At 42.5% G+C, this 72,089-nt stretch overlaps 1 long non-coding RNA gene, 1 other non-coding gene and 1 pseudogene across 2 annotated transcripts; 1 reads left to right on the top strand and 2 right to left on the bottom strand.

Annotated features, from left to right (window-relative positions):
* Positions 1-324: 324 nt before the first annotated feature.
* Positions 325-419, bottom strand: LOC142874981 (uncharacterized; annotated as a pseudogene).
* Positions 420-1,598: 1,179 nt separating this feature from the next.
* On the bottom strand, positions 1,599-1,703 carry LOC142874952 (U6 spliceosomal RNA). The gene has a single exon (XR_012922537.1). It is a non-coding gene; the product is annotated as a U6 spliceosomal RNA (small nuclear RNA).
* Positions 1,704-23,250: 21,547 nt separating this feature from the next.
* Positions 23,251-42,494, top strand: LOC105883916 (uncharacterized). The gene is made up of 3 exons (XR_001159978.2): positions 23,251-23,304; positions 37,804-37,976; positions 41,853-42,494. It is a non-coding gene; the product is annotated as an uncharacterized LOC105883916 (long non-coding RNA).
* The last annotated feature ends 29,595 nt before the right edge of the window (positions 42,495-72,089 follow it).

The following is a 72,089-nucleotide window of genomic DNA, read 5'->3' as shown; positions in this document are numbered from 1 at the left end:
TGCAAAGTGGACGGTTCCTAAGGATTGCCTCTAAAGGGGAATTATGCAATTCAAGTCCAGGTGTTTCATGTGCTCTGAGAGATGTTTCCTGGCTGGTTCTGTCATGCATTAGGGGGGAGAGTCAGCATAGAAGAGGAGGGATTTCAGGATATAGAAGGGAGAAAAAGGTCTTCTTTCTCTAGTAGTTTGGGGAAACCTTTTTTTTTTCCCTGAAACAAGCCTTTTAGAAGGACTTACCAGTATGAAATTGTACTATTTCTAGGACTGTTGTCTTCTTGAGGTTTTTATTGAATTAATTAATTATTTTCTTTTTATCCTTTATTTTAAAATATGGAACGCTTCATGTTACCCTTGCAGGGGCCATGCTAATCTTCTCTGTATCATTCCAATTTTAGTATGTGTGCTGCCAAAGCAAGCACTTCTTGAGGTTTTGAAAGAACTGGATTCTTGACTCCTACTTTCTTTTCCTCTCTCGTGTTCTTACCTCCTTTTACCTTCTTCATCAAAGGGACTAAGCTCCTACCCTACAGACTGGAGACATTTAAAAGCACTTTTGATTGCACTGAAGGGATAGGAAGCTGTTATAGTACCCCGTGTGTTAGAAGCGTGGGCTCTGGAGTCAGCCAGGCCCAGCGATGGCAGCTCTGCAGATAATTAACTGGGCCCTTGGGCAAGCGGTGAAATATCTTAATATGCAGTGTAAAGATACCTCATAGACTGTGGATTAAATGATAATGTATGGACAATGCTTAGCATAGTTAGGACCATAATGATCAATAGACGGTGGCTATTTTTTTATTAATATCACTGCCTTATCTAACCAGAACTCATCTAAGAATCCCATCCATCTGGAGCTCAGCCAAAAACTATAATAGAAAGTCAGTCAAAAGAAAAAAGATTTCTGAGCAGCTAAAATTAGTGTCTGTGGGCTAAAACAAAAATACTTTATCACAGACATAATCCTTATTTTGGACCTATTTATTATTGTATGTAGAACTGTACCAAACTCACAGCAGATGAGGGGCAGCAAATTAACTAGAGCAGCACCTTCTGTTCATGCATTAAAGTTGAGAGCTGCAATCTGATGATTAGTAACCAAAACCGTAAGGATGTTTAGAATATGACAATTTATTGAATGTCCATTGGGTGATGAATACCCTACTGAGTATTCTGGCATATTGTGTATTTTTAATCCCTGATATTACAAAGGTAGACACAGAATTTGAGGAATGTGTTATAGAGTTTAAGAAATGTGTCACAAAGCTAGGAAGGGGATTTGACCTCAGAGTCTGCCTGAATTTGCAGCCTCCATATTTTTGCCAGTGCACACTCTCTCCCATAGAGCTTTATAGGTATTTCTCTCCTGTCTTCCTGCCTGCCTGCCTGCCTTTCTTTCTTCCTTGCTTTTTCCCTTTATTTCTTCTTCTATTCAGGTACTCTAGAAGTTTGGGGAAACCTTTTTTTTTTTTTTCCTGAAACACTCGACAAGCCTTTTTAAAGGACTTACCAGTATGAAATTGTACTATTTCTAGGACTATCGTCTTCTTGAGGTTTTTATCGAATTAATTAATTAATTTTTATCTTTTTATAATTTATTTTAAAATATGGAACGCTTCACGAATTTGCACGTCACCCTTCCAGGGGCCATGCTGATATTCTCTGTATCATTTCAATTTTAGTATGTGTGCTGCCAAAGTGAGCACTTCTCAAACACAGAGTTTCTTTTTAATATTTTATTTTGAAATTTTAGTTTCAACAGAAGCTGCAAAAATAGTTTCCACGTACCCTTTCCCGGCTTCCCCCAAGGACATAGACTTATTTAAGTAGAGTTTATCATCAAAGCAAGGAAATGAACATCAGTACAATGCCATAAACTAGACGACAGGCCTCACCAGTTTCTGCATGCACTCATTTCTCATGGAATTCATAGTTTAATATTTCTCTTATTATAGCAGAGTTTGAAACTGGCAGTCCTCAGTGAAATTAAGTTCACAGTTAAGAACTTTTCATACTTTTAAGAAGTGAAAGAAAAGCACATATTTTGGGGAAAGATTTTATTCAAAATTGTTGAAATAAATAAAGTTTTGGCACTTAAAAGGGTAAATCCTTTGCTTTCTGGAAGATTTCACTCTTCAAAACAATGAATATTCCAAAGCATTCTAGATGGCTGGAGGTGGTAGTCTATGATTTCTCTTCAGAACATGATGGAATTGCCCAAGTCCTCGGCAATATGAAAATCTTATAAAAAATCTAGTCCATGCTCAATGTGTCCATGTTTAACTGTGGAGAGTTTCCCCCTCCCCCTCCACATGGATTTTCAGTTTCCAAAATGCATCAGGATGCCATATTACACAACGTGGGTGGAATATTTGTAAGTTTGGCTATCTTCTCAATTCATTCCATGTGTGCCACAGAATTTAAGTGCTGCAGTCAGGCATTTCTGAATACAATTTTCCACATGTGGATTCACCACTACCCACTGAAGCACACACATCTGATCCAGTTTATTGGGGTGTGAGATTACTCCTTTTTTTCATTTTGAAAATATTTACAGGGATCAGAAGTGAAGCAGAGCGATGTGCTTGTTCTGAGTTAGGCCACCTTGGACCTGTGAGCCAGCTGCCTCTACTGGTCTCTCACCTGTACACCCATCCAGAATGTGACCTACTCACAAAACACTCTTACATTCTCTCATTTCATTCTCCTCTTCTTTTTGCTGCTGGTGTAGGAACTTTCTAGGCAGCCATTGTTTTCCTCCCAAAATGTATTGAGAAAGGCTTCCCTCTTGCCATCTTACAGGGATGTCCCGCCAGACTTAGCAGGTAGTTTCCAAACTGCCCTTGGCATATTCATACTCAACTGCTTTTCTCCTTTTGTGCCCCTCATTTTTGTTAGTATCACCACCATCCTCTGGGATATGGAGACTTGAAACTTGAATGTCATCCTTAATGTGACCTTTTCTTTTGCCCCTCCCATCTGCTCAGGGCTGAGCGCTGTCTATTCCATGTCTTCCTCATCTCTCCTTCTGTCCTGTCATTTCCATCCACTGGGACTCCCTTGAATCTAGGACAGGCAGACTGAACTCTCTGAGGATGGGGACTGAAATATTATCCCCCATTGCAGCCCTGAAACGATGGCTGTGCCATGCTTGACAGATGACAGGCCTTGGATGCTGAGTATCATTCCTGGGGGACCCACTGCTCAAGCAGGGCTCTGCGCCTTTCAGGCTGAGCTCCAAAGAGGGAGGACAATGGGGAGTCAGGCCAGGATGCCAGGGGAGCATGAGCTTCCTGACGCCTCTGCTTCCCACCACTTGTGTAGGCCACTGCTCCCTGTCCTGCAGCTGTTGTCTGTTCTCTTACCCCAAACTTCCATCTCCCTACTTTGGAACAGGGGAGCCTATCGTCTGGGACTAGGAAGTCATGGATCCAGATTTCCTGTTCCCTGTATCGGCAACATACAGTCACTCCTCATTCAGTAACGATGCACTGAGCTGCTTCTTTGTGTTAGGCAGACTGCAGTTTTTCTGCCATAAGAATCTTTTACATTCTCTGTTGTTCACTCACTTTGGCCTCATTGTATTTATACAGGCCATTATATAAATATTGTGTGTGTGTAAATCAGCATTGCTTTGAGACTCACTTACCCCACCTATTTCACTAGTTCACCTATATGTGACTCAGAACTCAGAGACCGGGGCTGGGCGCAGTGGCTCACGCCTTTAATCCTAGCACTCTGGGAGGCCGAGACGGGTGGATTGCTCGAGGTCAGGAGTTCGAAACCAGCCTGAGCAAGAGCGAGATCCCGTCTCTACTATAAATAGAAAGAATTAATTGGCCAACTAATATATATATATATAGAAAAAATTAGCCGGGCATGGTGGCGCATGCCTGTAGTCCCAGCTACTTGGGAGGCTGAGGCAGGAGGATTGCTTGAGGCCAGGAGTTTGAGGTTGCTGTGAGCTAGGCTGACACCACGGCACTCACTCTAGCCTGGGCAACAAAGTGAGACTCTGTCTCAAAAAAAAAAAAAAAAAAAAAAAAAAAGAACTCAGAGACCAAAGTGGTGGCTCTCGGTTATCAGGGCCAATTTCAGACAAGGCCTTAACAGACAACATGGGACATCCCACATTCCTGGCCTCATGCCTCACCTTGAGATCAATCAGATCATTCTTGCAAATCTATTCTATAGGATTACGTGTTTGAGCTGCATTCTGGTAGATTTTCTTTGCCAGGTACTTCTTTTGAACTTCAAAAGTTGTCTCTAACACCCTGGGATTATGTCTTATCTGCTTAAGAAGACAATTTGGCCACAGTTAGACATTTTGCAGGAATACACATTGAACATGCATCTGGGGTATTTGTAAAATATGCTTGGCAGTCTGCAGACAGATTAAGCTTTGTCACTGTTGGGTATTAAAGGGTCACAGATTCAAATCAAGTGCAGTGCCTGGAAATTCCATGTATGACTCACTGAAGAGATGAGGGGTTTAAGTCTGGTGTGTGGTGGTACCGAACCCCTCAAGCTCTGCAAAATTAGAATTCTAGGAAGGCCCTCAAATCTTTTTGTGTTAAAAGCAATGTGTTTCTGGAAAAACACAACTTCCTGGGGTTTTTTTTTTTTTTTTTGAAAGCAAGGTTTTTAAACTTCCAAATTATGCTCATAAAATTTCTTAGGCATCAAATAGGTCTTGCATAATAATATTTCTGATGATTTAAGGGTAAGTAAATAAAAAGCATATGAATTAAATGTCCCTTAAAAATATGCCTGGGTTTTAAGAATATGAGGGGAAGTGCTTAACAAAAGCATTTTGCATTTCACACAGCCCTCAAAGATAGTTGAGGCATTTGATGAATTCTGAACATGACCAGGTTTTGCTATCTTTGACAGAATGCTGTGAGCCAGTTTTCTGTATTTCCAAGAGAAATGGTCTGCCTAATTCTGGGGAACAACAGCACCCACCCTTGCAAGGAAAGCCAGGCAATGTGAGCCATCATTTTCAGTTGAGAAAACAGGAGTGAGGTAATGGCCACAGCCTGCAGTTAACCCTCTGGAGTGGCCTGATTTATAACTGCTTTGGGAACCTCACAATATTACATCTCTTGCTTTCATACACACATAATGTCTCAGCCTTCCCACCCCACAATATGTTAGGTGGTATTAAAGGTTTTCCACTGGGGCATGTAAAACCTTGGCTTTTGTCCAAGCCAAAATTCAGCCACCCCTTGAGCATCATAATTGAGGTCTAAATAGAACTTGGCATCATCCTAGAGTCTCTCAATCAATCAACTAACATTAAATGCCTACTAGAGCGAGCCTTTACTAAGATGGAGAGTGGGAAGGAGGGAGGGAAATGGGGCATTACAAAAAGTTCAGAAACTCAGAAGACAAAGTCCCACTTTCAAGCAGCTAATGATCTAAGTGAGGGGCTAGAACACATGGGACATAATCAAGTGCCACCAGGAAGGTATGGATAAGGAGTGCTAGGCTAGAAAGCCTCTCTGAAAGAGGAGGAATTTTTGATGGGCTTCAGGGTTTGAGCTGGTTCATTCACTTGTGAAAACTCACTTGTGGAATGTTTCTTGAACACCTACTACATGCAACACACTGGGCTGGGACTGAGGACCAGAGGAGAACCAGACAGATCTGGTCCTTGCCCTTGGGCAGCTTGCATTTGAGTTGGGAAGACAGGAATCCTCCAATAGCTATCATTATATACTTAATTGTAATTGTGAGTGCTCAGAAGAAGAAGAATAGGGTCTTGGGAGAAGCCTTTATAGCAGGATACTTGGTTATGAATTGAATTGTCTTAGACCTTTAGTTAGTGTGGTCCATTGATCAGTTTGATGTAAGTGCAGAATCTCAGGTCCCTCCTCAGTCTTTGTGAACCAGAATCTGCATTTTTAACTCAATTCCAGGTGATTTTCAGGCACATTAACTTTCTAGAAACAGTGCCAAGGTAACAGTATGCTACATTGGAGCAGGCAAGGGACTCCTGGGTCTCACAAGTGTTAGGCTATCTGGATTAAATGGAATAGACACCCCCTTTCCTGGGTGATATTTATACATCCAAATTGAGTGTGGAAGACCCTCTATCTCTTGAGTAGATGCCAAAGGATAGCCAAGGTAAATGAACCTCCTTCTCAACTTTGCATTGTCGATTTGTATCTCATTTTCAATTCTATGTCTACTGGGTCAGGATCCTCTCGTGCTCCAAAATAGGAGATCTATTCTGTTTGGCATCAATATTTCCCCGTACTTCCCTCCTTCCACTCTCAGTGGCGGCTAATGCTTTCCAGATGAGGTGCGAGCAGCTGCTAATTGTACCCGGATCAGTCTTGATTTGTGTTTCAGTCAGCAAGGCACCTCACTAATGGGTCTGAAACTTGGCAGCCGGCCTGGGACCAGTGTCAAAGGAAACAGATCCAAAAGGCGCACAGAGAAAGGCCAGGAGACAGGGAGTCCATAGAGAAAGGTTTGGAGGCTGAAGGAAGGGGGAGGGAATCAAAGGGACAGGAGAGAGCTAAGAGCCTTTTTCGGAAAAGTGGTAGAGAAACAGACCTGGGAGCGCAGGGGGGCAGGGGGCTGTGGAGGAGAGGGGAGGAGGAAACGCAGGAATAAGGGGGGAGGCAGCAATCGCATCTGCATCTCTGAGAGGAGGCAAAGGAGAAGGCAAGGTACTCAGACTATGCTTTGTGATGTGATCCTGGAGGCTGATAAAGTCTGTGGCTGCTCACAGAGAAACCATACATGGGGATGTCAGATGGAGCAGCCCGGGTCCCAGCTGCAGGCAGAAATCTGACGCCTCTCTCCCTTTCTCTCTGGGCCCTGGCTCTCCAAGGCCTTGGCAGGCAGCACTGAGCTCTCCCAGCAGCCAGCGAGTGCAGGCTCAAATTCTAAGCCTGACAGCACTGTGGGGCTCAGACACACCTTGGCTTTATGAGCTGAGGCCTGAGGCAGGGCCTCTCCTGGCTGAGCTGCTGGAGCCAGCTTTCCTGAAATCGAGCTGGAAAGAGGCCTTGTTAGGGGAAGCTGAGAACTGAAGCCTAAGGCCTTTCTGAATTGGACACATTCACGCACTTATTTTTTTTAAAAAATCACCTCTATAAGAAGGAGGAAACCCACTTGCCAGTATGAATTCCAAATTGTCCGAGTGGGGGAGAATCCACGTATACATGCAAATTTGTGCAGGGATTCAGAGAGTGAAAGAAATAGGGAAACAGGTTAGGGTTTCCTGTGGACAAGCTAAGCATTGCTTAGAAACTAATAAACAAGCTTGTGTTTTGGAGGAAAAAAATGCATATTTCAAAAAAAATCACGTTCAAACAAAACCTTGTACATGAATGTTCAAAGTAGCGTTGTTCATAATAGCCAAAAGATGGAAAAAACCCAGATGTCCATCAACTGATGGATGCATAAATGAAATGTGCCATATCCACATGGTAGAACATTATTTAGCCGTAAAAAGGAATGAAGTTCTGATACATGCAACAACAGAGATGACTCTTGAGAACATTATTCTAAGGGAGAGAATCCAGATACAAAATGCCACATATTGTATGATTCATTTATAACAGCAGTCCCCAACCTTTTGGCATCAAGGATTGGTATCATGGAAAACAAATGTTCCATTGGGGGAGGGGTGGCTGCAGCAGAGGAGCTCTGCCACCCGGTCCCCAACCGATCTGGTCCATGGTCTGGGGATTGGGGACCACATATTTGTATGATATATCCAGAAATGGCAGATCCATGGTGACAGAACGTGGTTTAGTTGTTGCTAGGGGCTGGGGGGTGGGGGGAGGGAAGAATGGGGAGTGACTGCTTAATGGGCATGGGGTTTCCCTTTGAGTGTTGAAAAATTCCCACAATAGATAGTGGTGATGGGTGCACCACATTGTGAATATACTTAACACCACTGAATTATACTCTTTCAAATGGTAAATTTTATGTTATGTGTACTCTACCACAATAAGAAAAAGCATCGAAATAATCCTCATTGTGAATATCTGAAAAAAAAGTTGCTCTCTCATAATCTTGTTTTATAGTTAGATACTGCTTCTATTTTGACTCATTTGCAGAGTGTAGTTGTGACCTTATTATATCTATTTTTTTTTTTTTTTTTTTTTTTTGGAGACAGAATCTCACTCTGTTGCCTGGGCTAGAGTGCCATGGCATCAGCCTAGCTCACAGCAACCTCAAACTCCTGGGCTCAAGCAATCCTGCTGCCTCAGCCTCCCGAGTAGCTGGGATTACAGGCATGCGCCACCATGCCCGGCTAATTTTTTCTATATACTTTTGGCTGGCCAATTAATTTCTTTCTATTTCTAGTATAGATGGGATCTCACTCCTGAACTCCTGACCTTGAGCAATCCACCGCCTTGGCCTCCCAGAGTGTTAGGATTACAGGCGTGAACCACCTCACCTGGCCTTATGTCTGTTTTAATATGTCCATGATGGGGAAGTAGAACAAAAAATTCTGAAGAATAAGAGGGAAAGGGTGCTGGAAATAAGAGGAGAAGAGAAAGAAAGTCTGTTGTCTCTAGGGCAGGAAATGAAAGAGCAGGGACAGCCCGGGTTGGAAAGGTGGTCAGGGTGAAGAGGGAGCAACACTTCTGTGGGGCTTTGCCCAGGAGACAAAGAAACCTCAGACACAGAAAGAGAGACAGAGAGAACAATGCAAGTCTTGGAGCAGAGCCAAAAAGCATGGAAAAGAAACCAGGATAAACTAAAAGAGATCCTTCATGCAAAACAAAACAACACAAAAACAAGTGCAGACTTTGATATTTTTTGTCTCATTCCTGCTTTTATTTCCTGTGACTTGAGTTCTTAAATCTATGAACTGTCATCGATCGGGAACTGGGATCTGTGGGTGGGAGTTAGATGCTTCCTCTCCATAAGGCAGACCTCCTTGACTAGGGCCATTATGCACCAATGGCTGGTCTCACTGCCCTGGGTCCTCATCCTGGGACGTGACTCAGTGGAGGCCAGATGAGCCCCAGGCAGGGATCAGCAGGAAGGACTGTGCATGCGCCGGCAATTGGGAAAGATCATTTTTGAAATCTCTTCCAATTCTGAGTTCCTGTGTGTAAATGATTCTAAGCCATCTGCAAACGCCTGAAAAGGAAGGGGGAGGGTCGGTGAGTGGGTCAGGAGATCAGTGAGTGAATGTTTACTGCACACGTGCTCTATTGCAAAGGGCATTTGTTGGAAGGACCTACAAGGCCCTTTGTTGTAGAGAGTGGTTTGATGGGAAGACTGAGGTTAAAACTGTAACTTTCTGACATTATGTCTAGTTGGCTGAGATGTAAGTATTTCTAAGAATATCTTTGAAATTTGAAAGTACACATTAAAAAGATGAAAATAGAAATCATGGCTAATCCTACCACTTTGGTGGGTATATCAATGCTTACTTACCTGTTCTTAGAACACACACACATACACACACATACAGGATCATATGAACATGCTGTTTCATTTGAACATCTTTCTAGGTTGTTAAACAGTCTTTGACAACACAATAACTTGAACATGTGTGCATATTCAAGAACTTTATAATAAAAATAAAACAAAACAAAACATAGGAACAACAAAACCCCCTGCATTTTCTAAGGCTTTCGAGGAAGAAGACCTGTGAAAGAAATCAGCTTCTGAGCTCTGAGTTCCTTCTGTATGTATGTCTGCTAATGTATTTGAATCTTATGAGAACTGCAAAGTTTTCCAGACTGAACCTGTAAATGCATTAGACAAGTCTCATTCTTGGCTCTATGGGGATTTGGGTGACCTCTCTCATTTCCTATGTAAAGAAGCAGCTTGTGAAGGCTTGCTGGTACTTTGTCCTGGGGGAAGAAAATGGGCATAGCAGGTGTCCTCTCAGGCTTTGTTAAGCAGAAGCCTGGTCTGTGAGAGGTTGAGAGAAAGAATTCAGGGACAGGGAAGTGGAAGCAGTTTCCCCAAATGTTATTTGAGCAACAGCCACTTGCTGGTACCTAGGATACAACTCAAGCAGGGGACCAACACAGCCGCCACCTACAAGATCACAATTGTAGCTACAAGCATTCAGATGAGGAAGGTTTTGCTCAAATGTCCTGAGAGTTGCTGACTTTATGTCTTTCACCCAGAATTGCACAATTGGTTGTTGAAAGGGCACAACTGTTTTCCCTGGGCTCTGGGGGCACAGTCTGTTCACAGGCTACGAGGTAAGCACCACATGGAAAATCATACTTAAAAGATGGTACAGTGGCTTCCAGGTTCTCCAATAACTTGATGAGTATGCGATCTTCCAGTGGCTCCTCATTACTCTCAGAATAAATTGCTAAATCCTTACCATGGTCTCTATGTCACCTGCACCATGACCCTGCTCCTCCCAACTTCTGTGACCTTATCTCCTATGATGCCACCCTCACTCACTTACTTCCAGCCACACGGATCTCCTTGTGGAGCCTCACACACCCGGCACACTCCTGCCTCTGGCTTTACTGCCCCTTTGCCTGGGAAGTCCTTCCCTTCAGTTTTTGCATGTCTCACTCCCTCACTTCATTCCCACTCTGCTCAAATGTCACATCATTACTGCCAAGTCATTCTCAGACCAAATAGCATCTTCCCTCCATGGCTTAGCTATCTACCCCTTCCCTGGCTTGATTAGTCCTTATAGCCACTGTCACGTATATCTTGTTTAACATTATTATAAATGTTATAGATCTTATCATCTGTCTCCCACACTAGAATACAGACACCCTGAGAGCAAGGACTTTGTTTTGTTCACTGCCATGTCCCCAGCACCTTCATCAGCCTCTGGCCCAGGGTTCAGTGAAGGGTGGTTAAATGAATGAATGGCCACTCTTTCCTTTCCTGCTGGCTGATTACCTTCACCTCTCAGTCTACAACTTACAGCCATTTCTCTTATGGCTCTTGGTCTCTTCTTGTGCTCAAACCTCAAGTTGCCACCAGAGTTTCGGGTAGAAAATGTCTTTAAACCATCTGAATCTTAACTCAGGGGACATCAACGGGATCTACCTGTACAATCCCCCTGGATATAACTTCTTCTCCATTCAGACACAGCCTCCTGCTCAGCTCTCCTGAGTCTTCTCTTTACCCAGATCAGAAATAGGCGGGGCCCTCTTAACACCAGCGAGGCTACCAAACTAATTCTGGCCTCCACAGCTTCCCATCACTCTCTTCTTCTGGACCCCAAGCAGCTCCGCCATTTATCTCCCTACAGCTCAAGTCCTGAGAGGACCTGATGATCAAGGCTAATATCTTTAAAGTGACCTAACGCTAGTAGAGCTTCTGGGCCACTGCTCTCAGTTGAGAACCTTGTATGGGCAGGACCTTGGCTCAAGAAGCCCTAAAAAATGAGAAAATTGAAGGACAAATTCTTAAAGCCTGAGTGATGTTCCTTGGAAGAAAGCCGAGATGCTCTAGAGCAAAGTTTGTGTTCATAAGTGGCCAGCTTTTCTGCTCTCCTGATGTTGTAAGGACGTTGAACGTAGGGGATGTTGTTCCTGAAGGCTTGGGAGCTGACATCTTGGGAATGGCCCCTCCTGACTGGTGGAGTCTTTCCAACCCTGTAGGATGGCAGCTTTTCCTACTCCGGGTTCTTTTGTAAGATACTGACTTCATATGAAGAAGGGATCTGGGCCCCATGAGGCTGGGAGGCTGTGGCTGGGGAAGAGGGGAGGGCAGAAACAGCAGGATGGCTCTAACTTGTTCTAATTGCCTCCTTATACATATGGCTATGTTTGGCTCACTGTCAAGGCCTGCACAGTCAAGGAGAATACCTGTTGACTGACCCTCTCTCCCTTTCCGCTGCAGTGTATTGGGGGAATTTTTATTTTTCAGCTATAACGAGTTTTGCTATACCTCCCATGTCAGAATCATTACCTATGAGGACAAACAATAACAATGACATTATGTAGATAGGCAGCATCTAGCTGTTCAGTAGAAGATATAATGCTGTGATATGCAGAAGTAAAAAAATTCAAATGTTCATGCTACATGTCATCAAAGCATTTTAGCATTCTCATACGCACCTGACCTATAGCACTTTGGGCACATTCATTTCCCTACTGCAGACAAAAAGATGGGGTGGATGGCTGAATAAGTCCAAGTGCTCTTGCCTGGCAACACAACTGAGAGTGGGGAGGATATGAATTCAGATTCTTATGGCTATGCACCCCCTTCCTACCATTGGCATTGATTCTTGATCATTCTCTAATTTCCATCAGTCATACAAGAAAAAATATGTTGATTGAAATTCAATACGGTGATTGATTAAGAAGATAATAAAGAACTCTTCTATCAGAAGCTCTTTCTAAGTATGAAACAAAACCTAGAAATCAGAAATAAATAAATGACTCAATTTGGCTGCATATAAACTAAGCATCTCTGCAAGGTATACATCCTCTGTAAGTAGAATCAAAAATCAATTTAAAAAAATCAATTTAAAAAACCCTAACAACCCAAAAGAAGAAAGAGTAAAGAATATTAATGGATATTTAACAGAGACAAATATACTAATAGCTATTAAATGTGTGAAAGATAAAAAGCCTCATTTGCAATGAGGGAAACTAATTTAAAATACATTGACAGACCATTTTTCATTTACCAAATTGACAAAGTCCAAAAAGTTTGAAAAACTATGTTGGGGAAGGTTTATGGAAATAGGTACCCCATACACTGTAAGTGGTCTTGTAAAGTAGTATATACCATGAAAATTTAGCAAAATGCATTATAATCACAAATGCTCATACTATTTGACTACCTTCTAGAAATGTATCCTAAAATACTGTCATTGTTAAATGATGCACAGATGAAGCTATTCATTGCAGCATTATTTTAAATAATGAAAGGTTGGGGCCGGGCGCGGTGGCTCACGCCTGTAATCCTAGCACTTTGGGAGGCCGAGGCGGGCGGATTGCTCAAGGTCAGGAGTTCGAAACCAGCCTGAGCGAGACCCCGTCTCTACCAAAAATAGAAATAAATTAATTGACCAACTAAAAATATATATACAAAAAATTAGCCGGGCATGGTGGCGCATGCCTGTAGTCCCAGCTACTTGGGAGGCTGAGGCAGTAGGATCGCTGAGCCCCGGAGATTGAGGTTGCTGTGAGCCAGGCTGACGCCATGGCACTCACTCTAGCCTGGGCAACAAAGTGAGACTCTGTCTCAAAAAAAAAAAAAAAAAAAAAAATAATGAAAGGTTGGGGCTGGGTGCAATGGCTTACACTAGTAATCCTAGCACTTTAGGAGGCCAAGGCAGGATTGCTTGAGGCTAGAAGTTCAAGACCAGCCTGAGCATGAGAGGCCCTGTCTCTACAAAAGGTATTCAGGGGGCTGAGGCAGGAGGCTTGCCTGAGCCCAGGAGTTTGTGGTTGCATTGAGCTATGATGATGCCACTGCATTCCAGCCTGTGTGACAGAGACCCTGTCTTCAAAAAAAAAAAAAGGCTGACAACAACTTAAATGTCCATCATTGATAGGGGGCTGGTTAAATTATGATACATTTATACAATGGAATATTTTTCAGCTTAAAAATGAATGAGAATGCTTTTTTTTTATATTGACATAGAAAGATTTCTAAGATACATTAAGTGAAAAAAGCAAGGTACAAAATAGTGTGTTGAATACGTCTCTTTTTGTGGGACAAAATGGAGCATATATTTACTTGCATGTGAAATAGCTCTGCAAGGATATACCAAAAAAAACTAGCAATGTTGGTTGTCCTGAGGAAAAAGAATTGGGTGGCTGAGAGACAGAGATGTGCAGGAGATATATTATATATGTCCTTTCAAACTTTCTAAATTTTGGACCAAGTGAATGTATTACTTCAAAACAAAATTTAAGCAACTTATTTTGTCTTTAAGAAATATCAAGCCGGTCGCGGTGGCTCACGCCTGTAATCCTAGCTCTCTGGGAGGCTGAGGCGGGCGGATTGCTCGAGGTCAGGAGTTCGAAACCAGCCTGAGCAAGAGCGAGATCCCGTCTCTACTATAAATAGAAAGAAATTAATTGGCCAACTAATATATATAGAAAAAATTAGCTGGGCATGGTGGCGCATGCCTGTAGTCCCAGCTACTCGGGAGGCTGAGGCAGAAGGATCGCTCGAGCCCAGGAGTTTGAGGTTGCTGTGAGCTAGGCTGACGCCACGGCACTCACTCTAGCCTGGACAACAAAGCGAGACTCTGTCTCAAAAAAAAAAAAAAAAAAAATTAAAATCTCAGAAAAAAAATCTCAACAAATGCAGCAAATAACCTTTAAAAAATGTTTTTATTCTTAACTCATAATGAGAGAGAGAGAGAGAAAGGTGGAGTGTGAGAATGTGGGAGCATTTTATATCATCCAGGAGACTAGAAAGGGATGATGGGGAGTGAGGCAGAGGGAAAGAAGGACAGACACAGAGGGAGTGAGTCACAGAAAATTAGGGAGACAGGTGGAGACAACAGTTGCTGAAGTAGATGCTACCACTGGCTTAAAATGCTGCTACTGCACTTTGGCATTCACCTCAGGGCGTGCTTCAGACCAAACTGTCCTTTGTTAGTACTGCTCTTTGAGACTGAGTTTATTTTTCCATGGACTTCTTGGGGTTTCTCTTGTGTATAAGGAATTGACAAAGGTTTGAGAAATTTACTTAGGAAACATGGAGGTCCTCTGACCCCACCAGAGAAAATAAACAAATGTAAAGTGGTACTTACAGGGGGATAAAATAACTGTGACTTCATGATTTGGCAGAATGAATCAATAATATGAATTGTGAATATTCTGTGTGTTAATGGGATTTACTCACATACGTACACATATGATAAGCTGAGAATACACTAAGAAGATAAATTTCATGTCATTTATCACAGTGTACTTGTGTCCTTGTTAATATTGATAATGACTTTGGTTCCATAACACTTTAAATAAACCTCCACTTTAAAACATAACAGCTCTTCTCCCATAGACTTGATTGTAAACTTTTTGAGGGTCGTAGGTTATACCTTCCTTGTCTTTGCATTGCCAAACCCAGCACAGTGCCTGGCACGTTATAGGTGATCAATGTTGAGTTTAACTGAATTCTGACTGCCGGCAGTTAGGGGTTATGCTAGACTCATGCAACAAAAACCCAACCAACCATGGCTTAAACAAGCTATGTATCACGTAATAACAAGTGGAGGTAGGCAGCAGCCCAGAGTTAGGGCAACGTGTGCAGGGACGAGGCTGCTGCTGTATTTCTGCTTGCCAGTCTGGTCCGCAGCCGTCACGCTCACGGCCCGCACACGGCCACCACCCCGCCCGCACCGCCGCCCAGAAGACAAGTGCGGGGCGGAGGGCAAAGCCCAGTGGTTTTCTAATCCCCGACCCAACTAGTTCCGCTCATCTCTCATTGGCCAGAAGTGGATCACGTGGCCTCACCTATAGCGCAATGGCGTCTGGGAAGCCGAGTGTTGTCACCTGGTATGCTCGGCGGAAAAAAAACAAACGCATTTCGGACTCTGAAACTTCTCTCTTATCCGCCATATTTCTCCTGTCCTTTAGATTGGCAGTGGTGACATTCCATTCTCTCGCAAATCCCAGCAGGTTCAATTTGACTGTAGACCATCAGAGGCCATGCATTATTTTACCCCTACTGTACCCCATCTACCCGCAAACCCCCTCCCCCCCCAGTGATGTTTCTGGCATATTCTTAGACTCTAACTAAAGTAATACAAGTACCTGGGCCAGTACATTGCCTAAACTCCACACGCCGTCTTTGGGGTTGAGGATTGCAATATTCCCTAGGGTCAGAATTGGATGCAAATTCTTTCTCACTCTTGCTCCTCCGCAATTCTAGCCCCCTCCCCCCAGTGCAGCTGTCTGCTGTGGATTGTATCATGGGATTGTCTCCATCAGAGGATTTCTTACAAACATCTGGCGGCAGAGCCTGGCCTGTTCCAATCCTATGAGTCCTCCCAGACCACAGGCGTTCTCCTGGATAGTCAAGTGATCTTTCCCCTGAGTCTGTGGAGGAAATTTGTGCTGGTCTCCTGTGCTTCTCTCAGAACAGGAGAAGGTTGTTTATTCCACATAATTAATGGACAGAGAAACTGGGCCTAATTTATTTTACTCATAGGAATGCAAGTCTGTTCTTTTAAAACAAGAATGTGTGTCTTTGCCTCACTCAAGCAGACTCACAGTTTCCCATAAAGAGTAGATACACTTGGGTCAAAGATGAGGGGAAGGAGCAATTCTCCAAAAGAATCTAAAAAAGAAATTCAACACAAGTTTAAAGAATTCATGATTCTGTTTTTGGTCATAACATCTTAACCACTTTGTGTGATCATTTAAAATTATTATTGAAAGATATCGAATGAAGATTTTTGTATTAGAGCTTTGTGTTACGGACTGGATTTCTGTGGCCTTTCAGAATTTTCTAACTCTTCAGGAAGTCAGTGTCCTTTAATTTATCTTGATCCAAGAATATTGGATTTTATTGGCACATCTGAAGCCAGATAGAGAATGGTACATTTCAAATGCCTGCCTGCTGCATACAGAGCAGAGTGCTAGGGACAGTGATACATTACAAAGGCCATAGTTCTGAGCCCTGCAAACTGCATTTGCAAAACTCTTTGCAGATGGATTTTTATGAATTCTTTAGAGTAGATCAGCAAAACTGCATTCTTCTTAGCAGAGGCCATCAATCAATTAATCAATCAATTCCACACCCCGTAATAGTCATGTGTCTATGGTAAAAGCAGATAGTAGAATAGGAAAAGCATGGGTTTCAGACTCACGCCTGTGTCTGAATTCCAGCTCTGCTATTTAATACTAGGGATTAAGTATGAGGCCTCTTTTTGCCTCTGTTTCTTCATTTCTAATCCTATCTTGCAGGATTGTTATTGAATGTAAAAGCTCTCGACTCATGGCAAGGTGCTTCATAGAATTATAACTATTCATGTAGTTGTAATTAATATACAAAGTATTTTCCAGTGTTTAACTTTCTCTGAAACCTGATAAACTCAAACTGAGACAGGCATTGGTCTCAGTACTACCTCCCATGACATGAATACTGTTGTCAATGACTTAATGCGGGAACTTTCCTGCTCTCTCACTTCCTATTTACTTTACCTGCAATGTCATCTTTTCTGGGAAACTTCCCCTGCGCCCCAAGATTGGGTTAGGTACTCAGTGCTTCCGTTGCCTTCTGGGTTCACCCCTAGGGCAGCCCTTACCAGTGAGTGAAAAATATTATGCATGAGCTGATTATAGTTATATATTTTATATGTATATATATATAAGAAAAGAGCGTAAAGTGATACACAAACTTGTATTTGAGAATTTTCTTGTGACATATATAATGGATTTTTAAAACTCAGTAGCCATTCTCCTCCGCTATGCTGCAAAGTCTGATTTTCTTGCAAAATATAGTTTCCAATTCTACCTCCTTCTTTTCTAGTTCTTTATACTAGTAGGTTAAAAGGACATTATTCTTTTCTTTAGGTGCTGCTCCCATGCCTGCACCATCAACATAGATTCCCATGAACTTCAGAGCTGCAGGGTTAGAAAGGAGATAGAGATCAACCAAGCCATACTTTCATTTTACAGAGGCAGGAACTGATGTCCATAGGGGGAGGAAGATCTTGCCCATGGTCTCTTTGCTGGCTAGTGGCAAGTATAGTAGAAAACATAAGTCTCAGTCTTCTCCACTACCTAACACAGTCACTGGTAGGAATTCAGGAATATTTGATGAATAAATGACTGCCTTTCATAATAGAGAACAGATATACCAGCATTTCTTGGAATGCCCACATCCTGGGAGTCTTGCCTCTGGGTATCCAGTTAAGAGTCAACATTCGAGTATAAAAGATGTGGACTTACAGAGCAAAACCAAAACACAAAATAAAGCAAAAACCAAAACCGAAAACCAAAAAACAAACAAAAACCAAGGAAAGGAAACCTAAAGCCATGGTCTGTCCTGGTAGAAGGCTGTTGTTTGACTTAAAATACTTAGAACAGTCCTAATTTTCATGGGTGTGCCTGCTATTCTGCCGATCTAGGTCTTGGACCAATTAAAAGCTATGGGTTTATTTTGGTTTATTTTAGGCAGCCTGCTATGGCATCTTCCTGTTATGGTTGAGGACATTGTGAAGATGGGCAAACATTTGGACTCCTATTTAGATGAGAGCTCATTATTTTATTTCAAAAGGAAGCAGAGCTGGTATAGGAAGTCCACGGAGAGTCCTAGTGGGAGAAGGTGGTATGTGTCTTGCTGCAGTACTTGGGTAATATGAAGAAAACCAACATGGAAACAGGTATCTGGTTCCTTCTGGTGTTTTGGAGACAGTCCAGTCTAGAGGGTTGGATCTACCTTCTCACTTGTGGAGAGATCATGGGCAAGTCACTCTGGTCTCAGTTTCTTTTAGAGTAAATTACAATCCTGATTAAGAGATTCAGAGGAGGTAACAAACATGAAAGACTTTTGAAAAAGATAATGTGCTACAAAAACTTGTGGTGGTGAATGGCTGGGATTGAATTCAGCATAGGTAATTATTTTTTAAAAAGCAGTTGGTATGATGTCATTTCTTTTTAAATGATGGCAAATAGGAGAGAGTGAGCAGAGGAGGCCAGGCTTATAAGGAGGGAAGGAAATGACTGAATGAGGGGTTTTATATCATGGAACAATGGTACAAAGTCTCGGGTCACAGTTTCCTTTTGTCCACTCATCTACCTCCCAGCTGCCACTGAACACTAGACAGTAATAGACTTTGGCCATAGTTTTTCCTCCTTTTTCAGAGTCCTTTCTCTATCAGCCCATTGTTCATTATGGGACCCTGCAAATAACTGTGGTTAAATAGAAAACACAACAAACAGTCTTAGAATCGAGAGCTTAAGTATGGGCCTAAGTCCTCCACACATGGGCTGTGTGGCCTAGAGATGTTTTTAAAGCCTTTGTCCCAGGTTTCCTCATCTGTGGCAAAGGAAAGGCAACCTACTATCCAGGTAGTGAGCAAATGAAATAATGTTTGTGAAAACCTTTTACAAACTGTAAAGTGCATTAGAAATGTCTATTGTTATACTTTAACTTCTTTTTTCCCCACCGTTTCTTCATTTGTAAGACAGGGACAGTACACTTACCTCACCGGGCTATTTTGGTTCTGTGTAAAGCCCTTTGTACACAACTGAGTCTCACACCATAGCTCACCCTAGATCTACCATGTAATGGAATATTTATTTCCAGCCTGACATTCTTTCTATTTTATTGTTAGATTTCATCTTCAGAGAGCTTGCAATTTGCTTGGTAAGCTACAACCCTCCCATGATTTACCTGGTACCGTGGGAAGCTGGGACCCACATTTGACGACAAGAGGCACTTGGTCCTCTCCTCCAAGAGGATTGAGGCCTCTTCTCTGCTCCAGACACCCCCACCATGCTGATAAGAGGGAGACCCAGGAAGAGGTGAAAAAGTAGAGTGAACCGTGACAGCCTGAAGAACATTAAAAAGGAACTTGCAGACGGTGCCACCAAACACTGAGGACACCGAGTGAGAGGAGGGTCTGCCTGCCGAGCTGGCCGTCTCCTGTCTTCCCTCAGAACAGATAGCCGCTTTCATTTGTGACCACGTGCGTCTATTCTCTGCCTCTTGAGTGGGTCTGAAACTGGAAACATCTGTACTAGTTTCGTTTGGGTGTGATTTATAAGGACTCCCTGCTGTCCCCTCTCCCTTCTCCTCCTCTTCTTCTCTGGGGCTTAGGGGTTTGGAGTTTTTTTTGTTTTTAAACAGGCTGTGTTTCTTGAGATTGGGTCACCTTGATTTATTATGCCCTGGACTCATTAACAAAAGACTGTGGGACAGGTCATTTATTTTCTGAGTGGTGATTTCCTGTCCTGCCCCAGCCCCGCTCAGCAGGGGCTGAGTGCAGCACAGACTTATATGAGCTGCACTATCACCATGGGAGAACCCAGTGGAGCAAGGACGGTTCAGAGGGCAGAAAACGTCTCTTAAGAGCTTTCCTCCTTACTCTAACCATTTCCTTCAGCGTCCCTTTTGATGGCTCTTTCTTTTTCTCCTTCCCCAGCAAATGGGACAAAGTTTAACAAGTAAGCTGCAGGGCTGCCTTCTTAAAGGAACAAACCCTGGCCTTTCTTCTCTATTGCATATTTGAATTATCTAACATTTATGTACAAAAAAAAAAAAAAAAAGGAAAGGAGACTAGTGGTCACCCAAGCTGAGCATGAGTTAGATGAATAAACAATCGGTATTTTTTGTCAGGCTCTTGTTAAAATAGTACATTCATGTTTGGGCACTAAAACCTCAGGTGTTGATTTTTAGAAAGACCAGAAGGCAAAAATAAAATTATTCGAGATTTTTAGATAGGATCTTGGGAGGAAGATTAAAGAAATTGATGTTATTTAACCTGAAGTTCAGAGGCTAAAGAATGATTTATTAACTGTTTTCAGGTCTTGGGAAGGTAGTTAGTTGTATATAGGGATGATGGTGACCAGCTGTTTTCTGACTGCACTAGGGATACAATAAAAGGAAGTGGAATTAAATTGTAGTAAAATGGCCGGGCGCGGTGGCTCACGCCAGTAATCCTAGCACTCTGGGAGGCCGAGGCGGGCAGATGGCTCGAGGTCAGGAGTTCGAAACCAGCCTGAGCAAGAGCAAGACCCCATCTCTACTATAAATAGAAAGAAATTAATTGGCCAACTAATATATATATAGAAAAAGTTAGCTGGGCATGGTGGCGCATGTCTACAGTCCCAGCTACTTGGGAGGCTGAGACAGGAGTATCACTTGAGCCCAGGGGATTGAGGTTGCTGTGAGCTAGGCTGATGCCATGGCTCTCACTCTAGCCTGGGCAACAAAGTGAGACTCTGTCTCAAAAAAAAAAAAAAAAATTGTAGTAAAATGATAGAGTGAATAGCAGGACCAAGATGGGGGTCTAGGGCCTACCTTTGTCCTTGTTCCTAGGTGGGGCAATTGCACCAAGGCAACAGCACCCACTTTCATCCCTAGGAGACCTGGAATCCCTCCCTATCTACCTAATAGAACCAGTTCCAGCTGACGCTACAGCATATGATAAGACTGACTTATAGCACAAAGAAATTAACAAAAAATACAGAAAACAAAAATCATCTTACCAAGTGCTACTAGTCTAGGTTGGTTTATGTGCCGAGGACAGGAATTCAGTTCTGTGGACTTAATTGCTTGGGATTCTGCGCTATAGCTGCCTTTGTGCTGGGAGGGCAGTACTCTCCATTCACACTCAGCCCAGGACACAGGTGGAGTGGGCGGACTCAGCACCACAGTTTCCTGAAACAGTTTGAAGACTTTGGGCTCCGTTCTGGTCATCTCTGCCACTTGTCATGGGCTGCACTCCCAGGTGAAGGTTCTGGTCTCAGGGAGGCCATGGAGTTGATGGGTGTGGACGGCTAAGCCTTAGGAAAGGCACCTCTACTGCTTCATGCATGTTCTCCTGAAGGTTCATCCCCTGATGGGAAGGCCAGTTAAGAAGCTTCCAGAGTTTATTCCACTGTGAGGATTGGCATTTACCCAGAGCCACCAAAGTTGCTGGACTTCTTCCGAGGAATGTGCAGAGGTCAGAGGAGCAAATGCCAGCTGGATTATTACCCAGGCTCCTGGGTTAGTTTGGGAATAGCCATGACATGACAAAGGACAAAGACTATAAGAAACCAGGCCTGATGTATCGATTGGGAAGGATGGCCACCATTTACTGCATCCTTACCCGTCCTGGTACTGATCAAACAGTGCTCATTCAGTCTTTGCAACAACCCTGTAAGTCAGTACTATTATTATCCACATTTACAGATGTAAGCATGGTTCTAATTTAGGGAGTTTACATTCACTTTTTCTGTGCCTCTTTCTTTATCTTAAAATAGTCTGGAAGAAGGAAGAACAAGAAGCAGGCATCTGGATACCCCCCAATTCAGGCCTTGGGTATTCAGATGTTAGATCTTCTCTAATTGCTCAGTTAATTGTTTGGAAGGTATAGGAGGCCCGTGGAGGAGGGCAGGTTTTTCAACAGTAAAACCTACAAGGAAAGGCCAGAAAAGAGGACCGGCATCTGCCATGTGCAGACCTTGAGCTAAATGTTTTCCATTAGTTGCCTTATTTTCATCCTCTTAACAGTCCTTTGAGGCAGGTGTTATCAGCACAGTTTTACAAATGAGGAAGGTTATGCAACTTGCCCGAGGTCAGGTTCCTTGTGAACAAAGGGCTTGGGACCTGAACCCCAGAATTTTGCCCCTCCAAAGCTGTGCCCAAGCCACTTTCCACCATCAAGTGCTGAGCACAAGACAACCTTGACAGTGGACTCAGTAGGCTTAGCCAGGAATGCTGTCAAGAGCACGTAGATGAGCTGACCCTTGCCGCAGCCTCTAGCTCAGGCTGAGCTCAACCCTTCTGCCCTCCTGGGAGGATTTCACCTTCCGTGTGTGGAGCAGCAAACTGGACAAACAAGAAGCCATCATCTCTGCCAGAGACCTGGGGCATGATGGGATGGTTAATGCAAAGCTTGGCAAGCCTTTTCTTCTTAATTTTGGCCTCCTCCCAGGAGGGAATCAGAGGCAGGAACATGAGAAAGAGGGGGAAAATAATAAGAGATAAGTGAGAAGAGAGAATATTAATAGGGCTTGGAACATCTAATGGAAACCAGCTGCCTGGTTGGGGGTGGGGGTCTCTGGTTTTGCTTGCAGGGGATTATTAGATCTCCTCTTGTACATACCTGTGTGTGGAGGGATGTCCAGACAGAGAGGGAGCGACTGAAAGAGAGAGAGAGTCAGCAGAGAGCCAGCTCAGAGGCTGGCGGGAGGCTGTGCTTACAGTCCACTGGGCACCAGAGAGCTGATATCCCCTCCTGGCCTCACTCCACCCCCACCTCCTGCCTTCATTTTAGACTGGAGCTGATTCAAACCTGCTGCTCTTGGAAAGAGGCCATCAGCGCAGGCTCCAACGGAAAGATGATACGCGAGGGGATATGAGTGTGAGAGAGCGGGGCAATCAGAAAGAATGAGAAAATGAGACGAGGGAATGGAAAAGGTGAATAAACAGGGGATGATGAGGGAGGGAGAGAGATTGAAAGATTAAAATGTTGGCCCGAGTGGGGAGCTTGGAAAGAAGGGAGTGACTGGAAGTCGAGAGTTGGAGCAAATTCAGAGCTGATCCTTCTGGGCCCTGTTCTCTCTCCCACGGATTCAGACGGTTGCAATAAAGATGTGTCTGTTTGAGATTTTCCAGGTCCCTTTGCCATAAATCTGTATTTCTTTCTTTTTCAAGGTCTTCTGAACCAAAAGCTTCATCCAAGAATTGTGTAAAGAACACTCAAAGGTAGGAGGGGGGATCACAAATGGGAAAAGTGTGATAATTTAGGGCTGGAATCTAGGGCACACGTTGACAAAGACAGCAGCCAAAAGTGAGGCACTTCTCAGAGGCCCATTTGTCTTGAGGCTGAAGCCCTGTGTGTTGGACTTTAGCTTTTATTTTAGCTCTCACTTAGGTTCTTGGGTGACTTGGAAAGGATATGTCCGTGAACCATGGAGTCAAATCCTGTGGGTGTTTAATTGACATGAATTCAATGGCAGAAAAAGAGAGAGAGAGAGAGAGAGAGAGAGAGAGAGAGCAAGAGCATGCATGCAAGAGAGCCATTTAAATAGTGAGGATGATTTGCCCATCTTTCAACTCAATGAGCAGTAGTGTTAGGTGAGCTGAGTTGAAAGATGTGAATCTACTTTTCCCCTGGTCCCTTTTGGTCTTGGTTCCCAGATTTATTTCATAATAAGAGTGAATTTGAGTTTAAAGAAACAATAAGAACTTGCTTTTTAAAAACAAGGTCCTTTACATAAAAGTTCACCACTTTATCTCCTACTCAACTGAAGGAAAATACCCATTAAACTTTGTTGCTTTTGTTGAAAGATGGTGTAGAGGAAGAAAAATAATTGTTTCTTTAACTTTCATAGATTCTTAGTTGGAACAGACTCCTGTAACAAAAGACAAATTAACAAGGGGAAAACAAACAAAAGTTTATTAACGTATATATTTCAGGTACACATGGCAGACACCCAGGGAATGAGTAGTTCTCAAAGAGGTGGCTTTGAATTTCAGCTTATATAGCATCAATAGAGAATAGTAAAATTTTAGAGAAGTGATGAGACACAAGAAAAAGACTTTAAGTCTCCAGGGGTGGCAACTTAGAGGAAGGCAAATAACTGGCAGGTAAAGGCCAGTTAGTAAAGCTTATTAATGTAGATTCCTCTGCACCATCTCTAGGCTGATAAGGGTCCAGAGTTGTCTGCAGTGGTTAATCTGTGTTCTCCCTGGCAGAAGTGGAGGGTGGGGAGGGGGCGGCATGGGATACCTATTGCTTTTGTAGATCTGTGTCCTGCTTTTAGGTTTATAGAGGGAGGGCAGAGATCTTCTCTTAGTTACCTTCAGTTCAACAATCCTTCATATTTTGTGGTGGCATATTTTGGTTTCACACCATGTTCTTTAAGGTCAATTTAGGGGATTTTCAAGTCATTTTAATTAGATGCCCCTTTTTTTCTATATACTTTAAGTGCTGCCTGTAGACTTCCTTATCCATTGAGGTTGGTGAGTATGTAAAAATGTTGAGAGTATCTGGACTTATGGTTGGATTAACATATAGCTTTTTTCTGATTTTCTAGCAAGTCTACTGGTATGTAAAAAATTGAGAAAGGTCCACAGAACCTTGAACTCAGGCAGAGCTCCAAGAGAGGGCAGTGTGATGGAAACTCTCTCCTTTCAACTGTGTCCTGCCATCTTGTCTGATCACGGGCACTCACTCCTATCCTTTGGCTTGAAACAAGTGGCTGTCTTGTCATCATGTGATTCTACCCTGTACACAATAGCTGGTCCTGGGCACTATCAACATCTGACTAACAAAGACAAACCTCTAGTCTCCTTACTACCTCAAGGGGATCTTCTCTTGTGCTTTTCTATCTTATTTAACATGTTCACCCTTTTTATTAACTCAGCAACAAGTTTTTTCTGCCAGCAAGATGAGAGAGAAAGTCAGTTCAAAGTCCATGCTAACAACAGCAACTTTCCTTTAGGAAAGAATTGTTACAACAGCTTTAAGAACAGGGGGGGAAAATCAAACTTCCAAATAAAAGGTGGGAATGTTTTTCCCTTTGGAAGAAATTTCTGCTCAAAAGGTCAGATAGGCTCTGGACAACCAATCCCCTCAGACTGGCAGATTACAGCTCTGGGGCAACATCTTACTCCAGAAGCATCGGTCTTTTAGAAGTGAAGATTCTCTTGATCAACTACAGTTCATACATGCCTGTGATTTGTGAGAACTTCTGATCTCATTAATTCGACCAGAACTCTCAAGATTCTGGGGAGAGAAGGGATTTCAAGAGTACTTAAATCTCCCTCATGCCACTTCCAGGTCATACTGCTGCTGGGTCCTTATTCTTCAAGACCTGCCAGGAAGGGAATTCTCAACCTTTCAAAGTAATGCCAGGGAAAGGATGCTTGGGCATTTTATAATTTGTGTGCTGGACTCTGCTGGTTTGGTATTTTTTGATCCATGATGTTCCACATCTCCAAGTCGTTCTTTAGATTACATATTCCTTTTAATTTTTATTTATTTCTCAGTAGATCCAGTGCAATTTTTTAAAACAATGGGATATTTCTATTTGTCTTGATTAATTGCAAAAGACATTTCCCAGCCTTCCTTCCATGCTATGATCAATCCTCTCTATTTTTTTCACTGTGGTCTTCTCATTTGCATATATTTTACATAGATTGTGAGGTGTAGATCAGCCACTGTAATTTGCTAGTCAGTGAGTATTCATGGGGAAAACACAGCATAACTCATATTTTTCAATGGTAAAAACATTATGTGGGGCATTGGGATTTGAATTTCTCATTCTCATGAGTTGGTCTAAATGGAAACATTATTTTATTTAAGTTAATATTTAATTTCAATACCCAGATGTCAATCTGAATAAAGGGTGTCATTACTCTAGAAGTGGAAAATAGAAGGGTCCCAAGTACCATGTGAAACGTTTATAACCAGGGTTTTTTAATGTTCTACAATTAGGTCCTGGAGAAAGTTGATTGCGTTTAAGACTAATAAGTACCTCTTTTGAGACAACTTATCCCCTGGGAAACTCCAGGGATACTCAGATCTGGGTGTCAAGTGATTTATGTATTTATTTATTTTTAGAGACAGAATTTCACTCTTTCATCCAGGCTAGAGTGCAATGACATCATCATAACTCACTGCAACCTCCAAATCCTGGGCTCAAGTGATCCTCCCACCCCGGCCTCCCAGAGTGCTAGGATTACAGGTGTGAGCCAGCTCACCCTGCATAGAGATGATTATTTTTAAGAACCCACTACTACTTTCACGGGATGAATGGCCCATCATAGAGATGGGGGAAAACATGAGAAGTGGCAGATTTGGAGAAAAGAGATGAGAACAATTTTGGTCCAGTGATTGAACCAGCTATAATTTATTTAATCATGCTTTTCTCCAGAAAACTTTTCTCCATCTGATCTGAAAATTTCATAAGAGGTTTAGCCACATTCTTTGCAGGTAAACCTTATCTCTGCATTCCCTAATCTATGAGCCTCAACTGTGGAATGGTCATTCCTATCTGGAGGCTCACAACCAACCATGGATGATGGAGTTGGAATGGCACCTGGAGTCTGCAGATTGTAAGAGGTTGCTGTACATAGTATTCAGTTTCCCCAATAAATTCATTCAGTCTGACTCTTCCACACATTGGCTCTCAACAGATGCTTTCATATTCCTCCTTTTCTCTGCATAGTCCCTCGAACTTGAAATTCCCTTGCTTTTTCTTTGTGTAATTGAGTCCTGCTCATTCTTTAAGACTCAGGTTTATTTCTTGCTCCTCCGTGAAGCCTTCCCTGACTGCACCATAATTCCCCTCTCCCAGCCCACTCCCACCTGCTTCTAGTGCCCGGCCTGTTTCATTCTTAGGTTTCTGCATTGCCCTGTACTCTTCATTAGGTTTTTGGGTATTTACGAACTGGCCCCTGACGGAGAACTTGTGGAGTCGTGTTGGAATCATATTGGATGTGGAAGTGATAAATTTGGGGTGAGAGGTAACTGGACTCACATGAGAATGGACAGCTGATATACTCTTTCCTCATAGAAAGATATTTAGCTCAGAGAGAGTCCTTCTTTTCCTTCCCCCTTCTTTCTACCAGAGAAGGGGATGAGGAGACCTAGGCTTGAACCTGAGGAGACCAGACTGGTCTAGACTGGGAGGACTGGGCTAATTTGCAGCGAGCTGTTTGCAGTTTATAAACAAGTCCTGACATTCTAGTTTGGCTATTGGCAAACAATGTCTTCAGCCCAGAGAAAGTTCTCAGAGATGCACCAAGGCCTTAGGCTAAACTGCAGAGTGGGCAAAACTCTCCACCATAGCCCCTCCCCCCCTCAGTTCCCCAGCACCTGGACTCCTCCAGCCCTCACTCAGCCAACTTTGGGCCTTCCTTCCCTGGTGCCTCACTGGGCCTGGCCTTCATAATGAGCCCAGATGGTAAAGGTAGCCTTTCCTCCTTCTCACCAGTACTGATCCCTGAAAGCCAATAAGATGTGGGTAATCACTTGGCTTTATCTTTCCATCAAGTATTCTGGACTAAAAGTTCCATTAAACTTATATGATTTGATAAGGGAAATATTGAGATAAGGGCTCTGCTATCTCTGTCAGCTGCCTTCCTCTCCCCCCAAATTAGATATTGAATAAAATACGCAGATCACAGATTCTGTGACTTAGCACATGGCTCCCTTTCTCCCAGACGTCCTTTGCACCTCCCCCTTGCAGCCAGCTGAAGAGTCATCCTTGTGGGAAACACGGAGAGTTGGCACAGAGACTGTTGGAAACCCCAGGTGATCCCAGAACAGGTCATCTCCTGAAGATCTTGTTAGCGCAAGTTCCTTGGAGACTGTCTGGAACCTTCAAAAGGGACCTTTACTGTCAAATTTCATACCCAGTGAAGGATAATCTACAATGTTCTTAAAACTGGCAGCAGGCAGTCTCGAATGAAGTACTCCTCTGAGGGGAAGTGTGGTTCTATCCAAGGCAGCCTGTTCCATTGTCTGTGCCTGTTGGGGAATCTCTTTTTATATAAAACAGAAGTTCAGTTTCAGTTTTACCTTTTAAAGGATGTGGAATGCGTCTCCTCTTCCCCATGACAACTCTTCAAATCAATAAAAGGCAGTTGTGGTTCTCACTGCCCACTCACACACGCTACACTAGGTGAGACATTAACAATCCTTCAATGCTTCTCATCCAGTGCTGCCTCAAGACCTTACTACCCTTGAGTCCCCTTCTCTGGACATTTGACTTTGTTAATACCATTTTAAAAGTTTGACACTCAGAATTGTGCTAGAGTTGGGACTCTTTTCCATAAATGTGCTAGAGTTCCATTTCCATAAATGTTCCATTTCCATAAATGTGCTAGAGTTGGGACTCTTACCTCCCTTGATTTAATTTGAGTTAACAAGTACTTATTGAGTATCTATTAATAATATGCCAGGCCTACAAATTACCAGGGAATCTGTCCCCAAGGAATTCTTTTTGTCCACTGGGTAGCAGTAGCTCTACTAAGACTGTTAGCAATTAAAGACCCAGGTCTTTGCTACAAGAGCCTTCATCACATGAAGTTTCTCCACCCTGTTTTATACAAATATAACTCACATTCACCTATGGGGTTTTTCCCCTTTTGTTGTTAAACAAGTATTCTTTCTTTTTCAATGATATGCTTCTCTTGTGAGAGCTGAGGAATGATTCTACCTTTGTTCATTCACTTGATGGATATATTAGTGAGGGTAGGCTGAACTGCTGCCACAAATACACCCCAAATGTATAATGGCCCAGATACAAGAGAAATTTATTTCTCATATAATCGTTCAAGGCAGGTGCTCCTGGCAGGAGTGCAGCTCTCTTTCACAAGGTGGTTAAGGGGCCCAGGCTTCTAAGACCCTGTGGCTCTGCCAACCCTTAGGGCCACATTATCCAACCCACAGAAAGAGTATGGAAAAACACAGAAGAATTTTTATGGGCCAGACCTGTTAAGGGTGTACAGCATTTCCACTCACATCTTTGGAAAGAATTTAGTTACATGGCTCCACTTAACCACAAGGAAGACTGGGGAATGTAGTCTAGTTAGATGCCCAGGAAAAAGCGGAGGAAGGATTTTAGTAGATAACTTGACTGCCACAATGACATAATTTTATTTCTACTTTTTATCAGTATTATTCATAGCCCTAGTTTAATTTCTGTAAAATTTCTGTAATGTCTTGGCTACATTGTTGAATGACCACGGTAGTAAAGAACAGTTGAGTGTGTGGTTAGGCTCAGGCGAGGACTGAGAGGTGAGTTAGCAGCAGATCCAAGAGGCGGCACCAGGGCAGCGGGAGGATTTAGAAAACTGGTGGAAGCTGTTAGAGCAGGAGTCTGGAGGTGACTGGGAAGGTGCAGCCGGAGGCCCTGCATCAAGGTTAATCTGATGAATAGGGAAAGGGACAGACAGATGACTGAGACAGGAAGAAGCAGGAGTATTGTTCATTTGGCTTTGGGAAGAAATTTCATAACACCTGTATGGCCGCATGCCGAGGACATTATACATCTAACGCTACATTTGTTCCAGGAAGTTTCCAAATAGGATGAGAATAGGTAGCTTCCCCAGCCATGAGTTTAAATCTCATCAATCAGTGAAAAGCTACTTATACCTGGATCTATGTTTGGCACTCTGCTGAATATAAGCCCTATTCTTACAATCCAAGTAGTCAAATATGGCAAGTCCATGAAATAACCTCAGTGATGCAGGAGAAAAATGAGTGCAAAATATATGATGTCAACTCTCCAGGTTAAAGAAATTAGAAAGAAAAGTTCATTGCTGAAGGCCAAGATAGTCAAGGAAGTCTCCAGAGAAGAGGTAGGAATGAAAAAATTTAGATAGAAAGGGGGACAAAGAAAAGTGTACCAGGCCAGGTGAGAAAGGCCGGAATGAACACTGAGAGTACCAGGACACATGGAGACAAATGGGGTTGAGAGGCTATAGAGGTAGGCATCAGCCTTGACCATGAGTAATTTTGAAAACCAGGTACAGGCATTTAGACTTAGTGTGGTAAGGAGCAGAGAAGACAAAGGTCCCCTCCTTTACCTTTATAGTGATGTTTTGCAAGTTAAAAAATCTACTTGAAAATACCTAACATTTAACCTGATCTATCAGGTTAACCTGATACTTAGTTAACCTGATAGTTATCTTAGTTAACCTGATACTTAGTAACCATTTTCCCCAAAAGACAGTGATATGTTGGCAGTGGTGTGTAGAAAATTCTTCGTTCATACATTCTTCAAGCATTTCCTGTGTGTTTCCTATATGCCACATCCTGTGCTAGGCAAGAGGATGCAAAAATAACAAAGCCGTGGCATTTACTTGGGATTAGGCCATCACAGGCTGGATCTGCCCATTTGTTGGTAACCAAGAGGTACACAGTTCCATTACCTATGCTGTGTCTCCACCGTGCCCCCTGGCAGGGTAATGCTGTCTGTTCTCCCTAGATGTGACCTCAGCCGTCACCTCCTATATTTATCTAGAGACCAGGGCTTTGGTCCATTTCCTCATACTCATTAGGGCAGATTAATCTCCCAGTGCTGGCTTGCTCGTCTCCTTGGAGCACCTCCTTTTTAAAAACAAAACAAAAAATATAACATTTCACAGTCTCCTAGTGTGTCTGGGAGGAACATCTGAGATAAATCACATAAAAGTGTTTCAAAAACCGAGGAGGCCATACAAACGCTATAGATAATTACTGTGATTACCACCAGAGATAGTTGGTCCTCTGCCCTTAGCATGGCCTCTCAGGGCTGGGTTCTCGCGATGCTGTGTGTGCAGAAGACCCTGAGTTTGGATTCCTTTGCTTATTGACTGTGCACAAGAGGCCAAGTTTGGCAGTCACAAGGGGCTATTTTCAGACACATTTATCTGGGTTAGCTGTTAGCTAGTTTGTTTATAGGCAGCGTGGTTCGCACACAGGGATGGGAGTCAAGCTCTCCAAATCTAGTCCCTGCTCAGCTTCTAGCCTGCTGTGTGGCCTTGGATAGCTTGCTTAATGTTCTCTATGTCAGTTGGGCCTTAACTATCACTCAGGGTCATGCTGATTTGTCTAAGAGATGTTTGAAGAGGATGAACTGATTATTACCTCTAAGCTGATTTTAAAATACTGACATAAAGACTCCTGTTTTCCAGTCTGACAGGTAAAGAACTTAGAAGTCACTACTCCATCCTAACACAACCAAGCACAAAGAGTAGAACAGGGGTTACCAGGGCCAGGGATGAGGAGGAAATGGGGAAAAGTAGGTCAAAGTGTACAAATTTGTAGTTATGTGGGATTAATAAGTCTAGAGATCTAATGCATAGCATGAGAAGTATAGTTAATAATATTGTATTGTATACTAAAAATTTGCTGAGAGAGTAGATTTTAGGTGCTCTTACCATATACACACGCACACACACACACAAGTAAGTATGGAAAGTGATGGATGGGTTAATTTGCTTGCCTATAGCAATCATTTCACTATGTATATGTATACGAAAATATCATGAAATATATACAATGAAAAAAAGGCAAACAAACTGAAAAATCAGCACCTCTTCTTAGATCTGTCAGAGAAGCGAGTCCCAGGACCATCACTGCCTCCCAAATTGCAGAGACATGTAAGTGGACACAGAGAATTACAGCTTTCCAGAGCAGAAACCCACCTCTGTGGGGACAGTGTGGGGATAGGAAAATCTGAACTGTAACTGACGAATTGCTGGAGGCTCAGGCTGGACACGTCTGAGAGTTAAAAACTCCAGTGGGATCCTACTTACGGGTGAGGTGGCACTTATACTTTTGTCTTGTAAATTTTACCTTCAGGAGCTCTATCAGTTTCTCACAATGAAGATCAGAGAAAAATACCCTTGTGCAAGGTAGATACGTGTCATTGTTCACTTGTCCAAACCCATAAGATGTACAGCACCAAGAGTGAAACCTAATGCAAATTATGGACTTTGGATGATAGTGGAGTGTCAATGTGGGTTCATCAGTTGCAAAAACTGTACCACTCTGCTGGAGGCTGTTGATGGTGGGGAGGTTGTGCACGTATGGGGTAAGGTGTGTAAGAGAACTCTTTGTACTTTTTGCTCAATTTTGCTGTGAACCTAAAACTGCTCTAAAAATAGTTTATTTTAAAAAAATACTGACATAAGTGCTTATAGAAGATTAAGCAAACTTTTGTTTTTGCTTATTTTTTCTTTGAGTTATGTTTTATTCTTTCCAGTTGTAAAGTTTATAACCAGTGAAGTAATGTTCTTTTTTCCCCCTTTGGAAGGCATGTCTTTGGTGAGATGGGTGCTTCACGTATGTGCACAGAGGAATTCTGAGCTGCAGTTCTCTCATTGCCTTCCTTTCTTCTGACCATGGCCATTCCTGCCAGAGTTCGGGAACTATCCAAATTTCAAATACTATTTAATAAGTGTCAAACTAGATATTGACTTGATTTCTTTTTTTTTTTTTTTTTTCTTTTTGAGACAAGAGTCTCACTCTGTTGCCCTGGCTAGAATGCCGTGGCATCATCATAGCTCACAGCAACCTCCAACTCCTGGGCTCAGGCAATCCTACTGCCTCAGCCTCCCGAGTAGCTGGGACTACAGACATGCGCCACCATACTCAGCTAATTTTTCTATATATTTTTAGTTGTCCAGCTAATTTCTTCCTATTTTTAGTAGAGACGGGGTCTCGCTCTTGCTCAGGCTGGTCTTGAACTCCTGAGATCAAACAATCCACCCACCTCAGCCTCCCAGAGTGCTAGGATTACAGGTGTGAGCCATCGCGGCCGGCCTTGACCTAATTTTTTATTTGAAAGTATTAAACTGTATATCTGGTGTTCTCCATGGCAGCTGGGCTGTGGAGAGAAGAAGTGGAAGTGTGGAGGAAAGGGATGGATGCATTTGCAAGGCCATGTTAGATCACGGAGGGCAACATCCGGGCACCTCTGCAGTGCAGCACCAGGCCCTCCTCCACTCAGAGCCCCCCAAGCCTAATGCTTCTGCCCTCTAGCTCTGTTTGATGAACTGCAGGGAGTATTGGTAGACAAAGTAAAACAGAAACAAAAATCCATTGGTTGACAGTAGAGCATGGGCAGTTAAATGACAAATTGGTCCTTGAGAGGAGAATGGTGTGGATCTTGTCTTAGTTAGGGCCCTGGGGTGCCCTCATTTTCTTATTAGCTCTTCAGAGTTAGGCAAGTGAGTTACCCTTGCTGGAGTAGAAGTTGTTCCACTTTTATAAATGACCAGGCAAGTCCTAGCTAGGTATCTCTGGATCAAGTAACAGGGAGTCTAGGTTTACTTTTCTTTTGCTGAAAAATCTATTACCCATTTCAATTCTTTGATTCATGTAAGTCATGCAATCCTACAAGGAAAAGGATGTGTTCTGCTCTGCTGGCTGGCTTTTAGCTAGCTTATTTGAGATTTTCAGAGGATGTTAATGTTGGGATAGGTGTAAGCAGCTCTGTTTTTTTTTTTTTTTTCAGGGTTGTGGGGATTTAAAGCATTTTAGGGGTAACTTATGGACCCTGTTAGCACTTGCAATATCTGATACATAATTCCTCAGCAATTTGCCATGAATTTGCACCTATTAAGTCATAAGAAAGATTTAAAAAATTAATATAAAGGTCCCCCACTAATATGAAAATTAACTGAAATTTACAAAGAAGTTGTATTAGTGTGTGCTAAGGCTATCATAACAATGCATCACAAATTGAGTGGCTTGAACAGCAGAAATTTATTCTCATAGTTCTGGAGGCTAGAAGTCTCAGATCAAGGTGTCTGTTGGCAGGGCCACGTTCTCTCTGCAGGTGCTAGAATATGACTTCTAGTTTCAGATATTTCCTTGACTGGTGACGGCATAAATCCCATCTTCACGTGACATTCTGTGTGCCTATGTCTACATTTCCCCTTTTTATAAGGACATCAGTCATATTGGATTAGAGTCCCACCTTCCAGTATGACCTCATCTTAACTAATTACATTTGCAATAACCCAATATCCAAATAAGTCACATTCTGAGGTCGTGGGGATTAGGACTTCTTAGGGAATACAATTCAACAGATAACAGAAGTCAAAGATGAGAAAAAAATTTCAAATTGGATCACAAACCAAACCCAACTAGAGGCTATATAGGACACCTACCAAAAACAAAGAATTCAGAACAGCCAAGAATAAGAATACGGGCAGAGTAATACCAACAAGTACAATGAGCCACAGTCTTACTATCAAAAAATAAAAGCCTAAGGAGGTCAAAGAACCATACCTTATAATGTTTTAACAGTATAATATTTAAAAAGTTGAAGACGATCTAGCACAATCATAAAAGCAAAAACCATGGAAGATATGGTAAAAAAGAGACAGGAAGACTTTAGTAGCAGAAAATTTTAATTCAGTTCCCTCAGTCCATGACAGATTAAGTGGAAATAAACAAACAAAAAGCCTGATATGGAAAACCTAAATGACGTAATTAATGAAGTAGATGTGATTGATATGTATCATACTTTGTACTGAACACTATAACCTCTCTTCATGCCCTGTGGAGCATTCACAACAACTGGCCATGTCTTAAGCCAAAGAAAAACATCAGGAAATTTCAAAATGTAGAAATAGTGCAGAAAATATTCTCTGTTTATGATGCCATCAAGAGACTTCTTAATAATAAAACAAGATAACAAAACAAAATATTATAATACCTAATAAATAAAGAGAAAACAAATCTCTTTTTAAAGCAACTCTTGGGCCATAGACAAAATCAAAATCAAAATTACAGAATATTCAGAAAAATAAAATAAAAAATTGTAAAGGGAGAGAATAACTGCAAATACAGAAAGAATTAAGAGAAAGATAGAGATTACTTTTCTCAAAAATTTATAAATAAATTTGAAATCCTAGGAAATACATAATTTTGTTAAAATAAAATTACTTAAAATGTCTCCATACAAACAACTAATAACTATACAAATTATCATTTAAAAAAAGAAGAGTTTTTAAAGAAATAGTACCCTCCAAACAACCAAACAACAATGACAAACACCAGGACCAGCTGAATTTACAGAGAATTCTATTTCATTAAGGAACAGGTCATTTCAATGCTCTTAAAATTCTTCCAAAGAATAGAAAAAAAGAAAATCTCTAAGATAACACTGGTACCAAAACCCAAAACACACGCACGGAGAAACATACCACAGGCCAGTCTCATCTATTAATATGAATATACAAATCCAAAAGAAAATATTAGCAAACAGATTACAGCATTAAAGTAAAAGAATAATCACTATCACCAAGTGTGATATCCATTAGGAAGACATATTAATGCATGATTTAATAATAGGAATATGTTAACAATTCACTCTATCAGAAGATCTAAGGAGAAAAATCATATAACTGTTATGATAGATGCTAAAAAGCATTTTTTTTTTTTTTTTTGAGACAGAGTCTCGCTTTGTTGTCCAGGCTAGAGTGAGTGCCGTGGCGTCAGCCTAGCTCACAGCAACCTCAAACTCCTGGGCTCAAGTGATCCTTCTGCCTCAGCCTCCCAAGTAGCTGGGACTACAGGCATGTGCCACCATGCCCGGCTAAATTTTTATATATATATATCAGTTGGCCAATTGATTTCTTTCTATTTATAGTAGAGACAGGGTCTCGCTCTTGCTCAGGCTGGTTTTGAACTCCTGACCTTGAGCAATCCGCCCGCCTCGGCCTCCCAAGAGCTAGGATTACAGGCGTGAGCCACAGCGCCCGGCCTAGCATTTTTTAATTTTCAACAAATAACACAAATTTTAAAAAACTCAATGAAAATAGAAATATCTTTTCTTTCTTAAATGAATATATATTTATCCACTTAAAGCCAATGTTATGTTTAAACACTAGAAACATTCCTTTTCAATTCTGAAATAAGAGAAAGATGTCCACAGTTATCACTATTACTTTACACTGTTCTGGTTCTGGCCAGTACATTTCACAAAATAAAGAAATTAGAGGTTGTGTGAGTCTGCTTAGACTGCCATAACAAAATGCCATAGACTGGGAGGCTTACACAGTAGAAATTTATTTTCTCAAGTTCTAGAGTCCTAGATGAAGGTCTGGCAGAGTTGATTTGTGCTAAGTGCTTTCTTCCTGGCTTGCAGATGGTTGTTTTCTTACTGTATTCTCACTTGGCAAAGAGAGACAGACAGACAGACACACAGTGTGTGTGCGAGAGATAGCATTCCAGTGTCTCTTCTTATAAGGACACTAATCCTACTGGATCAGGGCCCCACCCTTTTACCCTCATTTAACTTTAATTACTTCCTTAGAGATCTCATCTCCAAATATAGCTACACTGGGGGTTAGGGCTTCAATATATAAATTTTGGGGTTCACAAACATTCAGTCTGTAACAGAAGTATACCAAATAGAAAGAAAAAGATATTGTTGAGTCATGATATGATTGTAAACCTGGAAAACATAAGTGACTCAATTACAAAGAATATGAGAATTTGGTGAGTTAGTGAGGTACAAACTGAGCACAGAAATCAACGCTTTCATACACATAACAGCAACCACTTAAAAGAGATAGCAGAAAAGATCTCATTTGCAATAGCAATAATAATAATAATAATATCAAAGGATAAACTTAAGAAGACATGTGTGAGCTGTATATGAAGAAAATATCCAGTTGCTACTGAGGATAGAAACGAACACTTTAGCATATGAAAAGCATTCATAAAGAGACTCAGCATGGAAAGATCTATTCTCCCTAAATTAATCAAGGCATTTAACGCAATTCCAATAAAAATTCCTACATGATATTTTTTGGGACTAAGGCTGATTCTAAGGTTTGTATGGGAAGGAAAGTAAGAATAGCCAGAAGAGTTCTGAAAAGTAGAGCAAGAGAGTTCAGGGAGACAGGTATTCTTTTGTATCTCTGGGGCTACAACTCCTAGGAGGACAGTTTTGCAATATTTGTTAAACTTACAATGTACATGCCCTTTGATTCAGCTATTCTACTTCTAGGAAATTATCCTTCAGATATTTGTCCATATGTGCAAAGTGACATATGAACAAGTTTATACATGGCGGAATTATTTGTAATATCCTACAATTGGGAACATCCTACTGCCTATCTGTAGTGGTCTGATGAAATAAATTATGGACTATCAATAGAATGTAGTACTTTGTGGCTATGAAAAAAGAAAGAGAAAGTTCTTCCTGGATTGATATGAAATGATTGCCAAGCCATATAACTAAATGAAAAAAGTGTTTTTGTGTAAAGTATGCTATCATTTGTCATTTGTGTAAGAAAAAAGAAAAAATATCTCTATAAATACACACTCACATACACATATATACACATACACATGAACATATATTTAACTGCTTGTGTATTCATAAAGACTATCTCTGCAAGTATTCATCAGAAACTAGAAGCATTAGTTGCCACTAGCTGGAAGAAAGGATAGGAGAGAAAATTCTTACTCTTTTGTGCCTTTTGAATTCTGAATCACATGAACGTGTGTACTTATTTAAAAATTAAGTTAAATAATTGAAAAGTAATTTATGTCTGTTTTCTAAAAATATGGAATTGAACCAGCCTTTAAATTTAAGATCATGAAATACAGCAACAAATAATTTTTATTTTTCTAAATTATGTATTTTCTAAATTATGTATTATGTATTTTATTTTTCTAAATTATGTATTATTTTCCAAATTATGTATTATAATTTTTATTTTTCTAAATCATCTCTTTAGTTATAAGAGAGAGATTGTGGGAAATGAAGAGTGATGAGCCACAGAAGACAGAAGCTGTGGGAAGTGAGACCAGGAGCTAGGAGTGCATGAACCCATGCCAAAGGAGGAAGAACCAGAGAATCAGGGAAAGCTGGTGGAACAGAAGGGAGCTCAGGCACTCTGTAAGTTCTCAGGTGAGAACAATCAGGTAAAATGTTTTTGTGACACTGATATCTACTTGGGACATGAGCTTCAGAGCAAATTATCCTGTTACTCTGGTCTTTGAAATTATTATGTGAAAATAAAAAGTTTGTTTTTTTCCATTGAAATCTAAGGAATCACACATGATTCCTTTCATGTGTGAAAGTAATCAACAAAGGTTTGGGAAAGTCACTTAGGAACTTAGCGTCCCTTTGACATTCAGAAGTGGTTGAATTGTTTCATCTTTGTTCATATGAGAGTTTGAGCTCCACTCATTACAGAATGCCAAGAGGTTATATTTAAAAACAGCATTTCTTTGCCTTTCACGAATAAATCTAATTTATGGGGCCATAAATAATTTTGTTATTGATTCCAATTTTTCAACTAAAAACATCAACTCCTAGAGGAAAATTTTTCAACTAAAAACATCAACTCCTTAGAAAACTGAGCACAATAGCAGCTCAGTAAAAAACAAAAAATAAAAAACAAAAAAACCTTGTATTTCTGGCTATAGTATTTTGGTTTGAGTAATTCTATCTTATAGAATGCTAGTGTAGGGCAGAGTGAAGTGAATCTGGGCACCCAATCAAGTTTAGAAGGTTCACATCTCTGGCTGATGCAAGTTTAATGTTTGGGGAGACACATTACCTCTATTGCCACCTGCTGGTAAACTTGAGTCTCATTTAATTCAGTTAGTGGCTCTCCCACCCCTGATTAAACAAAATTTGGAACGTGGAGATTGATTTGCAGCAAAATAACTTTTGCTGCTTTGGAAGAGGTCACTAGTTTCAGACGCAGTGGCTGACGTGACAGGATTGATCACACGGAGCCGTGTCCTGCGGCACGTAGGACAGCAAAAGACCCAGCCTGCGCTGACGTGTGCGCTTAGACAGCGCTTCCTCTGGCAGGGCCTCCTGCCTTGCAATTCTTTAAGTTTGTCTACTCTCACGTCCAACTAAATATGAGACTTTTTTTCCACCAAAGGGAAAAACCAGTTTTTAAAACCAGCTTAAAAAGACCAGTTTTAAAAACACTGAACACTATTGAGTGTTAATTTTTAAAAATTTGAGTCAAAGGCTTTCAGCCCTCCAAATGAACATAGACCACACACACACACACACACGTACACGCACACGCACACGCACACTCACACACATGCTTGCCTCACTTTGGTTCTGGGGTTGAAGTCAACAGTGAGGAACAGAGACTTTCATTTTTTCTGCATGCAGCCTTTCTCTTGCTTCTCCCACTCAGGTACTTTACTCTTCTGTTTTGATAAAATTTATACTTCATACTTGCTACTTATACAGTTAGCTGCAACACAAATACTTATACATGCACAATATGGCTAATGCAAGCATCAGATAATTATCTGGCAGCCTTTACACATTTTCTTATGTTTGTAGGAGCATACAATCCTCCCTTTATCTGGAATCTTAAGGAAGAAAAAATATGATCATTTCCTTCCTGTGGTACCACCTCATGACACTAGTCAAAATGTTCCCCAAAAGTACTGTAAGTTTCTGAAGCAGTTTCTGTTTACCCATTTACCTATCGAAGGGCATTTGGGCAGTTTCATGTTTTTGATAATTATGACTAGAGCTCTGTAAACAGGCATGTAGAGGTTTTTGTGTGAACGTAAGTTTTCATTTCTCTAGAATAAATGCCCAAGGGATGGGATTATTGGGTCACATGTTTGTGTATTTTTAAGGAACTCCCAAACCATTGTCCAGAGTAGCTTTATCATTTTGCATTCACACCTATAATGCATGAGATTTCCAGTTGCTCTGCATCCTTGTCAGCACTTGGTATTGTCAGTGTTTTTTTATTTTAGCCATTTTAGTAACTGTGTAGTGGTAACTTATCATGGTTTTGATTGTTATTTCCCTAATTACTAATGTTGCTGAACAACTTTTTATGTACTTACCATGCAGCTACCCTCTTCGGTTAAGTGCCTGTTTAATTACTTTACCTTTTCTTCTTCTTCTTCTTCTTTTTTTTTTATATTGGGTTGTTTTCTGTTGTTTTTTTAAGAGTTCTAGTATGTTCTGGTTATGTCTTTTGGTGATATAATTCTTGAATCATCAAAAAAAGTGTTAACATTTAGAGTCTTTTAGTGTAAGGCTATGTAATTCTATTCATTTCCTTGTGTTTTATATATGTAATACACAGAAGTCTATTAATTAAATTTTTGCGTTACCCAGAACTGTGGGTATTTTGAATGACTGGATGCTTTTTAAGGAGGCTCAGAGGGAAAGCTAGTGAGTAGCCTAGATCCAACTCTAGGAAGAGCCATTTGCCTTGGTAAATTCTCCAGGGTTTACTCTAAAAATTTGAAGGTTCGAAAGCATGACTTGGCCAGTGTCCCAGGAGCTGATCTCACCTGAGAACACTTATTCACACTAGCAAAGCTCTCAAGAGACCTACGTGCAAGGCCAGGTTGGTAGCTAATACACCAATGGAGCCTCTGGTGACTTCTCCCATAGACCCACAAAAAATTCATAAGGTTCCCTGGTGAGCTTCGAGTTGGAGTAGGGGAACGTAGCTATATCAATGATTATGATGAACTTTTCACTGGGCCATGGGTGAGAAAAATGAAACAGAATTTATCTTTTCCTAACATAGTCAACTTAAAGGGTTATCTCTTATTCTGAGGTTATGACGTTTCCACAACTTTGACAAATTCTAATGAATTTATTTCCTTAGCATATATTGATGGCTTGCTGGCCTGGAAGCCATTCTGAAAGTGAAGAGTCATTTTATGCTATAATTTCAGTTTTATTTCCTGTATTCCTGAGACTTTGGGAGCTACCTCTTTCCTCCCTCCCCATCTATATATGCCTAGGTCAACTGAACTCAGCATTCAAGGCCCTACACGATCAGACTCCTAGCTTCCAATTTCATTTCAATCCATGTGAATCCTCTCCAGGTAAACCAGTCTGCTTGCAACTCCCAGTGCTGCCCCTTTCCTTGCCTCTGGATGGTTGCTCTGTGATTCGTAGCACTCCTATCTTCTTTGATGTCTTCTGAGCCAGAAGTGAGCACATACTCCTCTGATGCCTATAGCACCATTCCTAAAACATTTGTCTCACAACATCTTTCACTGCAGGGGACATGTGTATGCTTTTGTGGATGATCAGATAGTACCCACCTTGGATGTTAAACTTCTGAAGGGGGAGGAACAAAGGCCCATGTTTTATAAATCTTAGCATGTCTCACAGCAAATAGCACAGTGCTTCTCAGACATAGCAGGTGCTCTACAAGCATTTGTCAAAGGAATGAATGAAGAAATAAATGTATGAGAAATGTTATATTTAAATCCTTACAACAGAATTCCTATTTCCATCCGTGGTTACCTATGTATTTTGGTACTTGAACACCCTCTTGTATATATATCCTATATAAATATTATAAATATACAGATAGAGCCCCCTACCCCCCCCCCAGCTCCTCAGATGTGCGAGTCTGTGAGCCTGGCTTACACATCAGCAAGCCCAGGCAGAAGGAAAAACAAGCAGGCACTCCCAACTGGGGAAGTCATTTGCAGCTCCTCCCATTATTACTGGCTGAATCTCCTTATTTAAAACAAACAGAGAGCTGGAAGCAGCAACTCAAGTGGCCGGCTATTAGCAAGTTCAGTTGTCAAAACACAGACCTGGTCTTTAAGCATATAAAACAGCAAACCCTAAATGTCTGCTTCTGACCTTTAGCATTTCTGTAGCTGGAGCCTCCCCTAGCTCTCCCTTTAGGACTCTTTGGGGCCATGTATTCTGCTCACATGGAGACTATTTTTAGATTTCACTAGGCTGAGAGCATTTTCATTCATCTCAAAGGGCTTTTCTCATTTTTTTTCTTTTTCTATCCCACAGGGCAAGGACTCCCCACAAAGGCAAAACAGCTACCATTGTCTGCCTAGCCTATGGCTAGTCAAAGAAGTTTCTGAAGGCTACAGAGAAGGCAGACCTGAAATCTAGATCCCAGAGACAAGAGGGCTACTGTAGAGCCAGCCAAAATGACCAAAAGAGGAAACTGGAACATGATCTAAGCCACATTAGGGAGATGTGGTTCATTTCCTGTTTCCGATGTCCACTGAATGGTCCCATAATCTGGGCTGCTCGAGTGCTGGCCTGTCCAAGCGCAAGCCAGAGGAGGGAAATGTAGTTAAACATCCTTTAATCTGTGATGCTTGTGAATCATCGCTGTGGTCATCAAAACGGACCGGGCATCAATCTTCAATGTCCTCCAGATGGAAAAGGAGTGGAAAACAGAAAGGAATTTATGGCAACCACAGGCCACAGCCTGGTACTGTTTTGTTTGGGTTTTTAAAATAAATTAGATCTATCAGCTTATTTGTTGTCTTTTACCGCTTGCTTAAAAAAGTAGAGTACATTAAAATACTGTTTGCATAAATATTCTGGCTATTTGTTTATATAGTACATGCTTTACAGGATTGAATAAAACTGCATTATAAAATTGTGTTGTCTAATCTAGACTATATAATGAAAAAAAAAGATGGAAAAAATATTTGAAGGAGCTGTATGTACTAAAATTGTCATTGGTTGACTCTGGATGGTAAAGTCATAGATAATTTTTCCTGTTTCTTTATACTTCACTTTCAAAATTTTCTATCATGAGCATTTATTACTCTGAAGATCTGGAAAAATGCTAATCAAAGAAATTTTTTAATGAGATTGTATTGTTCGGTGCAGAAAGGTTTGTTTTCAACCTAATTTATCTTTCAGAAGCTTTGCCGTTTTCTAAGGTCATTTATGCAACCTTGAGTAAATTGCTTAGCCCTTTGAATTTTAAGTTTCCTCCTCAGTAAAATGAGGATAATGAGTACTTCCCTCCCTTAAAGAGCTGTGGGAAAATTAAGTGAGGCAACATAAGCAAATCAGCTGGCCCTGAGCCTGATGGATCACAGGTACTCAGTAGCAGGTTATCACAAACTGTGAAGTAACGCCTCTCACTGCCTTCAGTGGAAGTATCTGTAGGAGCCTGTTTGTTTCCAGTCTTGCAAGTGGAGTGACTGCATTTGCTTCCTGCCACTGTCACAGTCTGCCCACTGCACAACTTCTTGCTTTTCTTCAACTATGCCTGAGAACTTCTTGACCCAAATTTCAGAAGATTAATGAAGTCTGAAGGGCAATTATATGAGTGTAAATAACAGAATATTGTGGTGAAACAGACACATGTGCTTTGGATTTGGAAAACCCAGAGTTTAAATTTTACTAATTACTAACCGTGTGATCTTGGGCAAGTGACTTAAATTTTTGGAGTCTCGATTTCCTCATGTTTGAAAATTCTAACTAACATCCACTGAGCCCTTATGACATGTCAAGCACTGGGCTAAACGTTTTATATACTTTATCTCATTTAATCAACATGGCCCTCCCCCATCACTTGTAATTATTGTACCCATTCTGAAGATGAGAAAGAGATCAACTAAGCTGCTTGACATCACACAGCTGTATGTTAGTAGAGCTTGGGTTTAAACTCAGTCTGACACCAGAGCTTATGCCCTTCACCACTCAGCCCATTAGAGGAATTTCATACCTAGTGTCCTCAAAGATCGAATGCTGGGAAATGTGTTCCAACTGTAACATACCATTGATGTCTCACGTGAACTTTACTTGGGGTCATCTCTCTCCTGAATTCCTCTTCTTAACACTTACTAGAGCACTTCAAGGAGAGGCAACACTTTTTAAAAAATCCTTTGGTTTGTTACACAATGTGTTTTAGACATTGTGCTGATATTTGCTTATTATTCCAATCCTAACACTACCAATGATTAGTTACCACTTACTGAATATTTGTCAGTTACCAGGTACTGGGCTAAAGGGTTTGCATGCTTTATCTCAGTGTATCCCAGCAATAAACTTATGAATTAAGCTTTATTAGTCTTATTTTGCAGTTGAGGAAACTGAGGTGCAGATAAGTTAAGATTTTGTAAAGTTCACATGGGCGTAAATGGTGCAACCAGAAACAAACCCAAACCTGTCTGGTTTTGAAGTCTCTGCACACTTAACCTTCTCATTACACTAGCCCCCCAGCCTCCTCCCTTCATTTTTGTGTTTAACTATGTGGCTGGAGAATGGCACGAAGGGTCACCCTGGGTTCAGATTATTCCAGAGAGTTGTCTGGTAATTGTTCTTTTCCTACTTTCCTTTGCAGCTGGGGAAGGGGATTCACTGTGGTGAGGCTGAGATCACCCAGTGGCCTAGCATCATAGGACTTAGACTGGCATCTGTCCAGTCTACTATACCCCATGACAGTGGGTGCCAGTGTTGTTTGCCAGATATTAACAGTTTGTTTTCCTCACTTCTGGGCATATGGTAGATTGAACTTCTTGGATTCCTGTTGTTGAGTAGAGTCTTGTAACTAGTTATGGCCTTTGAAGTTTGTGTGGAAGTGACATGTGACACTTGCAGGCTGGAACCTGAAGCCTAAGCCTGAGGACTTTTTAGAGCTTTCTTTTCTCTTAGGCACAATAATCAGCAGCACTCAGAATAGTGGCTGCTCCATCAGCCTGAGTCTTCTAGTGGCTGCAACAAGCAAAGAGCCCCGCTGACTCGTGATGAATGTGTGGCTTCAGTAAAAAATAAACCTTGGGTTTAAGCCACTAAGATTTTGGAGTCATTTGTTACTACAGCATAACCTAGTCTGTCCTGACAGATACAGCCAGGTAGCACATTACGATCATACAAAGCAGTGCCCAGAGGTCAATGTGCTAGTTGCCAACATACTCTGCCCAAGACCATAACCAGTGTGCAGAAGGAGAGAAAGAAAGTGGGGAAGGGAGAGGGAGAGACAGAGACAGAGACAGACTGATTTTCAGCTCTGGCAGAACCTTTAGAAGCTGTGTTTGTTACTGTGAAGAAACATCAAGGAACCATGAGGGTGGAGAATGCATCTTGCTCAGTATTTCCAGTGCTCAGTAACAGGACTAACACTTACCAAATGTTGTTGAGTTTATAATATGTCAGATTATCAGTTCATGAACAATACAATCTTTAGGGATAGATGTTCTGGGATCATTTCACTTGGTTTTGGAATTTAATTTGGGTAAAAAATCAGAACAACTTTCCTGATTAGCTTTATAAACCTCACTAGTTGAATTCCTTTGCTTTTTTTATACTGACTAGTCCAAGGTTCCTAGACCTGGGGTCCCAGGATACTGGGATACATGCATTCGTTAAAAAATTAGCACAATCCTTAAGCTTTAAAATGAAATGGTGAAGCATGTTCATATTCAAATAAGAGCTTTCACTTTTTAACTTAAAAAAATAAATAAATAAATACATTAGTCCAAATCTGAGCTTAATCTGAAGACTCATGTTCCTTTCATGGAGTGCAGAGTGCTGCTCGTGTGTGTGGGTGGGTGGAAGTGACTCACCCATAGGGCAGTGGATACAGTCCTCAGACAGGACACGCCACCAGACTCCACAGACCAGGAGGGAAGAGTAGGAGGGGAAGGAAAAGGAGGAAGAAGGGACCAGTGCTCCCAGTGTATAGAAACAGTCTTGTGCCTGCAGGAATGACTGTAAGGCTGAATGCCTCTTGAGTTAATTCCAAATGTCCCTTCTCCTTCTTGCCAGTCATTATCCCATAATTTATTCCAGGAACCACTTGCCAGCAAACCAATGTTCCCACCTTCACTAGACTGTGAGTTCCTGGAGTGCAAGCATGGTGTCTTGTTCATCTCTTGTTCATCCTACCCCATACTCTGTGCCTGGCATGGGGAAAGCTACCAGTAGACATTTGTTAAGCAAGTGATACTTTAGGAGCTGGGACCATCCTGAAAGTGGCAACTAACAAAATGACCCTGATAGGGGAGTCATTAAACTTCTGCCCCTGCCCTCCTAAGGGGATGGGCTACTAACTTTTCAGTTCACACACAAGTTCATTTACAGCTGCTTTCATCTCTTATTTGATTTCTCTGCTGTTCAAAAAGTGGTGGTTCAGGGATTCAGATAATGACCATCCCGATTGTATATGGAACGTGGGAAAAATGTTTAAAGCTGGCTTCACTGAAGGGGTGAAGGCTAATGCCTAATTCAGAGGAGGGATAATAGTTGGAAAGCACAGTTAAGTATCTATCTCTGCCACCCAGGAGCTGTGACTTTTGGAGGGCTTGCTTCTACCAACAGATCAAAGGATTAGAAGACACTGCAGGGCCTAGAGGCCACAATAAGATATATCCTAAGGCTTTGGAAATTCACTTTGCCCTCAGAGTTAAACTACTAAAATTCATATATGATTCATGTGATTAGCCATCTGTAGTAGTAATATAAAAAAATCATTCCTAAATGTGTGAGCCAAGGGCTTGAGAATACCCAGGAAATCAATCGAGATGAACTGGGAGAATTCTCAGGAACACAGGAAGGATGGGATTCAGAATCCAACCAATTGTATGCATGCTGTCTGGAGAATGCTTCTGAACAGAACTGTCTGTGGAGTGGGGTGGGTAGGAAGAAATGATCAACCGTAAGAATAAATGTTAAGGGGGCTTGCAGGGACAAACATGGGTAAACTCACCCAGGCACTGTAACAGCTCTTGACAGGTCTTCTTGGCCCTTGACTTGGTGAGATGGCTCAAAGCCTCTTACTTCTGAAGCTTAGCTTACTCCCTTCATTATAAGGGAATGTGCTGATCAGGCCAAAGTGGGTGACCTGTACTCACATCAGTGTGTGTGTGTGTGTGTGTGTGTGTGTGTGTGTGAGAGAGAGAGAGAGAGAGAGAGAGAGAGAGAGAGAGAGAGAGAGGGAGACAGGGAGAGAGAGAGGGAGAGAGATCTGGAGGCACGGAGGACAATTCTTCCCTTATCTCCCTGGGCTTGGAGTCTCTGCCAGCACCTGGGGCACTGGAGTTGCTGCTCTAATGACATCAGTTGAGTCAAGATCTGGAGTCTAAAAGGACAGTGATGAGTCTCTGAGGCCAAGGCCATCAGTGGGCCTTCTCAGGATCCTTCTGTGTCATAGGCTGGTCTGCCCATTTTTAGGTGCAATAGAAGACACCCTCAAAGACAGTGGCCATTTCTTTGCTTCTTAGCCACATTATACTTTTCTCCAATGCTCTCAAACTCTTTTGACTATGAGGAAAGTCCCATGGCTCATTTACTCAACTTCTATTATATAAAGAACACCCTGCCCCCCCTAAGAGTTGTTTCATTCCTTTCAAGGCTCATAAAGGGGACCCTGATAGCCCACTGGGAGCCTTAGACCACTCTGTGAGGATCACCATCCCAGCCACTGGCCAACTTCCACTGGAGTTTTACAGCAGGAAGGCACTGTCTTTCTTGGTGGTCTGACCAACTCTGCAGGCATGCACACTGTGCCCACTGTGTGCTGGTTGCACAAAACACCTCCAGTCCCTTCAGATGAAAGATGTCACCAAAGCAGGAAATGCCTGTAGAGATGTGGAGAGGTCAACTCTAGGGGACCGAGATCTGCAGAGGCCATGTTTTCACCAGGAAAGAGACTAGGCTGGGAAGGTGGGACCTGTGATGATGGAGGGGCCAGGAGGTTTCGGATAATTTACATTCACACCACAGAGATTGGGAGAACTGTTAGGAAGCAACAGGGCCCACCAGAAGGTCTTTCCCCACAAAAAGCTTTAAAATGGTTTTACAGCTGCAGCAACTTCCTTTCCACAGCCTAGCCAAGGACTCGGGCTCCCTCTGTGACTGTCAGGAGGAAGGGTCTGCAGGAGCCAGACTCGACTCACGGCAGACCCTCCCTGGGGAGTTTGCGAGGAGCCCTGCATGCAGGTTCTTCTGTCCCCAAAGCTCTCTGTTGTAGGAAAGATGCCTGAAGTTACCCAGCATCAGGAAGTCACACCTGGACTGGAAAGTATTGAGAAGGGAGAAGCGGGTTTTGCCCCAAATCAAGGGTGCTGCTCAGGTTCATCACCAAAGGGCAGAGGTCAGGAGCAACCAGGTGGGGGGACAAGAGCCAGCTGATTCATGGGTGAGAACAATTGCAAGGGGAGAGAGCAACATAGAAAAGAAAAATAGCTGAACTTAAGCAAAAGAAACACCTTCTCTGCGGCTTTGCCTACAATCAGTTGTGGTCACAGGTATCATATTTTAAAAGAAACTGTGTCAGTCATCTGCTGGTCATGGCAACTCAACAGGAACTTTTAAGTCTACATCTCTTGCTCATTTGGGGGAGAAATAAATGAACACAACTGTATTCTTTGTTTGCGAGACTCTTCATTTTTATACTAGACTTGTCAGCCAAAAATATTCTCCCTAAAGCTATTTAGTAAATGACTTAGTTGAAGACTTCACAAAAGAGAGCCGACAGCTCCATCTCGTTTGTTAAAACAATGCCCATCAGCTGAAATGCTACTAAGGCACACTCATGGGCGCGAACGTACTCAGACTTGCCCTCAGCAAGATGCAATTTGTGATTGTACAGGGCAGCAGAAGGTCACATGATGAAAAACATGGGAGTACAAAACAAAACAAAAACAAGTAATTATTTAATTTTGTGAGTCAGCCTAATAGTAGTATAATTTCCCAGATACTTTCAGCATGTGACAAAGACACAGAATGTGGCATTTAGATTAGCATAGAGAGGAGTTGCATCACACCCCTCTTTCCACCAAAGCTCCGGGTTGTTGTGTGGCACCCTAACTGCCCGTCCCCCTTCTAGCACTTCCCTGCAGAACAGGGATGACAGTCTGCTCATTCCCAGCACCAGTCAGGGACGATGATCCTGTCATTGATAAAATTGACCTGGGTGATTACAGGGCGTATTGTGGACATAATAAATAGCAATAAGAAGCACATTCTCAGTTTCCCCACTTCTAAAGAGGGGCTGTGTATAATCTCAACCTACTTCACTAGAAGGATGTTAGAATGTATCACATATAAAAAAATCTGTAGCTAGATATTTTGTAGAAAGGCATGTAGGGAGTATTGCAACTGTTATACTATGTTAAGAAACAAGCAACTCCAGGACCCTATAAAGTTTTATGCAGAAGCCCATGCAAGAGTTTCATTTTGAATTTCATCAATGCACTCCTTGGTTATTAAGTGTAAAAAGGGTCTTAACTGAAAAAAAAAATTAGACTACTGCATAAGCATTTCTAAAGCATGGCTTGAAAGGTCATGTTAAAATGAGGCTCTTCTTCAATTGTATCAGCTACAGTCCAATTCCTCTGGTGCTTTATCTTTGCATCTTTGTCTTCACCTTTATTTTGGGAACCCGTAACCCTCTCAGTGTGTGTGTGTGTGTGTGTGTGTGTGTGTGTACACGCGTGCCCCAGGCCCACCCGCCTCGTCTGCAGGGGACCTGGTGGGTTCAGGTCTTAGGAAGAACACAGAGGCTATGCCTGCATCGCCAAGTGAGGCTTTGATTTCCTTTGTTCCTGCTGCTGGAGCCTCCTTGGGTGATTAAGTCCGAGGCTTCTCCCAGGTTTTGTTGGCCGGTGAATGGAGCCTCTTCAGTGCTCACTGGAGTGCAGTATCATTGATACTTCCTGCTCACGCCCCTCCCGCTCCCACCCAGCTGCCTGATGGATTAATCCTGCCTCGTACTTGCAAGCCTCACAGGCAGAAACGCAAGCTAGGGTAGGAAAAGAGGGCTAGGTTTGGATGGAGACCTTCCTCCTAGTCTGTGTTCCTCGTGTTGCCTAATTGGGCTTAACTGGGGCCCAGGGCAGAGCAGTTAAGGGCCTGACCCGAGTCTCTCAGCAGGTTAGGGTGAGCCTGGACTTCCCTGGACTTTCTCTTCTGCTCTTCCCACCACAGACCCTTCTCGGAGGCTTTGGAGAGGGAGTGGAGGGGATACCTTGGCAGACAAAACAATGTCTCTGCCCTAATGAGGGTTATATTTTAGTGAGAGGAAACAGTCAAACGAATAAATATATGTGCTGTCAGGAAGTGATAAATGCTATAAAAGGTTGTGCTGCTCCTGCTACCATAGAGCAGTGACCCTGGATCTAGACACAGAACAATGGCACCGCCTCTACACATGTCTTTCACACTCTTACTGCAAAGTGAAGGGCCTAGAGACTGAGATTTCTTGGGGGAAATGAACGGGGTCTGGCGTTCTTCCTAATCAGAGTCTTGTTTGCTAATGCTGGCTTTGCCTATCATTTTTATTCATATTTTCCTGCCATATCCCCCAGTCTCACACACATGCCCCGCACACTGGAGTCTGTGGATTATTTGTCCCTGGCCCAGGAGGTGACTCTGGCTTCTGACAATTTTCCTTTTTAGACACAACACTTTATAGTGTTTATCACTTCCTGACATATATATTTATCCATTTGACTGTTCCCTCTCACTAAAATATAACCCTCATTAGGGTAGGGACATTGTTTTGTTTGTCAAGGTATCCCTCCCCAATGCCTGTAACTGGAGTCTAAGTCAAAGTAAGCACTCAAGAATACGTCGCGGCAGGCGTGGTGGCTCACGCCTGTAATCCTAGCACTCTGGGAGGCCGAATTGAGAGGATCGCTTGAGACCATGAGTTCAAGACCAGCCTGAGCAAAAGTGAGACCCTGTCTCTACAAACAAAAAAAAAACAAAAATTAAGGCCAGGTGCAGAGGCTTATGTCTGTAATCCTAACACTCTGGGAGGCTGAGGCAGGTGGATCATTTGAGCTAAGGAGTTCAAGACTAGCCTGAGCAAGAGTGAGACCCTGTCTCTACTAAAAAATAGAACAAATTAACCGGGCATGGTGGCGCATGCCTGTAGTCCCAGCTACTTGGGAGGCTGAGGCAGGAGGATTGCCTGAGCCCAGGAGTTTGAGGTTGCTGTGAGCTAGGCTGACGCCACAGCAGTCTAACCTGGGTAACAGAATGAGACTCTGTCTCAAAAAAAAAAAAAAAAAAAAAAGGAAAAATTAGCCAGGCGTGGTGGCACATGCCTATAGTCCCAGCTACTCAGGAGGTTGAGGCAGGAGGATCGCTGGAGCCCAGGAGTCTGAAGTTGCAGTGAGCTATGATGACACCATTGTACTCTAGCCTAAGTGATAGAGCGAGACTTTGTCTCAAAAAAATTGTGAAATGAATGCATGAATGAATGAAAACTACCTTCCCATGTACTGGCACTAAAGAGGAAAAATAGAGTGTAAGCTTGGCTAGAAGGGTAGGGAAAGGACATCCTCTTGGTTCTTATCTCTCCTAGGTCCCTTTCCCTTCCCCTCTCCCGCCACTAGAACTCCAATCACTGCCTTCCTTTCCCTCTCAAAACAATCTGGTCCCTCATCTTCACAAGGGACTATAAATAGCTGATAGCCATTTTAAAGTAACACCTTCCAGAGGGTATTTAAGATAAACTCTAAGCCTTAAGCCACAAGGATGAGTCCCTAATGGTAGGATTATAGGTGTTGGCCAACAGATGGGAGATGAGGGAGGAGATAAGGGACCTCTGTGGAGCCCATTATAATCGGGTGTGTCCATCGCCTTGGAAAGCTCCTGCCCGTGGAAATGGAATTCCTGAGAACCCGAGAGTGGACAAATCTCATCTGCAAATAGACAGTACTGGAAAGGATATGAGGAAAAAAAAGTCACCCTATGTTGACATTCTCGGTGTAAATTAGCAAAGCTTTTAAAATGCAATTTGGCAACACATAGAGCCGAAAAATATTTAAGCAATTTGTTCCAGACAACTTACTACTGTGAATTTATATGAAGGAAATAATCAAGAATAAGAGTAAAGCTTTTTGCACAAAAAGCATGTTGTAATGTTATTTCTAGCAGTAAAAATCTGGGAAAAAAACCAGTGATAAATAATAATGAGAAAAAAACCCACAGTGTAAATTGCACAGCAATGACAGATCTGAGTTACATTCATCTAAGCTGCTTACTAGCCATGAGAAGTTGGGTAAATTACTTAATCACTCCAAGCTTTAGTTTCCTTTTCAGTAAAATGTGGTTTTCTTTAATAATAGCACCTACTTTACGAAGCTGTGAGGATTAAATGAGATCATTGTAGATAAAGTAACTAGCACAGTGCAAGGCACACAGGTATCACTTATTATTATTTCAAAAGATGGCATTTCACCTTTGTGGAATGAATCTGTGAGCCGAAACATCCAAATCTCTCAACATTGACTATTGGGAGTGACTATTAAGTGACTATTACAGAAACTACACTGAGGCCCAAGGCTGCGTTTTTAAGTATTCACCTTCAGATCAGTATGGCTTTGGGATGTGATTCCAGACAGGCAGGACCTGCAAGTACCTTTGCCCAGGGGTTGCCTCACATTTTCACCCCTGATTAACAAAAACAAAAACAAACAAAAACAAACTTTGGCTTTGAAGAACAGGGCAGATAATCCCTTTCCTTCAACTGCTTTGCCTGGATACATCCTGTGGCAGGAGGAGAACTGTGGGCCTAATAGGAAAGGAAAGAGGCAAAGTGGTCCAATGAATGAGATGGTTCTTCTCTGGCTTTTCAGCTGTTTCTTAACTTGGTTTTAACCATAGAGTTCCTCACAAAGCTTTTACCCACCCCCTCTTCCCCTCCTCTCAACTACAATTCAATTGTCTGGGCCATAAAAGATCAAATCTGATGCTATTGCCCAGTGGTGCAGGTCCGGAACCCCTCCAAGGGCAGGGGATGCCTAACTGGGGAAGCTCTGAGAGCCATCATTAAGAGGCACTCTGGTCTTGGGCAGTGAAGAATATAATAACAAATGCATTGGCTCAATTTGCACAGCTTTATCCTTTTTCCCACTACCACCTTCTCCTTTATATATATATACTGCAGATTAGACTCCAAATCTGGGATTTTTCTCTTTTTAATTGTTCGTGGGATGGTAATTTGATTTTCCTGGCTCCTCGTCTATTTGTTTTATTGTTGAGGAAGTGTGTGTGTGTGTGTGTGTGTGTGTGTGTGTGTGTGTGTGAGTGTCTGTGTGTTTTGGTCAATATGTTTGCAGTGAAGTTCCTAGGGCAGCCCCCTGGTGTTTGTGAATTTATGCCCTTGGACAAGTAGAGGTATACAATTCTTGGGTATAGCTTGTGTGTCTTGAGCTTTAAGTATCTGCTCACATTTGTATATTTGAGTATTTGGACATATTTGTATCAACTTTTATGTCAGCCAAAAAGAACAGCCTGCCAAGAGAAGCATATGTTTCCTACTTATGGGTTTCTAGAATGATATAACTCCCCAGACGAATGAAAGAGGAGGCTATGCTATGCAAGGATTGCAGTTACACACCATACACTTTCTGGATTATTTAAGAAAACAGGCAGGGCTGCATTATGATTTTCATGGGTACTTGGCTTTCATGTGCCCGAAATCCATTGGTATACTCACATTCATTTTTTTCTTTTGATTTAATGATAAATTAAAACATGTGCGTGTGCCCTGAAGAGGACTGTGGGTTCCTGGCCCTGTGACTATCATGCCTGGTGGATGCTGGCCTGGAGCTGGGACATGGCTGGGGTGGGCGGCTGTGGTGAAGGGGGCCCAGGAGCCTTCCCACCAAAGCTACGCTGCAGTAGCCTTTCATTGCCGACATCTGAGAGATTAGAGATTTCCCATATAAAGCCTATGGCTGACGTTTCTTGTTCACCAGCAGGAAGTAAGTATATCGTGTTTAGGGGCATGGTTCTCAGACTTAGAGGTGAATTCCGGCTCTGCCACTTATTAGCTATGTGGCCTTGGGCAATCACTTAACCACACTGAGCCTCAGTTTCTTGGAGAGGCTATATTTTCATCTGTATTTTCCTGTATTTTCCCCATGCTATAGTTTCATCTGTAGCATGGGGAAAATAATATCTACTGCATAGTATTGTGAGAATTTAAGCAGGTGATGGATATAAAATGCCTTAGCCCAGTGGCTGGCACTTTGAGTAAGCATGCACTAAATAAGTTGTCATGATGTTTTTCTCACTTCTGTTTCAGGGCTTTGTTACAACATGAATTTAGTCACCTGGCTCAAAAAGTACAATTAAATCTTAGGGTAGAGGAATATCCAGGGAATAAAAATCAGATGGTCCTATCAGAAAAATTCACTTGATGGTGTGAAACATATTGACTGGTTCTTTGCAAACCCACATGCTGGTTCTCAACCTTTTATAGCCGAGCTTTCTACCCACCCATCAGCTCCAATGTGCCATGTTCTCATGATTGCACAAGACACCTAAGACAGAGGCTCCGATCTTCCCTGGAACCCACCTAGCTCACTGTCAGATTGTCATCCTTCAGACTCTTCTTTCCTCTACGCCTTTTCACTTTCACGTTAAGGTATTTCATTATAGTTCACCCCCTTCTCCAAAGCTAACTTTCTTTTCCTCTCAACATTTCATTTTTCTAATTCATCTTTGTATCTCTCCACATATCCTAAAAATAATAGATATCTTCTTTCCTCTTTGCTTACCTTATGCTAGGTGTTGCACATGCAACGTCTCATTTAATCTTCTAAGTAACACTGTAAGGTGGTTACAATAACCTTCATTTTTACAGATAAGGAAACTGAATCTCTGAGCAGTTAAGCAACCTCCCCAAAATCAGATTGAGAGGATTTGAATCTATATCTTCCTTATGCTAAAGACTTAGCATGCTCTTCTGTTAATTCGGTCCACAATCTCTTGTCTGCCATTTCCAAATCTTAAAAAGGGTTCCAAAAATCACAAAATGTTTTCCCAAAAAACTCTGTTGCTAAAAACACACACACACACAAAAACCCTGGCCTAAACAGATGTGAGGCTGGTTATAATGTTCATTTATGTCAATTAGTGTGATCAATGAGTTAGCTTCCCAGTGCACTGTCTTTTTTGCTATAACGTGCTATTAAAATTTAAAAAATAAGCATTAACGCCCCTCCCCCGCCCACTAGCTGAGCCATGCAGGGCCCCTTGTGTCCTGTGTCCGAACAGTGACCTGCAGAGTTAGTGAAAACAAGCATGTTGGAACTGTGAACCCCTAACCTGCAGCCCAGCCAAAGCGATGTTCCATATGGGCTGATACTGGATTTCCCATCCAGGCTCCAGCAGGGCTGATGCAAACTCGCTAAGGGGCTCTTCCCAATAAGCAAGTTAGGCCATGGCAGACTGAAATAAATCTCCCAACTTGGCTATTGAGGGGAGAAGATTGAATCCTGCTGCTGCCAAAGGGGCCCACTGGGACAGTTCTTGCAGAAGGCAAGAGTAAAATAGCCAGCTGAGTGTCCTCTGTTTAGGATACCAAAATGTTTGAATTACATAAGACAGCACATACATGAGCATCTAATTGTAGCCACTCATCAGTCACAATTCCTACCCCACCCTTTGAAACAGTGGGACAGACAGAGGTATAGTGGGTGTTTAGAATAGAATACTGTAGGCTCAGGAGAGAGAGACAGAGAGAGACATGAGAGAGATATGAGAGACACCATCTCTACAGACTAGCACTTAGGACCTGAGAAATCTATCCCTGGAATTTCTCTCCATGGCAAATGGTGTGCTTCATCTTTTTCTTCCTGATTAGAGAGATTTGAAACTTGGCCAAAAATACAGCCTCTCTAGGTCTCTGAGACTTCGACACCTAACAAGAAGGTGACATGGGAATGGGCTGATAGGGCTGACTGTGGAGATTTCTCATGGAAACCAACTGCCAAACTGTCATCTGTGAGGCCCCAGAATGGCTCCTCTTTCTTAGGGAACTGTCAGAAGCGAATTCCCGTGAGGCTGGTGCACAAACATGCACTAATAATGGTCCTTTCAGGCTGCTGGTTGGAAGCCAGGAGAGTCTGCAGAACCTCATCCAATGGAGAGAAAAGTGACCATGTAGCCATAAATCTCTCAAAGCAATTTCCAACTTCATATCTCAGCTCTCCATCCTGTTTCAAGAAATGACTGAGGATAGATCTTTGGCTTCTCCTTGCTTGGGTGATGTCATTTCCAATCAGGCTTTGCCTTAGTGAAACGATGTGATCCACCCCTCCCCAGAAGAGGAGAAGTAACACTTTCCAGACTGGAACAAAGCCTAACCTAGCATGCCCTTGGGCTTTGCAAAAGTACACTAAGTACTTTGTCTTTTATTTCTGGACATTGGCTCAGTTGAGGGTGGGGGAGATTGGGAGAGGAGGCGAGTATGAAAGGAGATGGCATTGAATGTGAGTGCTTGGTTATTCATTAGCTTCTCCTGTCACTTAGCTGAAAAGGTACAAAAACACCCTTCCTTTCTGACATCTTGAAGCCCACAGAGGCACTCGGATGGCACCAGAACAACTGCTATTGATGAACTAAAGAGTATCTAGAGCTGGAGAATTATAGATTTGGAAATAGCCCTGGATATCATCAAATGCTACCTGTCTAATTAAGGAATAAGAACACATGCTCAGAGAGGCCAAGGCACATTCTTAATTGACTGAAGAAATGGTGTATAGGGACAAGGGAGAATAACCATGCAAAGTAAGGAGCTTTGCATGAGCCAAAGATGAAACCACATAGTTCATTTCTATGGCCACAGAGGCATCTTGGTGTAGATCAGGCTGTGGTACCACTAGCTATATCTACTTCTTGATGAAAAGGAAAAGATGAACTCACGCAAAGTTCTCCTTCTTACATGTATAACAAGGAAGCTGGATAATGCTAAGTGTTGGCAGGGATGTGGGCGCATAGGACCCTCATGTGCTGGTGGTAGGAACATAGATGGTGTAGCCCTTCTGGAGAGCAATCTGGCTCTACTCAGTCAAATTAATATTTACAATGCTTTTGACCACCAATTTCACCCCTAGATATACTATCCCTGTGAAATGCTTACCATGTTCCGTAGGGGATAGTACAAAGATGCTTATTCCAGCACTGTTTGAGGTAGCAGGAGTTGATGCCAACCTGACAGGCTTGGGGAGTGGACAGAGTATGGTAGAGGCTCTCCCCAGAGGGCTACCTGGCAATTAGAAGCAACAGATCAGATGAATGCAGAACAGTATGCATGGCCTTAAACTGGTACTCCAAGGAGGAAAAAAGTAAGAAATAAGGATAAGATATATACCATATTTCATCAAGTCTAAATACCATCTATTGTACTAGGCACTACCATTTTATGTACCAATAAGAAAGAAAAAAACTCTTCCAATTAAACTATGACATACCATTTATTGTAAAATGAATCCCGATTTCAGAGACTAAAATGTGAAAAAATATTATTTTGGAATTTGTTTATGTAAATAAAAACACATGTGCACAGAGCAATGTATTTCACAAGAATACACATTTCAAATACGCATTAAACACATTGCCTATGTGGTGGGGTGGGCTTGAAATGGGAATGGCATGCAGCAGTCCCCAAGCTTCTTGGAACCAGGACTGGTTTCATGGAAGACAATTTTTCCACGGCTGGGGGATGGTTTCAGGATGATTCATGTGCATGGGATGATAAAGTACACGTTTATTGTGCACTTTATGTCTATTATTATTACATTGTAATATATAATGAAATAATTCTATAACTCACCATAAAGCAGAATCTAATGCTCCCACTGATCTGGCAGGAACTCAGGCGGTGATGCAAGTAATGGGGAGTGGCTGTAAATTCGTGTGCTTGCCCACAGCTCACCTCCTGCTGTGTGGCCTGGTTCCTAACAGGGCATGGACCAATACTCGTCCATGGCCTGGGTCTTGGGGACTACAGGCATATAGGGATAAGGGGGAAATAGCCACACAAGTTAAGGAGTTTTGCATGAACCAAAGATGATAAAGGGTTAACCATGAGCAACTGAGGCTCCACAGGTCTGTGCTGAGAATTAGCCAAGATAACCCAGGCACAACCCACAGCTTGAAGTACAGTTAGCAAGTTGTTTCTGTTCTTTCTTCATCTTTGTATCTGAAGATGCTGCCCAGGATGACAGTTAAGGGAAAGCCTCATTGTCCGAGCATGGTTTGCTTCCATAAAATACGAGTAAACTTGAGTTTGCTTCACATTCAGGTGCCACTACACTGTTAATAAATGGGGAGAACTGTAAGTAGTCTTCTGGTTTTCTGATGCCAGAAATCTATTTGATTATTTGTTTACAGAAAGCTTTAAAAGCACAATGAGAGAGGCGATGATGGCAATGATAATGATGAATAAAAACCAGTGTTTGGGGAATGCTAAATTTCTAGAAGTTCTTTGGATAGTTTTACAATTTCTCTGGAGGAGCAATAAAAAATCAACCCAATAAGCAAATAGTATACAAGCAAAGACTCTGCTGGGGGCCACCAGGAATAGCTTAACCTCCTGGGAAGAGGCTCACACATCTCTGAATGAATAACGGGTTCAACCTGAAAACAGGAAGCATTTTCTCAAAGCATCAAAGAAAGAGAGCTATCTTACCTACAGTGCCCTAGGAAGGAAGCATGAGGATGAATGGGGTGCAATGAAAAGCATTCAAATTATGGCTCTCACAAATGTCTTCCCTTGAAATTCTGAGAAGTGTAAAATTCTCCCAGGGAATCAATAGACCATTAATGAATATGCTGAAGAACTCTCCCCTCTCAAATGAATAAAGGCTCATAGGCTTGAGGGAAAACATTGATCTTTGTTTTTTAAAAGTCATACAACAGCAAAGTAAACATTTTAATAAAAGTGGATGAGGTGAGCCACACTGCAAGCTGTGTGCCCTCAGAGACAGCTCTGTGACAATGCTGGACACTGTGAGCAGGGCTGCTGACCTTGGTGTCATTTCTTCCTAGCAAAGAGACTCTTCTGATTTTCTGCACTAATAGAGGTTTAATAACAATGGGCTGCCACTCACAGTGTCTAGAAAACCAGTGTGTACCATTAAGAGGTAAAAGTTAGAGGGGACGTGCGTTGGGTGTAGCCTCTGCCCATTTACAAGGTGACAGGCAGGGATTGGGGAAAGAAACTCCAATTTTTGGGTGTCTTGTTTCTTTTCCTTCCTTTGCCTTTCCCTTGCATTTCAGCTGAATGGCTGTTTCCCACTGTATAAAGACTGCCTAGGTTCTCTCTGTGCTCACAACTCTTATAATTTAATATTTGGGACACAGTGGAAACAATCTTTCTGTCCATCTTCTAGCTTTACAAAATGTCATTGGAAATGACCAAAGAAAAGCTATTTTTTTAAAAAAATTTCCAGACCAAAGGCATTTGGGGAAAATTAAACAACTAGGATTTAAATTCAAATAATGACTATGTTTTTCGTTCTGAAGGTTTTGTATTGTTTTCACCTAACTATGAGGGCAGTAATAGCTGGTCCTGAGTGGGCAGTCCAGCCAGTGGGCAACTCTGTTTCTCAGGGAGAATTGTCAGGGTCTGCCGACAGGAGGGACGCAGCTGAGTAACTTAGGACTTACCCATTTGCCCTCAGTTTTCCAGACTCAGAGAATCTTAAAGCTGAGAAGGGCCTCACAGGTTAAGTGGTCAGTGATTCCCAACCTGGGGTCCCTGAACAGACGTAGGGCATTTTCTCCAACAGCTTTAAAAGCCTAAAAGGAATCATATATTTAACTTTTAACACCCCCCCCCCCCAACTGATGATGCTGCCAAGTGGTTCAACTGATGGCACTGCTAGCTCATGGGAATTTGAGGCCCTGGTTGGCTGATGATGACATCTTTGCAAAAATATAGGAATGGAGGGCCTGAGTGGTGACAAAGCTGGGAACCTAAGATCTTGATTAAACCTGACTTTGTAGGTTTGGTAACCAAGATTCTCAGTGGGTTGTGACAAGTTATGTAGAATGTTGGGCTGGGCTTCTCAGAAGCTCCTAGAGCAATAAACCAACTTTCTGCCTTTCAGTTCTGATAAGTCCCTGAATTAATGAAGATTTAAAAATTTTTTTTATGTTCAAGGTTAAGTTTGAATGAGTAGCATTTCACTTTTTCACAGTTTTATGTTGCTCAGAATAGGATGCTGGAGAAGGCATACGAAACATAAGATAGCCTGCTTTTCCCAGTTGTTCTTGGAACCTCAGTGTTTGGCCCAAACCTCAGACTGGGATGCAGACATGTATCCTCTTTATTTTATAGGAATAGAGCAGACACCTCTCAAACCTAAGATCCTGTTTGTCTAAACAGTCTCTTACTGACATATTAAATGGGCTAGAGATTCAGGAGTTTCCGCTGGCAGTGTTAAACAAGCAACTGAAATAAGCTCCATACAAAATCGTTTGGGAATCATGCCGTGATAACCACGCAATCTCACAAATCTGAAGTGTCCATAGTAAACAATAATTTTCAATATTAGGACGTTGTCCATGTGTTTATAGGTATGCACGGGAAGCAGGTTCTGACTGAACAGGGAAGTTAAAAGAACAAGAGAACTTACTGTTAGATTTTGTTTTTCCTCTTCATCCCATCTGGAAGGCCATTTCTGTTCATTTACATGCCCTTGACTGCCAGGAAAGAGAATGCGTTCCATAAAGGCATCGCAAGGTTAACAGATACTACAATCAGGTAATAGATTTCCTAGGATTCCTCAGGTGGCTGGGGCCATGTGTGCGAAAGATGTTCACTATGAAGCTTGGCAGGTTTACGCAGCTCCTGGAGAACTGAGCCTCTCTTAGTTAGCCACCTCATTTCTATGGCCTCACTAAGATTTGCAGAACACTTGAACACTTTTCTTGAACACCCAAGAAAAGCTTGAGAAAACTTTTAAAGGTGATTACTCTGCTCTGAGAAGGAGCAAAGGGATGAGAGGGGACCCAGTGTAGAGAGCACATTTGGAAGAGAGATGCTAGTCATGACTGTTAGCTTCTTCACAGCTGTAGCTTGCGCTTTTTGATTTATTTTATTGAGATGTAATTCACATAGCACCAAATTCACCATTTTAAAGGGTGCAATTCAGTGGGTTTTAATACATTCACAACGTTGTGCAACCATCACCACTAATTCCAGAACATTTCATCCCCCCAGAAAGAAACCACTAGCAGCTTCGTTGGCTCGTATGTAGGCCTCCCTCAAGTACACCACATTATCCAGCCATTTGTTCATTCAACAAACATTTACTGTGCACTTATCAAGCTCCAGGCAGGGGACAATTTACCCCCACCCTTTGCAGCGGAGGCACGAACAGCACAGAGGATCGAGGATTACTTTAAGTCTTTTTTAGGGTTACAGTAAAGCCTGCAGGTGTGAGTTGTGGGAGGTGGAGGTGGGTCATTTATCAGTGGCTCAGTGAGTGTTGGGAGGGAGGAAGTGAGATTGACAGGATGTATAGAGTGAGGTTATATGTTTGTTCTTCACGAAGGTTTGCTCTGCTGCTTAGATTCCTTTTAAAAAGTTCCTGGCTTTGCAGGAGTTGTTACCTCCCCAGAGGAGGTGTTTGCCAGCAAAGCAAGCCCTGTTCATTTTTAGACTCCTACGTCTCTCCTCCACACTTCCTGCCCAGTCCCCGTCCAGCTGCAGGACGTCTTTTCGTCTTTGACAGTCTCCATATTCATTTCTTTCACTTAGTTTTCCTTTGTATATCTTTTCCCATCATTTCTCCCTGTGAATCTCTTTTGCTTTTATCACCTCTTCTTTCTTCTTTCATTTTTCTTCCTTTTTACCATTCTTACCCCTCACCTTAAGATACCTAGCAGGCTGGGGGGGAGAGAGTTGCCATGGAAGGGATTGGTTGGAGGTGAGAAAGAAAGTTTGTCTCCTCTCCAAATGCACTCACATTTAGGGAAAGTGGACTCTGCTTAGCAGCCTCTCCTCTGCTGCATGTCGTTATTTATAATTACATTAAAATAAAATAATATCTTTTAAACTTCTACCATGAACCAGACACAGCACTAAACTCTTTTCAGGCTTTATCTCATTGTATCCTCACAACAATCCAATAAGGCAGGTGCTATAATGGTGTCTAGTTTACAGATGGAAAAGTTGAGCCTTGGGGTGATTAAATCAGTTGTTCAATATGCTAGGGAATGGTGGAAAGTCAGCCAAAGCCATCTCTGTTTGACTGCAGAGCTTAAGTAGTGACTTTATAATGCTTTACTTACTTTCTGGGCTTCTATCCTTCCTCCAGCCCACCTCCCACTGAAGCTAGCTCCCTGCTCTTCCTGACATGAACTCCGCAGTGGAGCTGGCTTCTTTCCAGCTTTAGCGGCCCGGGAATCTCTGGCAGGGGCTCAGCTCTGAGTTCTACGGAGCATTGTAACTGCTGGTGCTAGGGCAATAAAATCTTAACGGTCTCCAGAAAAGGCAGCTGTAAATTCTTCTGAAGTTCCACTTTGGGTGTAAGGGTTCACGCCTCTCTTCCCCCCTCCCCCCCTCTCTTCCCCCTTCTCCCCCTCCCTTTCCCCTTCCCCCTCCCTCCTCCTCCTCCTCCCCCACCTCCACTACCGCCCTGATTTCACGAAAGGGGCCCGGCCTTACAACAAGGGGCAGAAATCCCAGCAGCCTCCAGCTGCAGCCAGGGTTGTGTTTTGTCTAAGAAATGTTCTTTAAAAAAACAAAAAACAAAAATTTTGGAATGAACTTTGTTCAGGATCATGGACACAAAGCTTATGCTTGGGGGGGGGGCAGATGAAAAGGCAGAGGAAAATGGCCAAGGAGGACAACAGAAGAGAACCAAAAAATAACCTTGAACACATAAGGATGTACAGAAGCAAACTGGGAAAACAACACCCAAAGGTTCTGGGATTTCTGCCTCTCTCAATTATTTTCATATCGGTACCTGGGTCCTCATGAGCCAGCTGTGGTCACTCTGAAAGAGTCATTTGGCTGTCTGGAACTGAGCTAGGAAACATATATCGGCAGAGGTCTGAGAGGGAATGAAAGCTCATTTCTTCCTTCAGGGAGCAGGAGAACAGGTCTCAGGACACCCAGGATAGGGGCGGGGGTGGGGGATGCCTGCACAGTAACAGAGGGGCCCCTTTTAGAGTCTCCTTTTGGCCCCTTGACTCACTCACATTGTGACAAAGTGTGAAAGTGGAGCAGGAACTTGAGAAAGTGACCACTGGGACAGACATGGAAGGAGCCATGTGACCGAAGTCCTGCCATCATGGTGTTGCTTTGGTTTCTTGCCCCAAGGACAATCCAAAAGCCTGAGCCTGAGAAGCCGAGGCTCAGATAGAGAATGTAGGTGTGTGTCAAGCACTGAGGAGACCCAGTGGGCCTGGAGCTTTGATAAACACAGCAGAAAGGTTTCATGTGTCCGGTGTGGTAAAACCCAAGATGTGTGTGTCTAAATCATGCTGCTCTCTTAGTTTCTAAACCCCTGTGCATTTCACAGGAAATTAAATGTGTTTGTCAGATTCCTTTACCCTTACCTCACTGAAAGGTTAGGTTCGAGTTGGCTTATGTACCAGAAACTGCTAGGATTTGTTTCTTTAATTAACTTCTAACGTCTGTCTGATCAAAACTGAAGTACCGGCAGGGCCAGCAGGAACTAGGCCTATCCTTTCCCAGCCAGCTGCACAAAGACATGCTTGCTGCAGAAGTGTGTGTGTGTGTGTGTGTGTGTGTGCACGTGCGTGCAAAGGAGAGAGAGTGGACTCCAACTATTTGCTGAATCCCAAATCTCAAATTTGAGTCAAATGTTTAAACACACGGTGGGAAGTTACCTTATTCTCTTTCTTACTTCAGCTGTCATTTTGGAGTGGGGATAGTGTGTGAATTTTTAAATTTTCTTCTGTCTTTTGAAAAGGCCTCCTTGAGGGCAGGACTTGTGTCTTATGCATTTCTGTCCTCTCAGAGCCAAGCAGAGTGCCTGGCACCCAGTAGGTTCTCAGTAATTATTTGTTAAAGGTGACAGGTACAGGACATTAGTATGTCCAAACATGTCCCAAAACATGGACCCTTGGAAATTGACAAAACCACAGAAGCAAGAAGGCCATTCTCTGACCCTTCTGCATGAGACCTAGCCATAAAAGAATTCTCTGACCCATCTTTCCTGAAAGTTGGTCAGAAGACCCTCATGTGACAGATGTCCTGGCCTATCCCTGACAGAAAGGAATAAAGACACAAAGATAACGCCAAGAAGAATCAGGACTAATAGGCCTTGATAAGTTCCTCCAGTTTGTTACTACTAGATTATAACCCTTTTCATCCAATCATACTTCTGCAGGACTGTCTACTCTTCATCAAACCTAAGCATAAAAATACAGTTTTCTCTGATTCTTTGGGTCTTTGTGGAAAATTTTAGTTAAATAAATTCATTAGGCTTTTCTCTTGTTACTCTGTCTTTTGCTATAGAGCTGTCAGCCGCGAACCTTGCAATGGGTGAGGAAAAGATATTACTTCTTCTCCCCTGCAAAGGGAAGTAGAACCTTTAACCTAGCACTTTAGCCACCCGCTTTGGCTCCTACCTGTGCTTCTTTTAGTTCCTAGTAGATATGAAGATACCATTTCTCTTGAAACCTCAAACTTCTCTTTCTTTCCTTTTTTTTTTTATTGATAATTATCTTTTTACAGATGACTTCCAAATTCTTTTGTACCCACCCCTGTAGAGTGCCTGCCTCCGAATCTCCACCTTCTGGCACTGCAGGAATCCTTATTGTGTGAGAAGGGAAGGAAGAAGGGAAGGGCTAACCAGATACCCTGTTGGCATCTCATAGCAATACAGCTGAGATGGCTCTTGTACGACCTTTCCCTGACAGGGCTTCCCCCTTTGGGAAAAGTCTAGGGAAGGAGGCTTAGACTTTTCCGCTCTCATCTGGTGACACAGTTGGCAGTGCAGACTACTGACGTCCTAGGACAAAACAGGGTTGGAGGTACCCTGGGGCCTTGGAATCTTGGGCGGGGCTAGAGGTATGGGGGAGAGAAGGTTTCCTGAGGTCTAGAGGTTTTCAAGATGCTGTCTGTGGCAGGACTTTGCAAACAGTGCTCTTGTACATGGCGTTACCGTTACTGGTGAGATTTCCATCCTTTGGTTGGACACTCCAGGTTGCAGTCCCTCCAACTTTCCCTCCCCCTAATCCCAAACTCACAGTAGTGTGAGTCATCTTTGTCTTAGTTTCCTATATTGAGAGCTAAGTCTGACCTCTTTCTTTACCACCAACTGCTTGACTCTGAGAGTCATATTGCTTTCCAAAGCTCCAGCCTCCAACTCTCACCCAGAGTCGCCTGGAGGGCTTGTAAAAACCCAGGGTGCTGGGTCCCACCTCCAAAGTTTTTGTTCAGCAAGTCTGAGTCGGGGGCCCAGGGTCTTGCATTTCTACCCAGTTCCCAGGTAATGCTGGTGCTACTGGGGACCAAATCAGACCCAGAGGCCCATGAGCACCACTCACCCATGGTCTCCATCAATCAGAGGAAGAGCCACCCTTTATTTGGCTTGCCTCCTGCCTAGCTTTTTAGATGCGTTGTCTCATTTAATCCTTACAACAACCCTATGAGGAATCTACTGCCGTTAGTATTACCATTTTAAAGAGGAGGAAACTGAAGCAGAGAGAGACTATATATCCTGTCCAATGTATGCAATGAAGCCAGGCAGTATGGACTCTGAAGCTTGTGTATTTAATCACCCTGACATACTGGCTTAATGGTCTAGTCTAAGAATATTTCTCTTTTTTTTCCTATGGACTTCTCAGATTATCTACCTTAGAAACTCTGGGCTTTGTGAACAAGATGCCCTTTCATTCTGGACTGCCCCCCCTGTCCAAATTTCTCTTTGCTGCTGGCTAAGTACAGCAAGAGAAAACACACATTTAATCTCCATTAAGACCTTCAGACTTTCTTGGAGAGGAAGTCTAGTCTGACTTGGGAAACAAGCCTGAAGTACTGAACATTTTAAAGAAAAGCAGTTTTATTGCCTTCAGTTACGTATGGTAGTCCAAATGGATGACTAATGGAGCATTTCCAGGAATTCCTCTTAGCCTTTTAAAATAAATAAATATGGCTCATTTGCATACAAGCAACTGTATTAAAAATCAGGGGCTGATTATTTAAGTGCTGGTTAAATTAAAAACGCAGAAGAACTTTACAGCTGACTTTTTAGAGGCTCAGTATGGCTTGAGAACCCATGTTTTGGAACATGCAGCCTTTGGGATCATCCCGTCAGAATAGATGCCTTTCATTTTGCTTCCAGATTCAGGTTTTGGTCTCTCAGGAGAGCTCTCTGCAGAAACCACAAACATGCAACTGCTATGTCAAGGCAAAATGTGATGCATACCAGGCAGGCTAGGATTTGATTTTCAGTAAAGACAGTACAGACATCTTGGTGCTTTGCCTCAGCAGGGGTTCCCACACTTACTGGGAGTTTGTGTAAATTATAGATTTTTCCAGAGATTTTACTCCAGTGTGTCTGGAGGGGGCCAGGGAATCTGCAACATATACTGTCTCAAGTTTTATTTTATTCTTTTTTTTTTTTTCCTTACCAATGTGTTTTGTTTTGCTTTGTTTTTCTAATGTAATTCTAAGGTGGGACGCTTTGAGAAACACTGCCAGGTTGTGGGGAAGGAATGGGGACAGGGAAGGTGAGGATAGGTTTTTAGAGTTGCCCACTGTGGTCCTCAGACACTTCAGGGGTTCCAGCCCTTGCTGGGCATTGGACTCATTTGTAGTTCTATTAAAAAGCACCAATTCCCCAGGCTCTACTCAATACCAATTAAGGCAGAATTTTAGGAGTGGACCTGAACATCAGCATTAAAAAACAAACAGAAAAACAAAACAAGCAAACTCCCCAGGCAATTCCCATGTGTTAAAAACTAGTTAAGACAGTCTGATTTGGAGCAACACAGTCAAGAGTGTATTTAGCTGAGGAGAAAAAGCAGAAAAGCAGAGGTTGGGACATGTTGAACCCATGGCTGGGTGGGTATGTCTTTCCCAAATTAGAATGAACAGTGGATGGAAGACCCTAACTTAGGAAACAGGTGCTTCCCAGCTAGGACAGCCTCAGGCAGCCCTTTTTACGCCTTGATTCGTTCTCTCAGTATCAGGGCCACAGCCCACGGCCCGCTCTTTGGCCATTGGCCTAAGGTAGCTTGGGCAGGCGCCTTGAACTCACTTTCGCTGGGCGGTTTGCCCTCTGTCCTGGGCTGCTCTCTGGCTGCTAAAATCTGGCAGCGGCACAAACCCCTGCATCCCAGCGGTTTCTGAATGATATCCCTTCAGCTTTAGCCCAGGGGCTCTGGCTTTTCTGTTTGTTTTCTTTTTTCTTTCTTATTTAAGAAGCTCAAGAGAACTTAAAAGCAGACCCTTGAAAGTTAAGCATTTCTAATCACATAAAGGTGTCTCTGCAGGGCCTGGGCTGAAGTGGGTTTGTTTGGGGACTTTCATCTTTTGGTGTTTCCCCTGCCTCCTTCAAACAGTCTTTCTGGGCTCTTACCCACCCAGCTTCTCCTTGGACGCCCACCCCCAGCAACTCCAAATTGGGGCCCAGAGGGTAAAGGAGAAGAGGGGGCCGAGGGGGAAGGGAGGAAGCAGTCGGGCCCCATGCTGGGCCCAGGGACACTTTGTGAGAAAGCCCCTCTCCATCTGCAGCCCAGCCCGGTGGGAGTCAATTAATTCTGAATAACCTAAACCGACAGAGGTATTTGCATTCACAACCTGACTGATGACCGTATAAAATTGATTTATGAATTAAAGTGCTTCCCCTCCCTTTATCCCGATTCAGTCTGTAATTGATTATACGTGCTGCAGCGAAATTAAATAAAAGAAAATTAAAAAGAAAAGAAAAAGGAAAGTGGAAAAAAAAGGAGAGGCCCTTGCTCTGCGGTCCGGCATTCTCATGGCTTCCCCGGGATTAGCCATTCTATTCATCACTTATCATTTTTTATTTAAAAAGTTACTTCCCCCTTTGTCTCCACCCCCACCCCCATCTCCGCCATTGCCTGCCTTCTCCTCTCGGGCTTCCTCCCACTGGCTGAAGCTTTGAGGTGTCATCACTTCCCCATAGAGTGAGAAGTGGGGACAGGCAGGGCATCTTCCAGGCAGCACTGTGCCCACAAAAATTCGAGGAGTAAGTGAAGGCATCTTCTGTCTCTGCCTCTTGTGTGTTGGTCTTTCCTTTTGTCTCTTTTCTCAACTGCTCCCCACTCTACATGCACACAATCAAAATTTCCTTGCAGGAAATTCTCTCAAAATACGCTCTCAGCAAGGAATACATTAACTGTTTAATGGCACATTCCTCTTAGCAGAAATTTACCAATGAATACGGTGTTTAGATAAAGGAATAAATCACTAATTGTAAAATCTCAAGTACCTTCTCCCTAAGGCCAGGAAATCTTTCTTAGAAGGAGGAGGGTCTTAAGTAGGGGAGAAGGGGAGCTGAATTCAAACCACCTGGAGAGCATGAGATGAGGCTTTAGAACCAGTCGGGCCAATGTTCTAAAAATTACTGGCTGTGTTTCCTTGTGCAAGTCACTTCACCTCCCTTGCTTTTCACTGACTATTTAAGGTAGACCTAACTGACTAATCCGAGTCAATGTACATAAATCCCTTTCAAGTGTGGCTCAGCAAACATAGCAGGCGCTTTGCAAACATTAGAAATTAGAGCCTTCTTCCTTGCTTATTCTGGCTATGAGACATGGCTGTGCTGACTCAAGAGTTTTCTGGTCACAGGGTGACCAATGGCTTTCTCCCAACTCAAGCCCAGTGCTGCTATTGGAGTAACAAATGGAAAACTGTTCTTCATTGCCAAAGTGGGCTTCTTTACCTTTGTATCCTCAGAGAGCCTGGTACACAAAATACATCATCATTACAATAATCTCACTCAATTCGTCCTCACTGCTTCTTCATCTTTTCTCTTTTCCCTTTTACCTCAGGACTGCCAAGATTTTGTTCCTAGTTCCTGTTACTTCTTTTCCTGCCTCACTTACTGTTTTGAAAAGCTAGATTCCTTCTCTACCCCTTTTACTACTGTCTTTGACAGGTACGGGGTTGACTCCTTTCCTCTAAAGTCCTAGTGTGTAGTTTTGTGGGTAATCCTGTATTAAGTGCTGTTGGCCACATTTCACAGAAAGTTCAACAAAGTAGGCCCTGGCTGGAAGAAGTCCACCGAGTTGACTTGTGGCACGATGCTCCCAGGGTCCATGAGGAGTTCTAACGAGGACAGATCCCAGATCAAGTGAGTGAAGGGTGAACTCCCAAAGAATTGCCACAAGAACACTGAAAATTGAACCCTCTTCAGGGAACGTTCAAGAGATGAGTTATGTAAAGAGAAATTTTTCAGTAGGTGTTGAGGTAGCTCTAAGTGACGGGCTAACCAGCAGAGGAGGCTTTTAAGTGGTTTGGAACCTCCCTTTTCACCATGTCAGGACAGCCAAACGGCCACCTCCTTGAGGTGGGACCAGCCATCTTGAAGCCTCACAAATCTTAGCCTAATCTTGACTGATCCTTACAATTCTTTATTGAAATGCAATAAGGCGAGAAAAATGCATAACCTTTTCCCCGGTACTTTTTTTTTTTTTTTGAAACAGAGTCTCGCTTTGTTGCCCAGGCTAGAGTGAGTGCCCTGGCGTCAGCCTAGCTCACAGCAACCTCAATCTCCTGGGCTCAAGCAATCCTTCTGCCTCAGCCTCCCAAGTAGCTGGGACTATAGGCATGCGCCACCATGCTCGGCTAATTTTTTCTATATATATTACTTGGCCAATTAATTTCTTTCAATTTATAGTAGAGATGGGATCTCACTCTCGCTCAGGCTGGTTTTGAACTCCTGACCTCGAGCAATCCGCCCGCCTCAGCCTCCCAGAGTGCTAGGATTACAGGCGTGAGCCACTGCGCCCGGCCTTTTCCCGGTTCTTTACTGTGTGGGATCATTGGGGTGACTGGAAAGCCCAAGAACAGGTTGTGAGAGGGTCCAGGTTCTGAGATGCTGGGGTACTGAGTACCGGGGCACTGAATACTGGGTACAGAAGCACCATAGAGTATGTAGGAAGGAAGTTCCCGAGAGTGAAGCCTGAGGAAACAGACCACTTCTGTAGTTTTTCTAGGGGAAGGCCTCACATTTATAAGGAAAAAAAATACATTTTAAGTGTATGTAGAGGTCAAGGGGACAGCAAATTAACATGGAGAAGGAACCAGTAGAAGAATGATTAAGTGAATAGTTCTTACAACCTCTCTTTTTAAATGGAACAAAGAACTTATTGAATGTTTCCCTGAGGCTGAGCAGGGTTTAAAAACACACAGGTGGAAATGTATTAAGGGTGGGGTGTTAAGTATAGTATCTAGCTAGTTGGGTGTTATGAACTGAATGTTTGCTTGTGTTCCCCCCAAATCCATATGTTGAAATCCTAACTCCTAATGTGGAGGTGGGTTCTTTGGAAGGTGATTAGGTCATGAGGATAGAGCCCTCATGATGGGATTAGTACTTTATTTATTTATTTATTTATTTTTTGGAGTCTCACTCTTGTTGCCCCGGCTAGAGTGCCGTGGCATCAGCCTAGCTCACAGCAACCTCAAACTCCTAGGCTCAAGCGATCCTCCTGCTTCAGCCTCCCGAGTAGCTGGGACTACAGGCATGAGCCACCATGCCCGGCTAATTTTTTCTATATATTTTTAGTTGGCCAATTAATTTCTTTGTATTTCTAGTAGAGACGGGGTCTCACTCTTGCTCAGACTGGTTTCCAACTCCTGACCTCAAGCAATCTGCCTGCCTCAGCCTCCCAGAGTGCTAGGATTACAGGAGTGAGCCACCACGCCCTGCCAGGATTAGTACTTTATAAGAAGAAAGACAAGAGAGAAATTCTCTCTCTTGGCTTTGTGAGGATACAACCAGAAGATGGCCATCTGCAAACCAGGAAGGAAGCCTTCGCCGGACACCAAATCTGCTGGCACCTTGACCTTGGACTTTCCAGACTCCAGAACTGTGAAGAATAAAGGTTTGTTGCTTAAGCCACCCAGTCCATGGTGTTCTGTTAGAGCAGCTCAAACTGACCAAGACACCGGGGATTGGCTTCAGAAGACAAAAGCTATCTATAGCTTGTGGCTGGAAATGGCAGTTCCAAATGGCTTCTAGGGTAGAAGTCCAAGTTCCATGGGCCAGAGGTCCTAGTGGGACTGGCCCCTCTGGGCAAGCTGAGACTATCTCTCCACAATGGTGGTGTCTTAGAGTTCCTCACCTTGCCCTGGTCTGGGATTGGCCATTAGGCAATTTGAAAATAACTATGACCTTAACCTCTGCCATGTTAAGCTTATAGGAGTATCAAGAGCAGTTGTAAGGAAACAGTTACCAGAGCCTTGGAGCTAGCCAGTCAATAAGCCAGTGTCGGGGCAAGTGTGGGGGCATAGATTCTGAGAAGCTTTATCTGTTGCTTAACTTCAAAATGAGAAAGCCCTGCAGCACAAATGCTAGAACTTGGCCCTCAATAGGTCAATGGATAAACAAACTGTGGTTCATCCATACAACAGAATATGATATAGTGATAAAAGGTAATTAGCTAGCAAGCCAGGAAAAGACATGGAGGAAGCTTAAACTCATACTGCTAAGTGAAAGAAGCCAATCTGAAGATGCTACATACTATACAACTGTGCGACATTCCAACTATATGACATTGTGGAAAAGGCAAAATTATGAAGACAGTAAAAAGATCAGTGACTGCCCGAGATTCAAGGAGAAGGACAAATGAATCAGTGGATCTTAGGCAATATTTGAAGTAGTGAAGGTATTGTTTAATACTGTAATGGTAGATGCATTTTATTATACATTTGTCAAAATCCACAGAATGTATAATACAAAGAGTAAACCCTAATGCTAACTACAGACTTTAGTTAATAATAATGTAACAATATTGGCTTATCCATTATAACACATATATCACACTAATACAAGATGTTAAAATTAATAATAGGAGAAACTGTGGGGAGAAGGAGGTGAGCAAATGGGGAAAAAGAGAGGGTATATGAGAACTCTGTACTTTTTGTTCAATTTTTCTGTAAACCTAAAACTACTCTAAAAATAAAGTCTATTCATTTAAGAAAAGAGAAAAAGATCCTTATGCCTCAACCTTCCGAGTAGCTGGGACTATAGGTATGTGCCACCAAATCTGTCTAATTTTTTTTGTTTTAGAGATGGAATCTAGATATGTTACCCTGGCTGGTCTTAAACTCCTGGGCTCAGGCAATCCTCCCACCTCAGCCTTCCATAGTGGTGGGTTTACAAGCATAAATCACCATACCCAGCCTCAGAAAAAAATTTTCTTTCATCATTGTTAACTGTTTGTTGGAAAGATCCTACGTAAGTGCCAATTTATTTTATCATTCTTCGTAAGAGGGCAGAAATGATTTCTGAATGTGTGAAAGCAGCTTGCTAATACGAGTATACCTCATTTTATTGTGTTTCACTTTATTAC

The sequence above is a fragment of the Microcebus murinus genome, chromosome 1, assembly GCF_040939455.1.
Source record: "Microcebus murinus isolate Inina chromosome 1, M.murinus_Inina_mat1.0, whole genome shotgun sequence".
NCBI classification, from domain to species: domain Eukaryota; kingdom Metazoa; phylum Chordata; class Mammalia; order Primates; family Cheirogaleidae; genus Microcebus; species Microcebus murinus.
Note: the sequence above shows the minus strand (reverse complement) of the source record. Positions and strands in the feature narration are given on the sequence as shown.